The sequence below is a fragment of the Periplaneta americana genome, unplaced genomic scaffold (assembly GCF_040183065.1).
Source record: "Periplaneta americana isolate PAMFEO1 unplaced genomic scaffold, P.americana_PAMFEO1_priV1 scaffold_22, whole genome shotgun sequence".
Lineage (NCBI taxonomy): Eukaryota > Metazoa > Arthropoda > Insecta > Blattodea > Blattidae > Periplaneta > Periplaneta americana.
In genome coordinates, this window is record NW_027185503.1 from 3,071,139 (window position 1) to 3,143,227 (window position 72,089).

The 72,089-nt window shown below is 39.1% G+C and overlaps 1 protein-coding gene across 1 annotated transcript; it reads left to right on the forward strand.

The window, feature by feature from the left end:
* The first annotated feature begins 2,991 nt into the window (after positions 1-2,991).
* On the forward strand, positions 2,992-46,549 carry LOC138693827 (uncharacterized). Its single transcript, XM_069817658.1, has 3 exons — positions 2,992-3,406; positions 5,637-5,816; positions 46,403-46,549. The coding sequence occupies exons 1-3, from the start codon at positions 3,241-3,243 to the stop codon at positions 46,447-46,449; spliced, it is 393 nt and encodes a 130-aa protein (XP_069673759.1). The 5' UTR covers positions 2,992-3,240; the 3' UTR covers positions 46,450-46,549.
* The last annotated feature ends 25,540 nt before the right edge of the window (positions 46,550-72,089 follow it).

Sequence of the window (72,089 nt, forward strand, 5' to 3'; positions counted from 1 at the left end):
ATAAATATAACGTGTGTGGTCCATGCTTTACACTATATGAAACTATGTGTCTCTGTACCCCAAAGTAGATAAGTTAGTGTCATATGGAAAAAAAGGTACTTGTTAAATCACCCTAAAAAATTGATGTGTTCAAACAGAAATATCCAGATCTTACACTTCCTCCTTTGCCTGTGTCACATGGCTAAGTGCCATTCTATATTATGCAAACAATTTTGAAAGTTTTGCGTCTGTTGTGAATGAGCTGGACAAAAATGATTCTTCGTCAATTGATATCCTTCAAGATTTACTGAAAAATGGTCGTTTAAAAAACTATTTGGCTTTCCTATCAGCAAATTTAAGCTTTTTGTGTGACACCATAAAAAATTTGAAACATCCATGGATTACACTAGACTCGCTACCAGGTTCAGAAGTACAAGTAAGCCTACTAAGTGACAAATTCCAGAATGTGTTTGGGAAAAAACAGTGGATATAAAAAAATGTGTGAAGTTACTGAAGTATTGGAGGTGAAATTGATGGTGTACTGTATGTCTTTGTGACATTCCTCCCTTTAAATATTCATGTCTGACATCCTGTGTTGTGGAAAGATCGTTTTCACAGTATAAGTCGTTGTTCAGAGATACGGCATGCATTTGTGATGGAGAATTTGGAGATGACCTTTGTTGTCCACTGCAATTCTCGGCCAGCTACTAGCAACTGATACTCAAGTGTGATTGGTGAGTTCCTAGTAACAATTTTTTCAAGCTAAGTAAGATATTTTTGTCATATTAAAAGAAATACATTTTTTTAGCAAATATTTTCGTATTTTTTTTTGCACATAAGAAATAAATATATTAAAAATGTTTAGCAGATAAAAATGTGCTCCCTACTTATCACTAGCTGTGTTAAGAAATTTTAGTCGGTTTTTACAAGTCTTTCAGAACTTTCAAAACAATTCCAGGAATCTACATGTAATTCACTGATTCGATTATCGAATTTTCTTGCAGTATGGTAGGTTTATAGAGAAATCTACCTGCGACAGAGAAAATTTAAAAAAAAAAGTAAATTCTAAATGTTTCATAGAATCCACTCATTCAGGAATAACACTAATTTAATTGCGTCGATCTACATCATGGGATGCCCACTTTATTTTTGTTCTAAAGTGAGCCAATTTACGGCATTGTAGACCTTAAAACTTCACCATTGTCGATTAAAATTTTAACACCACATTTCTGAATTTTTTCTAAAAATAAAGGAGCCCATGCAGTGGGAAGGCATCAATGCCGAGAATGACACGCAGCCCATGGAGTGGGACCTTTTAACTAACCCAGTCAAACATCTGGCTACATCATGATACCAGATAATGAAGTGGATACCCACTGGAATTAATGATGGTGGACTAAACGTTTCGCCAACAAGGTAAGACATTGCAGCTTTCATCTTCTGTATTAGGTCAAATAATTATTGAATTAGCATGGACTAATACTCCAGCAATATTCCAGGTCTGCATTGCAGTAGCAGGAAACTGAGGGATTAAGATTATTTACCTCTAGAAATATAAGGCTTTTGCTTTGAGAAATATTCATGGTTAAATTATTATTGCATTTTCATAATATCTTGAATGGGCAATGCTCCTTAATTCTTGAAATTAGTTTGTAGAGATTTTTTGATAGCTTGCATATTTGAATGTGTGGAAATATGTAGCTTTTAATGACGACAAAATAGTATGTTCTTCCATATAGAGTTTTGTATCTTTTGGGGTTTAGGCAACACCAGCTGTTACAAACCACGTACAAAAGTATCAACTACAGATCTACGAGTATGTACAGATACGGAAAAAAATTTGGAGCTCCCTTATTGTATGTTTCGCTTACAACACGTTGCACATGTGCAGTAAACAAGAGCCCCTGTATATATGCTACTTGTAGACAGTCGTGCGAAATTGTTGCCTACATACAGGTAGATTCCCATCAAGACTTGCTCCATGAAAGAATTTCGATAAGAGTAAGTACTCGGTGCATATGAGAATGCATAACATTTCTTTTTTTATTACGATTTTGTTGATATGAGCTGTTTGCTCTTTGTAGTGCATTTTCGTGTAACTTTAATGGATCAGTCCTGGAAATGAAAACTGCTGTAACTTTAACTACGCTTTTTCTTGTGTGTACAACAAATACAAAAAGGCGAGAGTAAGATTTTTCCAACAGTCTGGTAAATAGTGTAAGATACACAAATTTACAATATTAATAATAATGAATACTAACACTGGGCAATTCTGCAAACCATAGTCTGTGGAAAATGTTGTGTGAGCAGTAGTTGTGTGCTGTGCTGACCATCATGCAGACTTGCAATATGTAGGCCTACCTGTCTTTAGTATCAGTCCAAAGATAAATGCATAGCGCATAAAATTTTCACATGCAATTTTTCGTTCAAGTCGAACTCTGGTAGACATATTTTCACTCAGAGACACCAAGACTCAATGGGCTTTAGTAGCACAATCAAAATTACCTCATGCATACCTGTGTGCCCTTCACTCCACAAAAATATAAAGATTGAAGTTAAAACTTTTTTTTTTTCAGAATTCTATCAATCATATAATTATTACTTTTATAAATTTTATTCAGTTCACGATTTTTCCTTTGTATTTGCTTTACAACTTCTCTTATCACCGCATAAATTAATAATATTGAAGTGTTAGTTTGTTTAATCTTCATAGAAGTTTAACTTCATCTTGTTCCTGTTTTGCATCTAGGTATTGCACAAACTAAAAATTAATGATTAGTGTTTGTGAATTTGAAAATGGTGTCGTTCTAATAATCTTATTATTAATGTAGACAGAACTTCATGTTTATTTCTTAGTAATCATGTTAATTTTACATATCTATATTTCAGTGACATAACTTTAATTTTAAATCATCCTGGAAGACCAACTTTCTTGGTGTCATGTTCGATAAGTATCTTAGTTATCTTTTCACATTGATAACCTTTGTAATGCTTTAGACTCGATAAGGGGGGCAAAGACTAATTGGGATTTCCCAGTCTCTGATTGGGTCAAAAACCCTGATGGAACTGATATTTAACCCTTGTGGTAAATTTCGGTGAAGTCCGGAGGGCCTAATTAGTCAAATCCACTCTCCTCACCTCCACGCTGGGGCCCCCTGGGATCTTTCAAGATGCGAAAGAGAGAGTGGTGTGCGGAAAGCAATGGGAGGCTACCGCATTTATATATCCCAAGAAGATAATATATGATATGATAAAAATGCCATGATGAGTCTTTCCCTGGTAAAAAATTCCAGACGTAAACTATCCCCCCAATCGGATGTCTGGGTGGGGGATACTGGGGAAGGACATGTCATGACGAAATCCAACGGAGAGAAGAAAAGAAGATTGAAGAGTACAGCGCGGGATGTGAAGACTCCACAGTTACCAGGTAAGTTAGAAAACATGAAGGAAGCAATGAGAAGAAACAGAGTGGATGTGATGGGAATGTCAGAAGTGAGGTGGGAAAAAGTGATGAGTTGATGAGTGATGAATAGGGCTCGGAAGTTGATGAAATATATTTTTTCTTATACATCAGAGATAATGCAGGATACAATATAAACTCTTTACACTTCAATGTGAACCAATACAATCTACTTTTATTTTACATTTATTTGCATTATTTGGTCTTTTACTATTTTTAGGAAATGTTCTACTTTTTGTTGCATTATTGCCCTATTCTTTTGAACCTTTTTTACAGTGTAATCGTAGTCTACATTTCAGAACCTACTGCAGATTGCGTCATGCAGAAATTTGCCTTATGGTTGCAACAACCTTAACTTCTGATCACGTGTGTGATGTGATTGTCCCCCATTCAATGCAACAGAACAAATACTGCAGTCACAGTGCTCGCAGTTAGCATATTGTATTGTACAAGTAAAGACAGTATTGATAGAGAAAGTGCTGCTTCTATAGCAGTTTTCAAGGCTTGCTGGCTGATCCTCAAATTAAGGGATGTCAATGTTGAGGTTTTCTCTGCAGTTTTCCCTCAACCCATATAGAGCAAATGTTGTGTCTTTATCGCGCTTGTTCTTGCACTTATTTATTTTATTCAGATGCCAGATAATAGCAGTATTTGATAAAGAGTCGTAAATTAACGCATGAGAACAGATTACTAGCACACAGGTTCAAAAAAGTGAAAAATTACTTCATTATTATTGATTTACTGCATTTGTTAAACAATTTCAGTATTCTATTAGCATATAAAATGGACAGTTTCTAATAACATTGTTTGTACAACAAAGATGCACTTATAATACATCACATAAGTATTTTGGCATTATATTTAATGTGTTTGAAATTTGTTCCAATAAACATAACAAGCGTCTTTCGAATACTTCCTACAATAAAGCATTATACTTAAGTAAACATACAAACGTGGCCAACATGCTGTCAGTGTTAACACTAAACATCATGATACCGTAATATTATTATAATTTACATACTTCAGAAGAATGCTCTCCAATTGAGACCACATTTATAATTTCATGTGTGCACTTACCAACTCTGTGATGCAATGAATATAATTTTGATTATTTACACACAATTGCACTGATAAATTTTCATATATTTTAATACATCAATATATTTGTGACACACCCTCAAAATTAACCAACAAAAAGTACAGAAACATTGCATTGAGATTAATGATCCACTTGCTATCTTTTTTAAAGTATCTATGTTACATAGTTCATCAAACGAATTAATTTTGTCCATTTGCAACCACTTAATTTTTGCTGCTCAAATCTCTGAATGTACTTCTGCCACTTGTTAGCAGGGTCCATTCTTGTTGAGGAATAAGATTATCTAATTGTTCCCGTAAATCTGGAAATAGTTATAAGAGACATCTGTTTTAGGACTATTCTTGCACATTTCCTTCTCTGTCTCTAGAAACATGTACTAGATACACATCGTTTACTTCAAAGTGTTTAATACACACAATTGAATGCTTTATTGGCGTGAAAATATTTCATAATAAACGAGTAGCTTCTAGCCACATAACTCATCCTTTTCAGTTGGAAATTTGAGAACTGTAACATAACACACTCATTTAAAGCACTCTGGTTATTGTTGGTACACACAGGAACACAACATTTAGGAGCCATCTGTAAATAAAAGAATATGGATAAATTAATTTCATTTTTTAATAGAAGTCTAAACTTCTTTATTTCAGTGCTCTGATTTTTTTTTTATAGAGATTATACCTATATTAGAAGTAGCTGTTACTATGTGCTTCATCTTTTGATTCCTTTTCAAATTTCACTTTTATGATTCACTTATTGTTAATAGTTTAGTTTGGTGACGTACATGTTGTCATGCTACTGTCCATCTAAGTGGTTATGTCACACGGTTGTCAAAACAGGGGAAATCACATGACAGTTACTTACTTAACGGGACCCTTTTCTTTAAATTATTTTAAACAGTTGTATAATATTACGTAAACTTCCAAATCCTTACAGCAAATATTAGCAGAGAAGAACCTAACAGCTCAGCCACTAGCCCTTACAGAGAGGACAGGAGGAACAGGATGCGATATAACCATTCAGTTGGACAGTATTCTCTTCATAGTTAACAATTGGTGTATTACGAAGATTTCAGTTCAGAATTACACTGCCTTTTAGCTCGACATGATACATCTGGCGAGCTGATGATGCTAGACGCTGCCACCCAGACCTCGAGCAGCAACAACTTCGAGGAAGCCAGCAGACGGTATGCCGAGTGGGAGAAGGAAGTCCGGTGGGAGGGACGGTGGCATCTGAGGAGAGTGGAGAATCGTCTTTTCAAATTCTCTATGTGCACAGGTACAGTAACTGTTTACATCCTGAAATAGAGGCTCTTTCAGCTATGCACAAGCAGAACCCAGAGTAGCGCAATCAACTAGTCTGCCACCATTGTTATTCCATTTCAACATGCTTGGGATAGAAACATTTAGGGTCGATTTCTAAAACACGGATGAAATCGTGGTTCCAAACCTCGGCTTTTAAACCGCGATCGAGGTCTGAATCCTTATGCGATTTCTAAAACGAAGTCGAGACGCGGCTTGAGAAGGAACCGAGGTTCGTGGGTTTTATATATGTTGTTGTTGTTGTTTTCTAATGCCAGGCGTTTGACAATAAAGTCATTTGCCCTCTTGCACTCCAATATTTTTCAAAGATATTACCATGACCAGCCACTGAAGCACAGATTTTGAGATGTTCCGAATCCATTTCTTGGTTTGAGTTGCACAATGGGTGAAAATGGCAAGTTGTAGCCGATTTAAGTGAACACCATATTTTAACGTTTTGGTGGCTACTTCATTCACTCCAGAATGTCTGGAAGACCACACCTGCTGTTGGTTGACGGGTCCATTGGACCTAGCTGGGAGATCTTGTTGATCACCAGCTTTCCTTCCTTAAGCCACTGGAGGACGATTTTAGTGCCATAGCAGGTCAGCACTAGGAACAGAAAAGTAGAAAGAGGAGGAAGGAAAGTGAAATGAACCCCTAGGCCTCGAATGCTCTAATGCCGTCAGGGTCGAAGAAAGTAAGAGTTCAGTCAGAGGACTGGATAGGAAAGGGTAAAGAGGGAATTAGGTATTGGATAGAGGAAAATTATACCAAATTCAGTCATTAACTCATCAAGCTGACCAGTGCTAATGGATGAGTAGCCCCTCCCTTTAGTTCAGCTTGTAAAATTATGCTTACTAACAGCTGCACCACGGGAAGGTAGGGATGGGACATTGGGTATTTGTCCAGGTTGGTTCCTTAAAGCCTTCAATGGGAAGGATTAATGGCTCTCCCCCCTGTATCTGACAGATACCCTTTTGCAGCTGGGTTTTATATATGGAAACGCAGCTAAGAATCGGTTTTTATTCCTGTAAACAGTCGATATTAGAAAGAAATGAACATCGGGATTAATATGTATATTGAATTGCACAAAGTCACATTCTTTTGTTCTCAGCTAATGTATTGTTACATTTACTAATTTACAGAATATATGTGCGTTTAAAATAGCAGTATTACTTAGTATTTAATAGGGAACGGATTTTTAGGTACCAGAATGATTTTGCTCAAATAATTAGCATAAATTGAGCGTTTATATTGTAGTTTATCATTTGTTCATAACTACTACCAACATTAACTACCTGAAAACCCGGTTCTAAGGAATTAGTAACCTAAATATTAACTGGATTAAAATTTCAATTGAAACTAAAATGTAGTATGGTTCTATTTTCACATGTACTAGGCTAGTACTACGTGGAAAGCCCCAGTAGCATAAAACTTAAAATAACAAGACAAAATCACGTTTGCTTTATATTTTTATAGGCCCACATCAATTTCGAGTATTAAATAAAATGTCCAAAATTACTGTAAAAACTACGAATTAAGTTATATAGTCTTATGGGCATAAATTTATAATTAATCTATACTAATAATAAATCTGTAGCCAAAATTTTTCTGGTAATTTTCGATTTTCTAAAAATAATTGGTGTTAACATGTATAATTAACCATCCTGAAACCGAAAATCGCTTTTTTTTAATTTTTGTTTGTATGTCTGTCTGTCTGTCTGTCTGTCTGTCTGTTTGTTACCTTTTCACGCGATAATGGCTGAACGGATTTCGATGAAAATTGGAATATAAATTAAGTTCGTTGTAACTTAGATTTTAGGCTATATGGCATTCAAAATACGTTATTTAAAAGGGGGGTTATAAGGGGGCCTTAATTAAATAAATCGAAATATCTCGCTTATTATTGATTTTTTGTGAAAAATGTTACACAACAAAAGTTTCTTTAAAAATGATTTCTGATAAGTTTTATTCTTTGAAAAATTTTGATAGGACTGATATTTAATGAGATAAATGAGTTTTAAAATTAAAATAACTGCCATCTAAGGTGGTGTATTGAAATAAAAAGCAATTGACTTCGTCTATAAGGGGCCTTGGACACAACAATCGAAAGCTATGAAACATAGCCTACAGACAATGTTTCTGTGTTTGTATGAAGTAATATAGGAAGTTAAATTAACCGATTTGTATAATTAATTATTATTTCATCATTGGAAAGTGTAGTTTCTCTGGATGGACATAATGCTATAATGTTATTACAGTAACTTGTGAGTGAATTGAGGACAGGTAAGATTAAAATAGCTTCTTATGCACAGAAAACTTGATAGGTTATTCTGTGTATTCATTTCCTGTATTTCTTAAAATAATGTTTATGAACATATTCATTTTTATCTCAGAGAATTAATGAACAACGAGAGTGTATTGATTCAGTATGCAGTAATAGTATGTTAGCTTAGAAATCCATTATTTTATAATTCAAATTTTAACTATGCTCAATTAAATCGTGTTAAAATACATAAAATATATATATGCAATAAATGCAATGCAAAAAAATTGGTTAATGAGCCAAGCAGATTATGTTGCACTGTTGTAAAAGCTGTTCCTCCTGAGATTCAAGACCTCCCACAACAAGTTAAAAACTTTCTAATTCGAGTACATCCGTTATCAACACACTTTTTACATAATATAATATAATATAATATAATATAATATAATATAATATAATATAATATAAACATAATAATAAATCTGTAGCCAAAATTTTTCTGTTAATTTTCGCTTTTCCAAAAATAATTGGTAATAACAATTAATAACATGTTAAAGGAATTGCCATTGCGTCAAATGAGTGGTCTCTGGATCAAAATGATCGCATTTTAATATTTTTAATACAATTTAAATTAAGTAACATATTAAACGATTTATCCTTCTATCAAACACGAATGTTCCCTGGATCAAACGTCCTATTTTAATTATGTAATTACTTTATATTTATTTCTAATGGGTGCAGCGGAGCACACGTGTACGGCTAGTATAAAATATATCTTACTTCCCTCAAAGCAACAAGAAGGTGTAAAAAAATTGTCAACCCGCCGCCTCTTCCACTTCGTTGCAGATTGTTATTTAGCGTTCTTGCTCAATTTTGTGTTGATTCCGTCGAAAATCGAAATATTCGTCTGAAATTATCGTTGTTATATAGTTACAAAGGGTTACCCCTGTCACTCATCACTCTAATCCGGGGAATTTAATATCCATAGAGACAAATTTTCCTTTGGTAATCATCCAGCTGATCTAGTATCTCCATCTTGCATACATGAAGCTGTGGTTTTAAACCTACTCCAGCCATGGCCTCTGCTTCAGACCATGGTTTCGAGCCATGGCTCAGAAAAATGAAAAAGATCTCGTTTTATAAATCCAAACGCGGTTTAAAGCCATGGTCGTAGTCTAGACCTCGTTTTAGAAACCGACCCTTAAAGTAAAACTCAATTTAGGCCGTGGCCTTTAAAATTAAAAATACTTGATTATGATTTAGGCTACATTCATTCCCTTTACAAATGTATGTGACAAATAGCAAGCGCTGTAATAAAAATTGCTGATTTGTCGGCATTTCTAGTGCAAAGGATTGCGGTACTCTGGATATCCACAGACTCTTTGAACAAGTTCAGAAGATTTGAATTCTTACTGGTAGGGAATAGCGTATTTATCCAGTGGATTCACTTGTTCAATTATTTGTCTTAGTTCATAGAACCTGTTCTTGACAGAAAGGAAGAAAATTAATTTAACATTTTAACACGAAATTCTCTAGTTTTTTAATGTGACATTAAACATAATCATATCATATATTATTAAATCATTGTTTCTTACCCAAGTGAGCAGGCAGTCAAACCAGGAATACAAAATCAATGGTCCAGCTTGAAAGGGAAACAACTCAAAATTTGAAGTTTAGAGAATCCTGCATTCTGAAGCTTTATGTTGCTGTGAAGAATCAGAGGATCTTTTAACTTAATCCAAATTCAATTAATCAAGTTTTATGTATGGTTGAAGCTTTAAACTTCAGTTTTATCAAAACTTTAAATTTTGGGTTGTTTCCCTTTAGAACTGGCCCGTCAATATTAACTTACTATGTTTGCAGGCTTGAAACTGATCTGCAATTACTTTGGCAGTCGTCTACCAATATCCCTTTCCGTTTGAGTGCTAATACTGCATACACAATTATGACCATAGTTTATTATTATTCAAAAACATAATTTAAATAAATAGACTTTCAACTACAAAATACATTATTAAGCACATTAATAAGATAGGGTAAAGATTGGTAATATCGTGATAGTTGGTATGAGAATTTATTACAATTTTACTTATCAAGACAAAAATGGGTTTTTTGTGACAACATATTAAGGACAGTTCATGGACAAGTTGCTGCATAAAATTGATCCTTCTCTCGCTCTGTAAAACCGTGATAAGCTATCAAACATAGCCCAGTATCACGATATTACTCTTATCACAGTATTACCAACAGTGGCGGCTCGAGGGTATTGAATTCAGGGGGCTGCATAAAAAAATAAACCATGCAACTTATCTTGTTTAAAAATTAGTTCCATGCACCTTGTCTTGTAGGTTGCAAACCTTTGAATCATCTTCTTATTAAAATCCGACATGTCGTTTAACATAGTCTTTACAATGGAAAACATAGCTAATGCGGTCAGTCTCTCTTCTCTCATCGTATTTCTAAGATAGGATTTCACTCTTTTCAAACACGAAAAGCAACGTTCTGGTTCGGAAATTGTCATTTTTTTTTATGGTGATAACTATGTGTAGTAGTTCCACAACTTCTGAAAATGAGGCCTGCAAGTTCTCAGATAGAAGAAACTGCAAGAGCTTGACTGCGCCACTGATATTTCTGAATTCTTGCCTCTGATACAACACAGTGAGTTACGTTTTTAGTTTATCTTTATTGAACATTACAAAAAGCTTCACACATACATTTAGGTCATTTTCAGGAAATGAGCTTTTGTAGCATTCAAATTTTTCTTGACACAGAAGAGAAGATAATATCAGATTATCTATGAACTGGAATCGGGTATTAGCTTGTGTGATAATGAGGTCACACACTTCCTTAGCTGCTGCAACCCTTGTCTGAATCCCTTCGACCTTACAACTTTTAGGGTTTTCATTTTCACAGATCTCGCTGCTCAACTGTGCACTGTTCCGTGTTGTCTGTGTGACATTAACAAAGCTTGATATGCAGAGTCGGCCTCGGTAGCATAGTCGTTGCAGGTTCGATTCCGGCCCAGGTCGATGCCATTAAATTTTGTTTAAATGAGAAAGGCTCATGTCAATAGATTTACTGGTATTTAAAAGAATCCTGCAAGACAAAATTCTGGCACACCGGCGATGCTGATATAACCCCTGCAGTTGCGATTGTCGTTAATAAACCATAATTTAATTTTTATATGCGGATTTGTACCTTAGAAATATCTAACTGGCGATGTTGTAGTTGGTTGTATAATATATGTACATGGTACATCAATAAATGGAAAAAAAAAAAAAAAAAAAAAAAAAAAAAAAAAAAAAAAAAAAAAAAAAAAAACTGAGCCAGAAATTGAATTCAGGATCTTCAAGAGCTCGCAAAAGGCCGCTTGCCTCATTTAGTGTGATGTTGTTAGATGTTTCAGATTCCATTATGGTTTGAAAACATTCTAGCAATGGCTCCTTCTTAGTATGAACAACATGTACTGTTCTTATTTTAAAACTCCATCTTGTTGCCGCAGCTGATAGAATTGTCTTTGAAACACATTAATCTAATACAGACTGTGTGGAGATCGAGAGAAGAAAGCAGGGTTACTGGATAAATCAGCAAAAAATATGCGAGCCTTTGTATTTTGTTTACCGGCTCTCTGCATTATGAGATTCAACTGATGGGCACTTAATTTCACATTTCTCGTGAATTGTTAAGGTACTGAACTGAATAGACTGTAAATATTGTACAGAATTAAACATTGTCGCACTTGTTATACTCACAACATTAAAGAAGATGTATTTAAAACTGCGCGCTACTGACAAACTGCTGCAAATTTTGCAGCGCCTGGTGACTCTGGATTCACGGCCAGGGGCAGCAGGGGGAGGGGTAAAACTAACGCGCAAAGCATCTGAGACGAGACTGGCAGCTCCAAGGGAGGAAGTGGCTTCACCCATAGTCCTTGTCTCTGACTTCACTCTGGCAGCTCCAGGGGAGGAAGTGACTTCACTAACGATTGCGTTCATGTCAATGAGAGCGAAATTAAAAAAAATTCGAGCTGCTAAATAGAGACTGTATAATAAATGTATTTCACAATATAAAACGAGACAAGAGTCACAAATGTCTGGGGGTGCTGCAGCTCCGCAGCCCCTCTTCGAAAGCCGCCCCTGATTACCAACCTTTACCCTACTTCGTTTTCCTCTTTTAATACATCTACTACAATTTGTTATTCCATTTGAATTAAATATATTATTTTCTTTTTTCAAAGTATTGACAATTCATAGGGAATGGAATATTTCGCGAATTTTGGAAAAAAATATTTCTCAAAATCTAATTACATCCTTCAATTCATTTATGCCTGGTTTGAACAGGTGAAACATCGCGAAATCCGTACCAAGTCGCGAATGCGATTTTTTAAGCAATTACCGAATTATGTGCGCGAATTTTCAATTTTTAATTTTTTTTTTACTGCAATCGATAATCGATAGCTGTAGCATAGATAAGGTCGATATTTATGGTCGCTAATATTGCACATTCGATAGTACTGAATCTGTTTTAGTCAACGGTCAATGAGCTAGATATTCTTACTTCTAGCTCGTTGGTTTTACCTGGTCTAAACACACTCCTGACGTCATATCCGATATATGTAGTGACGTGCGAGAATCGTATTGTAAGCATGGTAAGCATTGTGAGCCTGCTGAATACATCCTTAGTTCATATTATTTTGGAGCGTGTTGAGTGTGCGTGCTTTATTTGTTTATAGTGTCTCACACATAGGCGAAAGAACATTATTGTGTTCCTGTGTGAGTAAGGCTACAAGAATGCTTAATAATAAAATATCTGCAAGGGACAGAGCTTTCCAGTATAAAAGGCATGGGTTTTATTGCACAGACAATTTTGTAATTGTGAGGTCTCATCGGAAAGAAGAGATACTGTTGAGAAAGATTTGAAGTCTGTAAAACTTCTATCGATAGTTAATTTTCGCAAGAAAGACGAACAATCTCTTGTGCTGACTTCTATTGCCACTTGTTTTTGTAGTGTGCAAAACAAAAAGAAAACTTGCAAATATCTGGAAAAACGTATTGTAAAGCCTTTATAAAAGCGAACATACCAATTTCCAAGCTCGAAAACGAACAATGTGAAAATCCGGAAAAATTCAATTGAAAACACCAATTTTCCCATTTGAAAATCCCACATTTTGCACTTCGAACTCAACAAAAAATTCCAGTCTCTAACAATTCAGAATGCTTTATGGTTTTTAGGTCGTTAGTAGTCAATATCATTTAAACTGTTCTCATATTTGAATCTAAATCCACACAGCAATCAAGTCTTCAAAAGGCTTGTTTCTTAAGAGCCAATGCATGCGAGGTGCAAGGCCAGTTTCGTACAAATCCACACTACACGAGCATTAGTGAGTGGTTTGTAAAGCTAAGAGGTGCGCAGTCTGATGTGCATTGGCCCCCTGTGGCTTACGTTTCCACCTTGACTGTCTCAAATTCGGAAATGCTGAGTATGAGGCTTTTACATCAGGTGAATCCTTCATCTTTCCATGCAAGAAATGTCTATCATCAGAAAGATTGTCAAGGGGTGACAGTACAAAACTTCGTGGCAGTTCACATCATGTTTCAACCAAGCTATCCCTGGTGAGAGAACAACAGGATGCAGTCTGCAACAGATTGCCTACCAAGAAATTTGATCTCCTGAGAGAACACTAAGTCTGCCAGATATACTTGATACGAATCTCTCACAGTCCAACTAGAAACAGTAAGATTAAACATGTAAAATACATTCGATACCCTCAGTCAAGTACCTAGTTATGTCAATATTCTAGAATCTGACATAAAAGATCTAAAAGAGAACTCTTTACTTAAGAATTACATGTGTTTGCTAGTAGCTAACAGAGATTCACCCAATGTCTTGACATGGTAGTGTGGCCCAAAAAACTGAATTTTCAGAAATTCAGATTCTCACAAGGCTAATATCATCCATTAATGTGTAAAACAAGCACAAAAAATTTCATTAAAATATTACCATTTACAAGTCGCTCCAGAGCTGAGAGGTTTATAATGTGTAACATAGTAAAAGAAAAAAGTCAGAGCAGCTTTTGAAGGAGTAGAGAACTCCTATCGGTGTTTGGGTAAAAGTTATAGAAGAAACTTTTTCTATTCACCTTCGTCAATGTCTCAGGAACAGGTTGATAGTGCGTTCTGTCGTGTCATTTACTTCGTGTCACGAAGTTCTCTCTGCAGGAAAGATTGAGATTTGACTTTTAATCTTCAAATAAATAACTGGTTCTTAATGTCACAGGATTCTCCAATTTTAGGTTTTTCGATTCATCCATAATCTGTAGTCGAGGAGTATCAGGTTTCTGTGCAGGATGCAATTTTGTCACTATATTTTCCTTTTTTATTGGTTAAAAGAAGAATTGAGTCCGCAAAAGATCACATTATCTAAAGCCTGTTTAGTAAATAATGAGATGATGATGATTGTGGTGATTTTTCTTTTTCTCTGTGGTCACTTGGTCATCAAAAAAGCAACCTGGTGCTCAGAGAGAAACCAAAGATGCTTTCTTAGCTACAGTTTTGTTGGGATATTTCTTATGGAGAGTAAGAAGCTTGATATCATTATAAGGACTTTGAATACCAATAGATGCTTCGTTCCACTCTCTAATGTTATCTAGTGTCTCAGCAATGGCTCCAGCTACAAATACTGCTGCACAATCTGGAAGACTGTCTCTATCCAAGGCACTGACTACTTTAGGCGACTGGAATATGGTTTTAGGGACACTAGGTGGTGAGGAGGAACATCTGAAGCAGGTAATAATGTTGAAAATGAAGATAATGGTTTAGACAGTTGATATTCATTCTTGCTATCAGATGCACTAGGTGATTAACATGATGAAGAGGGTCGGTTGCTCTACCTTTCATGGATATAAATTCACTTCTTCATGTCCACCGAGTTAGCGCTATGGTAATGTGTCTGCCTTCAGACTAGCTGGCTCAGGTTCGATTCTCGGCAGGGTCAGAAATTTTCATGTAAGATTTCTACCTCAGGACTAGGAGAGATGGTGGTGCACAACTTTTACTCACTAAATTGTGCACCAGTATGCCTGAATTAAATCCCAAATCTCTCCACAGTGCATATGAAAAGAAGGCATATGTCATTGTTGATAGTGATTCATCCATCAGATGGGGACATTAAGCCTGGTGGTCCCCTGGGTGCTATTCAAAAGGAGTGGGTTACATGCCGGCACCGGGTTTCCCCCCTTTCTTTCTTCCTCACCTTTGTCATCGTCCTCATCATTTCCTGCACTACACTTACACATATACTCACCCTAATACACGACATAACTCTTAACAGATAGACATTATGCATAACGTGGCCTGCCGAAGTGGTGTGCAACTTGAAAATGGGTCACAGTCCTGTCATCTATCCGCGGTATGCAGAATCACGCAAGTGAAGTGGGTGGGCATTAGACACACACAGATTTCACTTCTTCGTACCGAGCTCTCTTCATTCATTCTTGGTTTCTTTCGCAGCTGTTTGAGATCACTACCTTCCATGCTACTTCAAAATACTTTTCTCTTTGCTTTTCAAGAAATATCTGGTCCTCCTCATTTCTAATCTCTTTCATTGCATGTGTCAAACAACTTGCCCAGATCTCTTTAATGTGTTTTGTTTCATTACATTACTTCCTTGCTGTCTAGCTCTTTTTTTTAGATCCAGATATTTATCATAGTTTGGGAAGTTTCTTAACACACAAATCTATTCACAGAGTTGGAATCCTTGCATGCTCCCTTAGGTCAATTTGTAAGTATGTTGGAGGGGCTTGTCTTTGTCCAAGTGATGAAACTGTACACTTGGAGCATGTCTAATCCACGTGGTAATCTTGCTGTCTACAATTTAGAGATTGGCTTCCCAAGGAGCCAGTTCATAGGGGAAGATCTCAAACTATTAGACATATTCATTTACTCATACCTGATAAAATTGACATAAATTACACTAGCCTGCGAATTTCAACTTTGTGTTTGTTGCCTAACTAAGTAATGTGATTTTATAATATAATGTCGATGTGCTGAATCCGAATTTTCAATCCGTTTGCTTCTATCGTGTCAGGAGTGTTTGCAAAATCACTTTAAATGTATTTTATAATTACGTGAATTTCATCACAAACTTTTTCATTTCACTTTTTTATTTCAAATTCAAAAGCAATATTTAAAAGACACAACTTGCTGAAATTATGTGTATGGTTGTTCATACATGTCACTAGTGTTTTTGCTTTGTTTTGTTTTGTTTACTTCACTATTGGCTATATAAATTAGCACAATGTATCACACAAAAAATTACACCATTTGCTTCTTAGTTGAGAAAGTCCTCCTGTTCCTCTTTCGTTTATGTTTCTCTTCAGGTATTTCACGCTTTAACATCCAACAATAATCACCAAGCATACTGATGCTCCCGCGTCCCTGGTACCTTCTTTCGAACTCCTGCAGATCCTTGTGAAATCGTTCATCTTACTCTTAGCTGAAAAATTCTAGATTTTTGGCGAAATAATCTAGCTGAGAAAACAGAAAATTTTGATACTCATCTTACAACCAAATTCCTTGTATGCTTCAAGCATGTTAGCCACAATGTTTCGGTAATTAGGATCAATGTTGCCAAGAAATTTTAAAACAACATCCATGCTGATTTCTCCTTTTCATCCATACTGTTTTTAAATGCTGCACCAGACATGTTTTCTTATGTCAGGACCATTAAATATATATCTTCTTTCAATTTGCTTCAGATAGTAGTGGAAATTTCTCACATATATACTTAAAACAGCCTCCTTCCTTATTTAAAGCTTTTACAAGCTGTTTCATTAAGCCAAGCTTGATGTGGAGAGATGGCTGCACAACTTTAGAAGAACTCACAAGGCTTTGGCGCACAACATTCTTACAACCGATTTCCAAATTTTGTCGAGGTGGCCAGTCTTTCATAGTCCAGTGATCAACTCGTACCCTACTATCCTATAGGCAAAGAATGCATGGAAATTTGGTAAAACCAGATTGTTGACCCAGCAACTTAGTAAGAACTTTGAAATCATCACAAACTTGCCAGTTGTGTTCCTATAGTCTAGTCGCAATAACAGCAGTTGCAAATTTGTGTATGATTTTTTGAGGATCACTGAATAGGCAACGGGCACTGAACCAAAAACGTTTCTGTTATGAAGGAGGAAATCCTTTAAACTTCGCTTGGAAGCATCAGTGAACAGTCTCCATTCACTTAGGTCATAGTTTGGAAGTCCATGTTTTAGCATAAATTCTTTCACATTACTGCAATATACAAGATTATCATCTTTGGAGAAAAAGTATTTAAAACCTATTTCATGTTGTCACTACCAATAGAATGATGTTTAAGATTTTCTGGTCGCACAGGGATTGGTATACATTAGGCACAGGTAAAATGGTTGACCGAACAACTGAATACACAATTTGATTTTTATGTTTAGAATCGTACCCCTTCACATCACACGAACAGAAGTAGCAGTCATTACTATGGTTCGACTGCTCTCTCCAAACCATAGGTACTCCAAAAGATAGCAACAATCTTCTCCAATTGATCAAATGACGAAGTTCTCAGTGCATACTCTACATACTTTGTCTGGTGCCCAAGCTTTACTTTGGTCTCCAAGTTTGATTCCAAAATAGGCATGGTATGACTTTTTCACAAAATCTGTAATACACTCAGGGACAAAAAAAACCGGACACTTCTATATTTGCTTGTATTTTGTTGCCAATTATTTCAAAATGAAACAAAACCCATTTAAACAAAATAATGTTTCATTTAGCACCTTATACAACATTTGAAAAAAAAAAAGTAATCTCTGACGAGAAAATTTACAAAAAATTACAAAGGGCGTATAACTATGGCATCGTTTGGTCTAACTGTTTTTTCATTTTATGGTGCCTTAAACATTAAAAACTCTTTTTAGTAACGGGTATTACCTCCTCTGGCTTGAATAAGTGCATCCATACGTCTTGGCATGCTCTCAATTTGGTTAGCAATGTCTTCTTGAGGAATAAGTTCCCATTCTTCGCCAAGTGCTCGCCTCAACTCTTGTAACGATTCTGGTCTCGGTCGTCTATTCTTAACACGCCGTCCCAGCATGTCCCACACGTGTTCAATTGGGTTCATGTCTGGACTCCTTGCTGGCCATGGAAGAACATGGATTCCCACTTCTTGGAGATAATCTCCGACCGCATGGGCAATATGCGGCTGTGCATTATCATGCATTAAAACAAACTTATCGCCTACAAATTGGCCAAATGGCACAACGTGATCAGCCAAACATTCATTTATATACCTATCAGCTGTTAGTCTTCCATTTTCAACAAAAACCAACTCTGTACGAGCATCCGTACATGCTCCTGCCAAAACCATCACTCCACCACCTCCATACGGCACATTTTCGGAAATGCAACACTGTGAAAATCGTTTTCCCCTTTTTCTCCAAACTCTTTCACGTCCATCAGGTGAGCACAGATTGAAACGGGACTCATCGGTGAACAGAACACAGCTCCACTGTCCATTTCTCCAATCCCTGTGATCATTTGCAAAATGCAGTCGTTCAACTCGATGCATCCTGAGAAGTCTGGGACCAGTTGCAGGTCTACTTGATATCAGTCCACTTGCTTTCAACCTCCTTCTAACTGTTTTGGCCGAAATTGGGCGTCCATGCATGTTAACAAATTGCTGGGCTACACTAGTAGCTGGCAGGTTGTGCTCCCTAAAAACTCTCAACACCATATACCTGTCTTCATTTGGATTTGTAGCTCTTGGACGATCCGAACCTGGTCTTCTGGTATATTCTAGGGTCTCTCTATACCATTTTATGGCATCATGGGTTGTGCTTCTAGCCATATTCATAACATTTGCAATGTAACGTACACTGCGTCCATCATCGTAAAGGGCTACAGCTCGAGCCACATCTTCAGGTCGCATCTTGTTTTAAGACAAATGTTACAACCCCATTTAAACTCAGAAAATGTAAAAATAAAGAAATAACGAATGATAACAATAATGAAGCACAAAATGGTTGAGACAAAATTGTTATAGCTGAGACTCCGAAAGCAAAATTGGAATATTTGGTTGTAATGGCTTGTTTATAAAACAAAAAAACAATCAACAATGTATACACGTCTCCATAACAACAGATGGTTACCATATTATTGTATGAGAAGATAATGTTTTGCAAAATACCAGCAAATATTAAAGTGTCCGGTTTTTTTGTCCCTGAGTGTATTACACCTCTGCTTAGGCAATGTGTATATCCTACATAAGTTATATAACAAAAGTGGTCTGGATTATTTAGACATCCTCGATGCAACATGGTAAATACTTTCTTACTGAACTAAAAACTTTCAACATTCTACTCCACAATAAAGCTTCAAACTGATTTCATTTTGTTTCCAGATGAAACGCAGACTAATGAAATGTGAGAGAAACTAGACGAGTTGAGTTGAGTCTCTCACCAAGGAGTGGCTGACATTTCTATCTTTCACAAATAAAAATAATGACAAGGCTGCACGTTATTTCGCCCTAACTTCCTTATGTGCTTGCACCCCCTATCTGCTAAGAAACATCCAGTGTCCTTGGTTTTCAAAATAAACACCTTAAAAATATGTTGAATACATTTGGTTTTCATATCCTAACATACTAAACCTACATATGTCGAAGTATTACAGTTTAAATTATTATGCTATAAATTGTCGTAATATATTATAAGAAAATAAAAATAACAAAAAAATGGTACGTGATAGGAACTTTTTGGCTTTGAATTTGATTTCAGCATGCTAAAAATACCCTAAAAACATTAAAACTTTGGAGGCAGGAATTTCATCGCTGACTAGTGTTATTAGAAAGGAGCGACCTCTGATATCACTTCATTAACTTAAAATTTAACTACAAAATAGCAGTTTGACTGTCAAGAGACAAAAGCGAAGTATGTGGAGCTAAGATTAGAAAAACTTCAGTTTTTGCCATAGTATCATGGACAACCCCAGTCCATGCTTGTCTTCTTCTTTCATATTGCTGGACAGGGAACTGTAAATGTGTAGAAAATAGTGTAAAAAAACTCTTTTGTAACTTGTTTTAGAATCACTCTACCTATTTTTGTCTCAGACTGCCAAAAATGAATTATGTGGGAAGATTTTTTTAACGTTTTATATCGATAGGGATGTAAGTTCGTAATTATGCGAGTCCAAGGAACAAATCTATGATAAAAATTAATAATAAAATAGGAAAATAAAACAATTAGATACTTGGAGTATTGACAGTCTACTGAAGATATCACTCTCTTCTCCACCAAAGTGTGCAGGATGATCTTTTCTTCATCCTTAACTTCCTTTCCAAAAAGTGGCAAACAGGCAGAGAGATTCATTGGACACAATATGCGTTCAGCAACTGATCCACTAAATCCTCAGCGTGAGAAACCACAAGCCTTGCACATCATTGCGAAGATGGTACACAGCACCAGCCTGCACCTCACATGCGTCGATTCTTAAAACCAAGCCTGTAGTAGCGGTGGTAGAGGTAAGGTAAGGTTGCTATCAATGGGCCGGTTCCTTCAATGGGCCGGCTCAATTTCTCCATAGGTATTGACAATAGGTACACTGTGGTGGCTGTTTAGTGCACTTCGGGTTTGCCAAAGTGTCGCCATATTAGTTGTGAGTTGCTCAACGCAGACACAAAGCAAAAGTGAAATAAGGTAAGATTTTCACGTTTTTCTTTTAATTTACTAGTGTAATGAAGGAAACATTTCTGTCAAATATTAATGCTGTATAAATTTCTACAGACACTGTCTGAAAGTACGATGAATTCTCGTTATTTAGTCATATTTCCATTAAAAATTTAGTTACTGTGGACGGATACAGAGTCATGTTAAACGATGCACTGCTAGTTGCCTTCAATGAGTCAGTCTGCGTTGCTATGAATGGGCTAGTGGCCCAATGATGGAAACCATAACTACTGTGTCGAATTAGTTAACAAAGAGCCGTGCTAGCTGATTTAATACGTGTATAATGTAAACTAATGATTAGTTATACATGCATATATTATAAATATGTATGTTTTCTTTCCTAGATGCCATCAAATATGAAATATGATCGGTGGCAGGAAGGTGATATGAGTCGTGCTTTAGCTGCAGTACGAAATGGTGACATGGGTGTTAATGAGGCTGCCAGAACATATAGTGAGCCTAGGGTAGCATTACAAAGACATTTAGCGGGCAAGAATTGTTTTGCTATTGAACATAAAAAGTATAGGTTTCATAGCTGATCTTCCCACAGAAGTGGAAAATGAATTTATTGCTAATGTTCTCAAACTTGAGGAATTTAGGCCTATTATGGTTTTACGCTAAGGGAATTGTGCTTGCTAGCTTTTTATATAGCCAAAAGGAACGAAATCTCTCGTATATTCAGTAAAGAAAAGAGAATCATCAGAAAGAAATTGAATTATACATCCCGAACTTAACTTGCGTCAACCAGAGTCGACCTCTTTTGCTCGAGCTAAGGGGTTTAATAAAGAAAACATAAGTCACTTTTTTGATACCTTGCAGAAAATTGTTGATGAAAACCAGCTCGATTCAATGGGAGTATTCAAGGTTGATGAGACTGGTTTATAAACTGTGTAAAACAAACCTAGAAAGATGCTTGTCTTCAAAGGTAAAAGAGCAGTAGGTTTGACAGCCAATGGCAACAGAGGTTTCTCTACTAATCCAGTTTGCTGCACAAGTGTTGCTTGTCAGTATGTTCCACCACTGATCATCTACAAACGTGCGCGTTCTGCAAAAGGATTAGAAGATGGAGCTTCATCGGGAACAATTTTTGCTTATTATCATGAAAGTGGATACATTAACAAAGATGTATTTGTGAGGTGGTTAAGGCATTTCATCGACACTGTCCGTTCTGCAAAGGAAGGAGAAGTCTTGCTTCTTCTCGATGGACATTCAACTCACACCAGAAATCTCGATGCTCTAGATATTGCTCGAGAGAATGGAGTCATCAAGCTGGCACTTTCAGGACACACTACTCTTAGGTTGCAGCCATTGGACGTGTCGTTTTTTAAGCATTTGAGTAAGCAAACCTGAAGTTGTTACCCAATTTCATATACCACGACTGTTTGGTAAAACATGTGGACTGGCGGCAACAATAGGGACTGCAGTAAATGGATTTGAAAAAACTGGAGTTTGGCCAGTCAACAGGGCCATGTTCAAGATTGCCATTTTGTGGCAACGATGCAGTTTGAAACAGATGATGTTCCCATTAATGAAGCTTCTACAATTGGACTTTTCAATGAGGAAATTCCAGAACCAAATAGGCCTAATACCGTGAATCTAGAAAAAGGTGCAATAGCATCTGGAAGTCAAGATAGTTTAGAATGTCTTCCAGCTGATGCAACAACGTTGGCACCAAAATTGTAAGTTTCCTTGGGTGAAATCTTCTCCTATACCAAACAAAATTTCTTTCGGAAGAAGTGCAAATAAAGCTCAGAAAATGATAGTGATCACGAGCAGTCCGTACAAGCATAGAATGAAAGAGGTAAAAACCGAACAACTAAAAGGAGACGTCTTGAAAATTCTGCACCAGAGAAGTCAGCTCAAACCAAACTCTCGTTTTCTTCAAATAGTTCAACGAGGTGTAATTATAAGAAGGAGTCATGGTATTGTGGCATCTGTTGCAATGGCATGAAAGGAGATATGATTCACTGTCTATCATGCAATGAGTGGGTTCATGAGAATTGTGCTGCTGTTCCAAAGAAGCCAAAGTGTTCTATTGCGAAAACTGTGACTAAAGTTTGACAACGTTTTATAAAAGTTTCGTTTTTTTCTCATGTTAGCTACTATAAAGAAAACTGAATTCATGGTTTCCATTGCACGTTCTTTTTTAAGTTTTCAGTTTTTTATTTGGTCAGCCAAAGAGAGAAGAAGGATAGAGTTTAATTGGCTTAACAATAAGTAATGGTATTTATAGTCTAATACTTCAATTGTCTTGATATATTTTGTTTTTAGGTATATAAATTGCTTTTTTGTTTAATTAGCCCTTAAACTTTCGTATTTTTTAAATGTTTTAGTTCTGTTTAATCACACTATAGAACAAATAGGGTCTAAAGTCTTTTCTTTTTATTTCTTTAAGATCGTAAATAATTTGAGATATAAATGCTGCAGGTCGAAGCCTGATTACAAACTGACAATGATGTATTTCATTTTCTTGTGTTAATGAAATATCTGAAGATTTTTGTAAGTGCCCTAGTGGTCTTGCTTGTGTTCGAATACACATTCTGTGTTTCCACATGCCAACACACTACTCATATTAATGCCGAAGATATTGTGTATAGGCATTTATTGAGATGTGGGTTGTTATTTAACAATATTATTCTGCAGCCCATTCATGGAAACTACCTGGCCCAATGAAGGAAACAAGTTTCTTTCATTGGGCCGATGATGCTTACTTTTATTTTCCAAATATTTCATTAACATTGGATATTTATAACCTCTGTTCGTAGCATAGTGAAATACAGAAGATAATATTTAAGTTTGCTTGAAAAAGGAAATAAATATTACTTTATCCGAGGATATTATATCAGATTTATTTTAAGTGGCCCATTGATAGCAACCTTACCCTATGTCTGAGAAAAGTAAAATTGATTCCATTGGCTGATGTTTCGAAAAAGTTAAAGTGGTATATGCTTAGTACATCACCCTACTTCTTAGGAAAGCCATACTGTATTTTTGGTCCAAGGAAAGTACTCATAATTTATGGAAAGACTCAATCCTGCCACTTTTTGCAACAACATATTGTATTTTCCCTGGACCAAAGATACAATATGGCGTTGCTAGATGTGGCAGTGATATGCTGAACATGTTAAATTAACTTGGTGTAACAGGTGTGGTATAAGTGTGTATGCAGATGCATCTTGGGATAGAATAGTATTTCCTTATGTGGAGCACAGGGCTACAACAAACAAACACCACATTATCTTATTCCTGGCTGGTGCATTTTTGCACAATCCAAACAATATGTTGGTGTGAGCAGATATTGAAAGTTAGTTAGATGGTGTTGTTCTGTGGATTTCTCACACTTTATCTGCCGTTATTGTGTTGGAGATACGAACGTTGGGAGAAAGTAAAAAAGATTTTGCGGATGCATAGAACAGCACTTGACTCCTGCTGCCTCATTTCCAGGAAACATTTATTTATTTATTTATTTATTTATTTATTTATTTATTTATTTATTTATTTACTCTGGTGGAATTAAGGCCATCAGGCCTTCTCTTCCACACCACCAGAAATACAATACAACTACAAGAAAATTATACATCAATGCAATTAATCTACAGTAATGTTTCTGAGTAAAGAACACACAAACACATGTATTTCCTGCTTCTATTGTTTTTATTTAATTTGTGTATATAGTATAATGCTGTATATTATACTGTATTTGTGCATATAATAGTATAGTAGGTAGGACAATGTATGTGATATGATGTGTCTGTAGTGAGGCAACCCTCTGCTGCAGTGCGCACAGATGAAGTGTCAGAAATCTACTCCCCTTCTTTGTGACGCGAGACAGCATTTTAAATTATGCACATAATTTTGTTATACAAGAGAATGTTGAATTGCAGTTTTCCTTTATTTGTAGCTCTTTATTATTACGTCATTTAATATTTTTAAATTTGCGATTATTAGCAGAGAGAACCAGTTGTTAAAAAATTAGAATGACATCACTGGATATATCAATGGATTTGCACATACGATTACTGGAATTGTGATGTGTTAACCTTACGACTAGAGATTTCAACGTTGACTGAGAAGCTGAACAAGCATGTACATAAGCGAAAATTTTAATACTATAATTTCAAGTTATCATAATACATACTTATTATTAGGAATTTTATACAATACAGGTCATTATGCAATGCAGAAAGAAAGAAGGGCTGACTATTATTTGGAAATAGGCCTATGTAGATAACTTAACGTGGAACGACCTCAAGTGAAGTATTCATATCATGAAATAATGTTATCCCTCTGATGCATGACTGTTTTTCCCCCCTTTTAATGCATGACATGGGCCTAGGAGGCCCACACTTACTTTCAATGTGAAATACGGTGTTAATTTGAATTGTAATGTAAAATACCATGTTAATTTGAATTAATATGTTTATTTATTTAAATTATACAAAATGGTAACTAATATTGCATATAAATGTTAAATTTTATTCTTTTAATTATAAATATAAACTAGTCAATTTTCAATTTGTAGCCGTGGAGAATTAAATATAAACACTCACATGTTAGATTCTCTTTTCATTTTACTTCTAACCTGTTGTCAATATTTTAACTGTTTACATTCACAGCATACTACGAGGTGAATCCAGGAAGTAAGTTCCAATGGCCGGTAAAGGAAAAAAGCATCAATAAGTAAGAAATATTTATTGCACTATTTACAGATTCACTGGCTACTTCTGAACATAGTCACTACAGTCATTGAGGCGTTTATCATACCAGTGCACCATCATTTGTATGTCCTTGTCATAGGAGTCTGCCACTAACCTATAGAGTTATGAAGCCACTGCCATCAGTACCTCAACGTCGTTGTGGAAACGTTTTCCAGCCAGAATGCGCTTCATAAGACAGAAGGGATGAAAGTCATTTGGCGCAATGTCAGGGTGGATAGTCGAAGATCTCTCATTCAAACTGAAGCAACAGATTGTGTGTGGCATTGACTGTATGTGGTCTTGCGTTGTCATGCAAAAGTACGTCTCTTGTTCTGGATTGTCCTCCTCAGATTTGCAATGTCTGAAAATACCGCTCAGCATTAACTGTCTCTCCTCGCGATAAAAATTTGCATGTGACGTCACCATGTCGATCCCAGAAGACAGTGCACATGATTTTTGACAGATTGCCTGCTTCAATTTGGTCCTCACAGGTGAACCACTATGCCGCCATTGCACGGATTGTTGTTTTTTTCTGCTGTGGCACACAACACTCAAGTTTCATCCCCAGTGACAACACTGTCGAGAAACTCATCATCTTTCTCTGCATACCGCTGGAGGAATGGCAATGCTGCAGCCAGACTTTACGTTTTGTGTTCATCTGTCAGCTGTTTTGGCAACTATCTTGCACACACTTTCCGAAACCAAACCACCGGGAGTCGATTTCGTCCAGCAGTGAGTGAGACATCTGGAGGAATTGACCAGAGAGTTCCGAAATTGTGAAGTGCCGGTTCTGCAAAACTGCTTGCCGCACACTTTCCAACAGTTTTGGCGTCGCCAGGGATGGTCAGCCACTACGGTCTTCGTCATGCACATTGGTTCAGCCTTCAGTGAATTGCCTGCACCATGTCTGACCGTACTCTCGCTCATAATGTCGCGTTCATACACATTGCACAATTGGCTGTGGATCTCTGCTGGAGATTGCTTCTAAGCATGCAGAAATCGGATAACTGCACCAATCTCGAAGTTGGCGGGAGACAATATCAGTGCAGCCATTTTCTCTTAGCGTTGCGCAATAACTACTACCATAATAATACTGGAAGTGCACTGAATTATTCCCACATATCCTAGCTCTACTGCTACGCATGCACATTCTCTTCCAACTAGCCATGCCAACTCTGTACGCAATTGGAACTTACTTCCTGGATGAATCTCGTATCGTACTATGCTCACTGCGCACATTTCTTTGGCATGTCTATCCTCCTCCCAGTATATATATTATTGCATCGAAAGCGTATGCATTTTTCGCATCACAGATCCAGAAAATTTTTGTTCCATATTTTACGAGCTTGTTTGGCATGTACTGTAAAAATGGGCAGCGCCATCTGAAAGGAATTAGCTATTTATCTACGGTCGTGCACTCACTGGGCACATACTTCTTGCAATTCTCGATGAAAATGCTTCATACAAACGAAAGACATCCAAACTCTGTGCTTGAAGTCTTTTATCCCAAGTCCTCTTGTTATCAAAACGCAATGCTTTACGAATTGTCTCAAAAGATTTTCTGATATGCATCCTCTGTAGTGGGGATTGCTATTAGAAGCGGAAAATAATTCTCGCATTTCTTCTTTAGAATTATTCACTACACCAGCTAACACAAGCATTCCAATATATGCCTCCAACTCTTGTTGAGGTAATATTTACGTTTGGTAGGTTTTCCACTCATTTCACAGTGTAATTTACTTCACTCCCGAGGACACCAGGATGATCAAAACAGTGTCAGATGAAGTTTCTGCAGAAATATTATATAAATGTATTTAAATAATCTTTTAAGGGAGCTTAGAAGTTTCTCAGAAGTTAATAATTAATACAGGTCTCAGAGACCCATGCTATGTAACAACAGGGTACTAGTAAAAAACTAGCAATATACAGACAACCTTCAGCCTGAAAAAAATGTCATTTTAGCTATTAAATCATAATTATATTTGTCGACTTGTCACAAGGAGGCAGTCGTTTAGCATGCAGAATTACAAAGCTATAGCTGATTGATTTCGTGACCGGGCCTTTCAGACCCATGTTATGCATCAGAGGGTTAATTATTCTCTCTATTTACAATCCCCTAGTTACTTTCTTCTCACTATGTATAGGAGGTAACTCGGACATCAAGTTCTACCTTGTTGACCCCAAAACGCCTTCATTGCATGTAAAGACGACACCTTCACACTTACAACTCTGCTCAAAAACATGACGGCTTTCCCTCACATTCTTCACTACGAGCAAGAAATAAACACTTAGCTCAGTTGCCAATTCTTGAAGTCATTGTCATATTTATTTCTACCATGCGCCTAAGAGCTGAGGAGAAAATGGGAGTTTATGAGGGTTTACCAATTCTAGGAAAAAAGGCCGTCATGTTTTGGAGCATGGCATGCCCTCACCATTATTACAATCTAAAAAGCGCCCACATTCCAGTACAGTGTCCTGAAATTTTCGCATGGTTTACATTGTGTGAATACTGGGTGAAGAACTTTTAATTGCACAACTGAACAACACTGCACAACACAGCATGTCTTAGTAGTCTACTGTAGTGTAACGTTTATTGTTATAATTACAACTAACAAACAATAAAATTACAAAAATTGGATAAGCAATAAAAAAATCGAGCGAGTCGGGTCAAATGGTAGTCTTTGAGCCTCGTATTTGGAAGGTACTGGGTTCAAACCCCTTGGTCAGCCAATCTGGTTGAGGTTTTTTATGGTTTCACTCAATCACAAAGGCACATGCTGGATTGGAAATTTACATACCAAGATTCATGATCTCCTTAATCACCAATATCATAAACATTAAAACAAAATCTAAATCAGTTACATGAACATAAGCCATCTATAACACACAATAAAAACAGAGTCAGAACAAAAGTCCACGACCTATTGATATAGCCTACACACGTGATATGACCACAGATGTTAAAGTGTGGGATTTTTAGGTGAGGTTGGACAAATTTAATTTCAGGTAAAATTAATAATAGGACCTCAGAATGGCTTGAAATTAACATAGAAGTAAAACAGCAGTCTCTCCCTCCTGTTTATAATGCACTTGAATTACATTCTTCAGGAATTGAGACAAATGCGACATGGTCAGTTTCAGGTAAACAGAAATTTAAAAACAGTTTCATTGATATTTGCAGATAACCTACTTTTAATATCATCTGCAGAAAACTATTTACAATACTCAGTATATAATTTAAACATCATTGCAAAAAATATATAACATGGAAATAAATACAGGAAGGCCTTCTGGTGAAAATAACCTGTCCCTAGTAAAATATGTGTAGATGGCAAAATTTTAGAATGAGTTAATGATTTTACATATCTTGGCTACAAATTAATATTTGATCATTATTTGGATATAATAAGCAAAATTGTAAAGTACTCCAAAACTATGAAATAATAAACAGGATAATGAAACCTTCCCTGGTACAGAAAAGCACTAGAATACACCTTTAACAAACGTTGTATTCTGTTATGGTAGTGAGGCATGGACTTTAAGGTGGATGGATGAATGCATGAGATTTATGCAAAGAACAGCATGATATACAAAATGAGATCATAAATGCAAAGACAAAGTAATGGAAGAACTCGGTCTGGAATCAGTATTCTATTTCATACAGAAATATTAGAAGTGGATGAGCCATTTGCAATGTGTGAGATCCCACAGAATTCCAAAAGCTATGCTTCACTATCAACCCCATGGGAAAAGATCTGTGGGACATCCGAAAAAGAGTTGAGGAGAAAATTTCTGGTTATTATGAGATTGTAATAGTTGACATGGCCTAACACTTGTATAGATGATGATGATGATGATGATGATGATGATGATGATGATGATGATGATGATGATGATGATGATGATGTTGATGAAGTCAGGTAGGTAGAGGTGTTTGGGAATGCTTCTTGTGCAGCAGCAAAATGAAACAAAAGCATAGTGTGGTTTTGTTTTTTCCACACCCATACTGCATATGCAAGGAATTTCCCACCATCGATTACAGTTAAGGGAAAATTATTACATGCTGAAAATAAATTCTAAATATTATTGTTTTTACAAAATATACTAATTTGGGGCTTTATGCCACAAAATACTGGAATATGCTACATTGCATGCTCAATAGTCCATTATAGGGGAATGTCTTGTGGTATCGGACAGCAGCTGGTATCGGACAAACTCAGTTGCCAAACAGGTGCTGCCGTAAGCGGGAATAGGAAGTAACTAACAGGTCTGGCTGCATGCTGGAGTTATGTGTTCGCCACATTTAGTCCAGCTGTAGCGTTGTTTGTGTGTGGTTAATTCTTTTGTTGTTGGTGTTGTGTGTAGCCTTGCACAGAATTAAATTTGCCAGCAAGTTTCTGGAGTAAAAGTAAGTCGAGTTAGATTTTAAGCACACTGATTAAAACAACATATTTTACTCTATAAACTGTAGTGTTAAAATCCCTTGAACTTCAAAGCTGCTCCTGTCAGACATTTATTTGTTACTACGCGTCATTCAGGTGGTATCGGACAATAAAGTGGCGGGCAGTATCGGACAGTGAAGGTCGTGATCCATCCATTGATAATAATGGCTCTGTATTTTATTTCAGGAAAAAAAAAGTGAAAAATAAGAGGAAAATGGGAGGAAGAAAACATGGAACTGGCTGTACATAAAGTACGTAACAAAGAAATGACAATAAGAGAAGCAAGTGTTCGTTTTAATATACCCAGAAGTACTTTAGGAGATCGAATTAAAGCTCTTGAAGATGGTAAGGTAATCCCATTGAAATCATGTACGGCCAATAGTGGGACTTTTCAGAGAACTTTTACTGACGAGCAAGATGCCGACTTGTACAATCATATAAAGACACTAGACAGCTAGCTCATGCCACTAAATAAAAATGAGTTTTTAAAACTTGTGTACCAGCTTGCAGAGAAACTAAAAGTTGTTCATCGTTTCAATATGACAAAAATGATGACCGGGAAGGAATTTTATTACGAATTCATGAAGAAACATAAAGATCTGAGCTTAAGGATAGCAGAATCAACCAGTTTACAGAGAGCAGCAGGTTTCAATAGAGAGCAAACAGACAGAATTTTTGATCAGCTAAGTGATCTGATGGGGAAATATTCGTACAGTCCATCAAGAATATTCAATGCAGATGAGACTGGTGTGTCTTGTGTCCACACCAATCAGCTCAAAGTTTTGTCACTCAAAGGAAAAAAACAAGTGGGAAAACTAACATCTGGAGAGAGGGGTAAGAATGTTACTGTCCTTTCAATAAATGCTTCTGGTGATCAGTACAGTCCACCATTGTTTATCTTTCCACGCGTGAGAGTTGATAATGACTTAACAAAAGATGCACCAGTGGGAAGTGTTTTTGATGGCCAGCCAAGTGGGTGGATCACGAAAGAAGGCTTCCTCAAATGGATGAAAAGTTTTGTAGACAAAGTGAATCCATGCGAAAAAAGCCCTGTTCTTTTGATTGTGGATGGGCATGCCAGCCATAAGGATCTGGATGTGGTTTTGTACGCAAAAAAGCATCATGCTCACATGCTTAGCCTACCACCCCATACTACCTACAAATTGCAACCACTTGATAGAGTTGTGATGAAACCTTTCAAGAATGCTTATAATGAAGCATGCTCTTTATGGATGAGAAAATATCCTCATCTGAAAATTGGTCTCAAGGACATATTTCGCAAGGTTCGAATCTCTCCCAATATTCTTTTTTTAATTACAAATTTGCCTTCATATGTGTCTCGCAAAGCTATAATTATGTGGTGATATCTCTTAGAATATGCCCAAACTCTAATAAATAATAAACCTCCCTCTCTCTTTCAAGCAATACTGCTATCTGTTAATACAATGGAAAATGATATCCAGAAGGAACACTTTTCTTCCAGCAGGATAATCATCCGATACACACCGCCAACCAGATTCAAAGATGGTTTACGAGGAGACGTGATGTCGACCCAGTCGACTGGCCTCCAAATTCACCAGATATGAATCCGATTCAAAATTTGTGGGCTGCAGTCAAAAGGATCCTACGCTCTAATTCGGCAGAACAACCACCCGTTCGGACACCTGAGGAATTGTGGGACAGAGTTCTAGATGCATGGGAGGAGATGGCCAAGAATTTAGACCTGTTCTATATATAATCTTGTGGACTCCATGCCGCACAGAATGAGGGCAGTTGTTGACGCAGGTGGTTTGCGGACGAGATACTAGTCCCCACCACAGTCCTTGTTTTGTTAATATATTTAAAAATTGTTTGTTTTTGTTAATTTAATTATTTATTTGTGTTTTATATGCGTCCGTTTTTTTAGGATGTGAAACAAGTATTTTTGTTTATACAGGCCAGGTCTCACCTATTAATAGCCCACAGGTGATGGGCAATAATATTTTTACAAGGCAGGCATAATGAAGTTCGTTAACAAATACCATTTCACATTTAAACTAATAAATTAAGTAAAAATTAAAATAAAAAATAGTAATTTTACTGTACTGGGAGGAGAACTCGCAACCTCTGGTACGGATGTCAGACTTCTTACCACTGGACTACACACTGCTCATAAGGTTTACTACATTATAGACGGACGACTTTCAATGAAGAGATACCACAGCAATGCCTTGCAGTGGGTTACGTTTACACGAGTGAACCGTGCGATAGAACTTAGCATTTCTATCGACCAAGAGTCGGCCCATTTTTTTTTTTTTTTTTTTTTTGCCGCTAAGTGTACAATAATGAAAATTGATATGTGTAAAACACTGTCCTTCTGCTATATGAAAAAATATTTTTACGATTAAAAAACAAATATTTATATGCTTTTTCAAAATTTAAAGTTCACTGTGCTGTGATGTAGCGTTTCCTTCATAACTCATAAACTTGTTAACTTTTTTCATATTCTCTCTCTTTTATTTTATTGCTGAAACTCATGTTTACAATACCATGCTCTATCAACTACATTCCTTAATAAACAATATTTTTATTTTGTGTTAATTATTGACCATTTTTAAAATGAATTTATTTTTTATCAGATAATCTATCAAAGGGAGAGAAGTTATTTCGCATCATATTGTAGAAATGACATGCATAAATACACACAACAAATTTCATCACAGAATGTTAGAATACTTTTTGAGTTGCGAGGGAAAAGCTTCATCACTGCACATTGAACTTTGAATTTTGAAAAAAAAAAATATATCTATATAAATAATTTTTTTAAATCGTAAAAACATATTTATCATATAGCAGAAGGACAGTGTTTTACACATACTAATTTTCATTATTGTACAAGATACATTAATGGAGGAAAAAAAAAGTTGAATATTTCCAAAATTTTACTCCTTTAAGCTGTACTTAATAACCTCTTAAACCAAATCATGCTGGAATTGAGTTCTGTGCTTATTTACCGTAGTGTTAGTGGACTAGTAGCTACATCGACGAACACAGAGCTTTCCCATCCACTGAAGGGCACATGCATCCGTGGACGACAAATACCTATGAAGGTTTCCATGCTACATTCATTGCTAGCTTTTATCACTTCCATCCACATATCTTCCAATTTATCTAAATTATAACAGAATGTCAAGTTTATGAGTATATAAAAATGAGAAGTATCAGGACATCAAGTAAGATAAGAAAAAATGCCCTAACTGACGGGAGAATTAATGTAGCCTACGAAATGGCAGCAGTGCAAAAAAAAAAAACCAAATAACCCATATGAATTCGTAAAGCTCGCTTCACATAAAACAAGCCAAAAAATACGAGATGCTGGAACAATATTCGCATCCACGACAAGATACTGTATATAAAGGAGACACAGCTGTTTGTTAAAGTTACGATTCAGATTAATTAAAAATATAACATAAAACTTTAAACCTCAGAGCAAATACACGTGTGTAGTTCAAAGCGTCATGCCTTGGGCTAGAGATACAGAAAGGGCTCTGGTTCGAGTCCTCATAGGGGAAGAATTCTTCTCTTGAAATTTCTGCCAGTACGTCACCGATGTCTATCCAGTTTGGGGAGTAAGATTGGTAGCGAAATCCAGACGTAACAGCTAGGGGAGATGATCGTGCCAACCACACGCTACCCTCGTACTGGTTAGATGATCGTTAACCTCTGCTGAGGCATTGGATGTGAAGCCAGCAGTTAGCTGGTGGCTCTTGATCCCTCACGAGTTGTTAGTAGCAAAGGCAACACAATTTTCAACCACGCCAATATACAATGCGGCCAAGGGACCAGTCGTATCGGAATCAGGTCGCTGCTGTAGGTTTGAAGTCACTCGCCATTAACTCACGACTTCCTCTCTTCTGCAGTGACATGATAATCTCCTAGATTTATAAACGATCGCATAACTTTCGTATTTGATTGTTTAATGTTACGTTTTCCTTTCAGTATTATTATTATTATTATTATTATTATTATTATTATTATTATTATTATTATTATTATCATTAGAGTGTTAGTTGGGAGGCCGGAGGGAAAAAGACCTTTGGGGAGGTCGAAACGTAGATGGAGGATAATATTAAAATGGATTTGAGGGAGGTGGGATATGATGATAGAGAATGGATTAATCTTGCACAGGATAGGGACCGATGGCGGGCTTATGTGAGGGCGGCAATGAACCTGCGGGTTTCTTAAAAGTCATTTGTAATAATTATTATTATTAAGTATAGGTCTACCCCGTCCTGCGCCGTGGCATCGCGGTCTAAGGCATCCCGCCTAGACTCTCGTTACGGAATGCGCGCTGGTTTGAGTCCTCATGGGGGAAGAAATTTTCTCATGAAATTTCGGCCAGTGTACGGGACCGGTGCCCACCCAGCATCGTGATGCACTTGGGGAGCTACGATAGGTAGCGAAATCTGGTTGCAAATACCAGCTATAACGGCTGGGGAATCATCGTGCTAACCACACAATACCTCTATTCTTGTTGGATGATCATCCACCTCTGCTTCGGCATGTGGGCGAGAAGCCAGCAGCCGGCTGGTCGGTCTAGGCCCTTCACGGGCTGTAGCACCATGGATTATTATTATTATTATTATTATTATTATTATTATTATTATTATTATAGGCCTACCCCACTAAATTCCCATCTCCAGCATTTCATGTCTCGTAGGTTGGCAGGTCTGATATTATATGAGCTCTTTGATTGCCAAGAATGACGTAAGACATTTAGTTCAGTATTTTACCGATACTGTTGAACGCTTGGTTGCACAGTACTGATGTGGTTGTTTCCAGAACTTAATACCATCAGTTCTAAGTCTGTAGAAGTGTCAAAGAATGATTTGTTACTTTAATTTCTCATGAAACTTCTGCCGGTTTCTATGAAAAGCAAGTTACACGCCTTGGTTTATAAAATGATAATGTATAACTTAGCTGTTTTGTTCAATTTACAGATGTGAATTAGACCCAGTCCGTCGCTGTGGCTATATGGCTAGGTTATTCACTTTCCAATCAAGCGGTCCGTGGTTCCATTCCCAGCATGTGCAATGGGAGAGATGTATTTTCTGCCACGGGACTGGGTGTTTGCCCCATGTCATGTAGTGTCCTCAGATGGATCTGCACCGTGCTGACCACACGACCAGAGAGGCCTGCAATGTGTGCCTCTCAAGTGATGGTCAAAAGGTATAGGCTCACCCAGTACTCGTACTTTCCCACTATTACAAATTCCGCCGTCTCTATGTAGATAGCCTTGCAATTGATAACAACGTTGTTAAACAATCGACTGTAGACCTCAATAAAACCACTGCTTTATTGTTGTCCGTAACTGTGCACATTACACAATTCCAAGAGTTTCCAATACGGGCATTTCGCTAACTTTTTTTATGTATTTAGTAGCCTGTAGCGAATGTTTCAGCATCTCTTGTATAAACGTTGTATTATTGGAGTTTCCGGACACAGTTGTACGCTTGTAACGTGAGACAAGGCCACCTGTTGTTCGGACGACTTTGCCATGCACTGCAAACATCATATGTGCTAATAATATGAGACTCTGCACGTAACAAATGCACGTGTCTGAAGCCGATCCTATGGACACCAGGACAAAGACATTAATAACACTGAACAACAAATTTTTACTTTTTGTCTTGCTCCGAAATAAAAACAGGTGAATATTGCTAATATCTATGCCCTAAATCTGAATTTAAAATCCAAATTGTCTCATCACGTACCACTTTCCGGGAAAAAGAATTGAAATTTTTATTAAAAACCTTTTTTTTTTTTTTAATTTTTCACTGCTACTGATAAAACTACCAAATCTCAGAACCTTATTCCTTTGCTGTGGTCGTGCCAGAGAATCAGTCCCATTCCGAGGTTTATTTGAAGGTTTCGTAATAAGCTGTTTTTTACGGTGATGGGTTGTTAGCCCTTCGCCCAACCCCCAAGCTGGAGGACCACCCCTCATCGGCTGTCCGCGACTGCTTATTCAATATATTCACAGCTACCCTGCATATCTGGAGGCCGTCTCCTCTATGTGCAACCTGAGGATGCGCCATGCCGTGGTGATAGGGACCCACAATACATACTGTCAAAAATCTGAAAGTTAGAATTTATAAAACAGTTATATTACCGGTTGTTCTTTATGATTGTGAAACTTGGATTCTCACTTTGAGAGAGGAACATAGGTTAAGGGGATGCGCTACTGAATTTTCTAATTTCTACATTATAAGAGATAATGTATTGAAATTTTAACAGCATATTATGATCATGATTATGAATTAATCAGGAAAATTTCAATGATCTAAGTCAAGAAATAACCCTTTTAAAAATAAAATTTGAAAATAACGCGTTTATTTTTGGAAACCGTTTTTTGGAACCTAAAACAAGAGTTTTCTATGTTTTTTATAGTGCATATTATAGCTGAAACACAGGTTGTGGTAATGGAGCATTGGAATTTAGCCTATGAAGGGTATTTCTTCAAAAACTGTCATTTTTCAGTAGCGCATCCCCTTAAGAGTGTTTGAGAATAAGGTGCTTAGGAAAACATTTGGGGCTAAAAGGGATGAAGTTAGAGGAGAATGGAGAAAGTTACACAACGCAGAACTGCACGCATTGTATTCTTCACTTGACATAATTAGGAACATTAAATCCAGACGTTTGAGATGGGCAGGGCATGTAGCACGTATGGGCGAATCCAGAAATGCATATAGAGTGGAATCTAAAACAAGACCTTTGGGGAGGCCGAGACATAGGTGGGAAGATAATATTAAAATGGATTTGAGGGAGGTGGGGTATGATGATAGAGACTGGATTAATCTTGCACAGGATAGGGACCAATGGCGGGCTTATGTGAGGGTGGCAATGAACCTTCGGGTTCCTTAAAAGCCAGTAAGTAAGTAAGTACTGATAAAAGTATAGCACACTAGGGATTCAAAATGCCTCATAATACATACTGAAAAAATGTGTACTGAATACAAAAATGATGTTACATAGTTTAAAATACAAAAAAACACAATAATAAAAATATTTTATACGTACAATGACAAAAATCTCAGAATTTGAACTTAGGTTTTAAAAGGTTTTTCTGGATGACTTCACTTTATAACTAGACCCGGGACTGTCTTTTACAAAGAATCAACAGTAGTCTGCAAGCATGCTGGATGATGTTCTTTCTTTATATAGCCTTTCCCTTTCAGATATTTCTTGGGGAAATCTTTCCCTGTGCTCATTGTTTACCGTTCCAAGTTTAGGAGGAAAGAAATCCAAATGAGAATGTTGTTGTTGTTGTCTAATGCCTTGCATTTGGCAATGAAGCCATTAGGAGTCGTGCTTTCCAATACTTTTGAACTGTAGTTTCTTCTGATCTTAATGCTTCACAGGTCTTCAAGTGGTCTTCATTCATTTCTGCTGGATCGTTACACAGGACACATATGGGTGAAGCTGAGATACCTATTCTGTAGAGATGACTTGCTAGACAGTCATGATTTGTCAATAGTCTGAAGGCTGCAACTGCTGTTTTCCTTGGTCTCTGGGGGATTATATCTGGGTTGGAAAGTAGTGTAATCCATTTTTTGTCTTTAGCATTTGATTCTATTTCTTGTAGGTATGAATGAGAAAATTTTGTAGTGATCAAGCATTTTATTGAGGAATATGAGAAATTAAATTTAGATTTTTGTTTTATTGTTGTGCCTTTCTTGGCAAGTGTGTCTGCGGTTTCATTCCCCATGACTCCACAGTGTATGTATGTATGTATGTATGTATGTATGTATGTATTTACACTGCAAGTGGGCAAGCACCCGGTGGCAGTGGGGTATACACAATATAAACAATACACAATAAAATTTACAGTGCACAATACAATTTTACAATACATATACAATTTTATACTGGAATCCATTGGAGACGGACAATCTTATTAACTTTTTGGAGTTGTGTTAACATTTTGTAGCATTCTCTTATTTTTGTTGACTTCTTTGTGGCATTGGAACATATTCCCTGAATTGCAGCTTTAGAATCTGAAAGAATTACTGTCTTGTTATATTTATTTAAGGGAAGATCTAATAATTGTCGGAGAGCAATGTGTATAGCCTCTATTTCACCATCATAATATGTTGTGTCTCTGCCAACAGAATGATAAAAGGAAAAAATGTGTACATGTAACTCCAGCTTCAGTAAGTTTTTCTGTGGTAAATGTGAGAATGTAAAAAGTGTATTTTGAGAGAAATCTTACACCCCATTTTGTCATATGCACTTGCATGGTTTCCACAAGTTTGATACAGTTGTCTGCCCTAGAATTTCCAAGGAAATTTGAGCAAACATCTTTGAAAGCGCGTCATGCCATTTTTTTTCTGTAATGGAAAGTTTCTCCTCAAACAAAGAGTCAGTCATAACTTTGTCAATTTGTGGACCGATGAAAATGCCCTCTTTTAATTTCCCTTCACTCAAGCTGGTAAACGTTTCTTTTAAATATTGAAAACCACACCCATGTGTGTTCATTGCGTAGACCACACTTTGAAGTGTTATGAAATTTACTGAATAGAAGGGACCAATATCTGTTTATTTTTGTGGTGTTTGGGTAAACGGAGATAAGTCATAAAAATGAGTTCGGAGATAAATGAAAATTAAACTTGGAACCCTTATTACAAATAATTTTCTACACAAATAAAACACAACAACTGCTAGTATTCTTTGATTTTTGCACACCCACTTGTATAATTTAACCTGTGTGTGAACAAAATTCCACCTGGACAAAAAGAATGACTTATACCCCTTTACCCGAACACCGCAGATTTATTAGATGTACAAAATAACATGCCAACAACCATAATAAATCGTAAATAGGTCATAAACTCATAAAATGCATTTGCTTTTGTTTCGCTTTACAACCCCAACCTGCGCTAGATGTTTCCTGGGGGAACGCTTATCGAAAAGTGAAATCATAGTATATCTTAAAACCCTTACGTGATACGAAGAAAAGACATGCATTTTCGGATTCAGCGCACATCAAACCATAAGGGACACACATTGTTTTAAGTCGGAGAAAAGTTCTTGTTGTTCCGTGTAATTAGTTCCCTGTCTGGAAGCACACCTGTTACATATTTTCGAAGTTCTAATTGAAAATTTGCTGTTTTTCTAAACACAAGAAGAAAATATGATATTTGAAGCAATTGAAAAACTAAGAAGAATAACACGCAATCTAACCTCAATATAATCTCTCCTACAGGAAGACTGAAGTGAACTGCCGATCATGCTGGAGACGGATTGCCGCGTGTTGTATGGTCTTCGTGCCAGTCGCGCGCCGCCCTGTCGACCTACATTATGTAGGTGAACGCTCTACAGTATACTATAACGAATGTAATAATCAGGCTTCGGCCTAGGTACACACAGTAACCAGTATGAGGTTTAGAGTACAGGGAGTATAAATGACGTCATGACCCGAGTGCAGTCACTGTAACAGCACAGGTGGGTCCGTAATGTGCATTACCGTTGTGTGTAGGCCTATTGCTGCTTGGCTGCGGTACGTGAAACAGGCTTCGGCGTAGAAACGCCTGATTGAAGGTTACAACTCACGTTAATACTTTAATGGTAGAGATTTATTGTCTACACTAGGAATGTACTGTATATACTGCATCTGTACAGAGTGAAATATATTTTGTGCCGTAATGTGACTGACTGTTTACATGTTGAGACACGAAGTAACGGCGCGCTCCATCACCCACGCCACTCGACCAACGCAACATTATAGTTCGTGCGTTCTGAACTTCATGCGTTCCTGTGCCCAGGACCGAAGTCTGGTAATAATTTAATGAACAAAAAATCAGAATATTTTTTCAGTCCTACATAAAAATTGAATTTGTTAGTATAATTATCAGGGAGCGAAACTTGTTGCCCGATGAAACAAGTTAACTGTTCCTTGACTATAGATACGGGTTTGTTTACATGCGCGTAAAAGTAGTCATGTTCAGCTGTGAAGAGGGATAGGCAGAGACAACAGATTTCTGCATAATGACATGAAGCGTAGATTGAATATCGTAATTTCTAATAATGTAGGGGAGTTGGTAGACAAATTAATTAACCATTTTAGCTTGACTTAAGACTGAAATATAATAATTATTTAAACATGTGCTTCAGAAAATTGAAAAATCTGAGTTACATTATTCATATTTATTGTTTGTAAATTTAAATGACTTATTCAACACAGCAAATATTGTACAGATAAATGCTAATAATGTTAATGCACTCACAGAAAGGGTTAAAACAACGAGTTACTTCAAGGATATAAAAAGTAGGCCTACTGATTGCGGTGTAACATTTCTTACTTTGAAAGAAATATTTCTGAAACAATCATCCAATACTTTGTTACAGTTGACGTGATTGAGGCATTACGAGCTCTCATGTTGAATTACTATGAATTTACATTGCTATGTTGAAACGTATCTAGGTTCCTTGTGAATCTGTTCAATAAATTGACGTATGAAATCTTTTTTATCATTATTTTGACGCCTAATGGGTAATAAAGGGTTATTTTTTCACGTAAGCAATCTCTTACTCTTTATACGAAATTATTGCGATTACATCTTACAACTAATTAGAGATAAAACGCAAAATATACTATTTTTATCACGATTTTTTTTCTAAATTAATACGGAATTCTGTGGTCTCTAGCCTATATTGTAAGTTACTCGTCGCAATTGATAAAGCGTCGTAAAGTAACGAATTTTAAAAAAGTTACTCGTAGACTGCAACACAAAGCAAGTAAATAGCGAACAACTAAGGCACAGTAGTTCAACGGGGCACGACCCACGCCGCTTTCTTTGTACACAGTAGAGGAACTTTAGAACATAGTTAACCTAAAACCACCCGCCTCTTTTCCATCGGGCACTAAGTTTCGCTTCCTGATATAATTAGTGGCAATAATGTGTTTGTGGCGCTATCAACGCTAAATAACGTAAGCTGATAGCAATGAGAAAGGAGAGCATTTGATGTGTGTCATCTGTGAGTTTGAAAAAAATAAACTCATTTATAAGATAGGAACAGATGCATTATAGGGGCCACCCATCACACATTATATGCAAAAAAAAAAAAAAAAAGGTCAGCGTAAGAAGGCTAATGGTTCGATTAGCGTTTTTAGCATTCGATATTCGAAAGCATTAAATGCTATCAAATTAAAAATTAAATAAAAAAATTTATACAGTTTGTTACTACTGATGTGATTTTAGTTAGTTTGTATTATATTTTTGGTCCAGGGAAAATATATTTTACTATTAGTGCCGTTATTTCCACTTTGAAGTAGGCTACAAGTCAACAATATAAAACTGACTGTTAATTTAGAAGTTGGCAACATATTTTATGTCGATTATAACAACAATACATATCGATAGTAGCATTCATACCATTCAACCAATAAGGAGATTGGCCCCTATAATGCATCTGTTAAGGTATTTGTAATGAGTTTAATTTGGTAGGCTATCAGTAATGCTCTAAGCATCAGTCGTTTTCCTGGCGTATGGCGGTGGAACCTTGATGTTGGAGAAGATTACTTCTGAGCACTGCAACAGCGTGACTATTCGAAAATGTATATTTTTTTACTTTAATTCAAGTGTTGCCATTAATTTTCGAATGACACATGTACGTAGAAATTTTGCATGTGAATATCAATTTCATGGAAGGTTGTCGGGAATATGTGAATGCAGACAGATACTACAACTCCTATAACACAGGTTATGAAATAAAAGTATAATTAACTGTGCACATGCTATAATTAATCGAAGTGATAGGCGTATGAATTAAAATGAGCGGAAGGTTACGGATTGATAATGACGCAATCTACGCCGGCCGTGCAAACATGTCTGATGAGCGTATTCTCAGCTGGGAGCCAAGCTGAATTCTTTGTACTTAATTTGCATGGAAATAGGTTGCAAGCATTTATATTTAAAACTTTTTGTCACACTGAAATTCATGAAAAGATACGCTATACCTGTATCTCTTCCCTTCTTAAAGGAATTTTACGTACATTCTGTAAGTCAGCCGTGGCGAGAACGTCACTCGCGAGACATTGTGGCTTGCAGTGATAGCTGTGCATTTCGCTTCTAACCTCTACGCCAACCCCCACCCTCTCACTCACTGGAATCAAACTCCGTTCCGTTTGTATTTGTCTCTGACCTGCGAGTGGCATATGTCTCTCTCGAAACCATGTACGAAAGTTCCAAGTAGGATGGGAGGATGCATTTTTTTGCTGTCAATATGATGAGAATATTAAATGTATGATTTGTTCACAAGTATTACGAGGAAAACGGTTGTATAACATAAAACGGCATTATACTACATGTTACTGATGAAAATTAAAAAGTTAAGTGTTGTTGTTGTTGTTGTTATCATCATCATCATCATTATCATCATCTCTGTACGTCGACCCTTTTTCAGCAGATATACGAATAATGCGGTTAGCTCTTCAATTTGAACTCACTGATTTACAATGTGATGTCAAATGAAAGCTAGATGTAAAGACTTGACAAATGTTGAAAATTCAAATCTTTGCCAAAAAATAAATATCCGAAGCTTCGTTCTTTCGCTTGTTCTGTTGAAGCCATGTTCGCTACAACTCACGTTTGTGAAAAATTATTTTCAACAATTAAAATAGTAAAAACCAAATTTAGATCACGACTGACAGACAAATACCTTCGTGATCAACCACGACTGACAGTAAGTAACATAATTCCTGATTTTGAAACTTTGTCGCGGAGACATTTTGAAGACAGTTAATTTTAGTTTGTTATATTGTTCATTTTGGAAATATAAAAATTGGAGATTTGTCCTTCAAAGAGGTGGAAAAATTCAAATATCTTGGAGCAACAGCAACAAATATAAATGACACTCAGGAGGAAATTAAACGCAGAATAAATATGGGAAATGCCTATTGTTATTCGGTTGAGAAGCTTTTATCATCTAGTCTGCTGTCAAAAAATATGAAAGTTAGAATTTATAAAACAGTTATATTACCGGTTGTTCTATATGGTTGTGAAGCTTGGACTCTCCTTTTGAGAGAGGAACAGAGATTAAGGGTGTTTGAGAATAAGGTTCTTAGGAAAACATTTGGGGCTAAGAGGGATGAAGTTACAGGATAATGGAGAAAGTTACACAATGCAGAGCTGCACGCATTGTATTCTTCACCTAACATAATTAGGAACATTAAATCCAGACGCTTGAGATGGGCAGGGCATGTAGCACGTATGGGCGAATCCAGAAATGCATATAGAGTGTTAGTTAGGAGGCCGGCGGGAAAAAGACCTTTGGGGAGGACGAGACGTAGATGGGAAGATAATATTAAAATGGATTTGAGGGAGGTGGGATATGATGGTAGAGACTGGATTAATCTTGCTCAGGATAGGGATCAATGGCGGGCTTATGTGAGGGCGGCAATGAACCTCCGGGTTCCTTAAAAGCCAATAAGTAAGTAAGTAATTAAGTAAGTAAGTGATATTGTTCATTTCTTTCTTGTTACACGTACTAAACATTAGTTTGTAGTCTTGTACTGTATAAAATTATATTTAAGTGCTTGACGTAAGGAAAATGAAAATCCGTTAATAAGTCAGACAGTTGCTTCACTTCCCCTTCGGGTGTCTGCCTCCCTCCATAGGTGCTATGCACGTTGCAAGTTACACAGTCGTTCGGCGCACGATTACATTTTCGCCACCGCTGCTGTAAGTAATGTAAACACAAAATAAAAAAAAGGTATTAACTGCACCTTTTACAGAATAAAGAAGAGCTTGAAAAGGGGATGAATACTAGCGCTAACCGAACATGGAATGAAACATAAGATAGGCTGTTGTGGGATGAATGACCAGGCAGGCCATCTCCAGAGATGTAGGTCCGGGTTTTACACGCAGAATACTAAATAACCTAAGATGTCGATAAAACGTCGTAAAATAACCTACTAAAAATTTAAAAAATCAATTTAAATATGTAGGTTTGTAGAGCGGGAACATCCAGTAAATATATAAGTGCACTTGTACGAGGTGGAGATAATTATTTTTCTCAGCTAAGAGGTGTAGGGCTCATCAGTAAGCTCTACATTGTGTTGCGTTACACAAAGCATTGAAGATTTTATATTTTGAAGATGGCAAATGTGATACCTTGGGGACAAGAGATGACTACAACAATATAGTCTATCACAAAATGACGATATTCAATTGTACTTTCATTCATTCATTCATTCATTCATTCATTCATAGTGTTCTGTCCAAGGACAGGTCTTTCACTGCAGACTCAGCTTTCTCCAACCTATTCTATTTTCTGCCTTCTCTTTGTTTCCACATATGTCCATATATCTTAATCATCTGATATCCATCTGATATCTTCTTCTGCCCCGAACTCTTTTCTCGTTTACCATTCATTCCAATGCATCCTCTAGTAGGCAGTTTCTTCTTAGCAAGTGACCCAACCAATTGCTTTTCCTCTTCCTGATCAGTTTCAGCATCATTCTTTCTTCACCCACTCTTTCCAACACAGCTTCATTTCTTATTCTGTCTGGCCACTTCAACCTTCCATTCTTTTCCATATCCACATTTCAAATGCTTCTATTCGCTTCTCTTCACTTCGTCGTAACGTCTATGTTTCTGCCGTCAAACAATGCTACACTCCACACAAAGCACTTCACTGGTCTCTTCCTTAGTTCGTTTTCCAGAGGTCCGCAGAAGATGCTCCTTTTTCTATTAAAAGCTTCCTTGGCCATTGCTATCCTCCTTTTGACTTCCTGGCAGCAGCTTTTACTTTAATATGTACAAATTATTTACCGAGTGACAGATTTGTTCCGGTTGTCAAACTGCATGCTGCGTGCCGTTCAGTTTTGCGTCCACTCTGATGTTTTATGAATGAATCAAAAACCTATTTCGTTATTTCATTCAGCTGTGCCCTCCGCTGAGTTGCTGTACAGGAGAAGCTCGCAGTCGCTCCGTTGGCGACTGTAAACTTCCCAAGTTTCCTAGTTTTCACGTTATGAAGTATACACGAATGTGATGTTCATGAAACCTAATGCATTTCCTCAAAGTTTCGTGGTACGGACAAGAGACTTTCACACGGATAGTAGCAGTGCTGATGCCTCTATTCGGTGCTCAGAGTTAATTGGCCTGATATGTGGGAAATGCTACAGGCTTTCCTACAAACATTGCTTATGGCAGAAAATTGTGGTTAAATAAATAAGAATGTGTGACATAGTACGTACTTTCTTTTTAAATATTTGACGAAGTAACTAAAAGTAGCTCTTTAAGTAAAATTTTGGTAAATTAATTTTTCACGATAATTTCTACATGCTCTTCTTAGAAGGAGAATAATTGTGTGCTATGTATGAGAAGGAACTAGATACATAGGGAACCTATTACAATATTCACAGAGATAATAGATCAAGTCATGCGAACCAGTTTTGACAGATAATTTTCTAGATACATCAACAGTTTTGGGAGTACGAAACGTAATGCTCCTTGAGGTCATAGCTCCGCAGTGGGGACGAGTGTAACTCCAAGACTTGCTTTAAGCAAATGACTGACATCGACTTCCCAAGACGTCGGAAAGATGAGTTCGTCATACAGCAATAAACCAAAGACGTAGTTATATATCATAAACTAAGATTCGGCACCTACGACTATTGTATGTGAACAGATAAGCTATTCTTCTTGCGAGATGGACAGTCATGCTCCACTCCCTGCAGAGATTTTCCACGGAACGTGCCATCCGGAACGACTTAGGAAATCTAAGGGATCAAGAGACGATGCTGAGTGACCTCGTTAAATAACAGACTTACAAGCTGCCAGAAAGAAAAAAAAAAGTGGATACATTTTATCTTTCCACGTTCGAATGTAGAAAGTTGCACTGTCTGTACTGCATTTTAGGCACTGCCTCTGAGAGCGTGGAAACAAAATATAGGTTATGCACATAATTATAATCAATCAGACGGAGTGTAATCTAACTCACATCCCAGCACACGAGTCTCTTTCCCTAGTCCATCTATGCCGATTGTCACTAGTTGTATCAAATTAAATTAAAAATTTTAGGCGGCTTTTACAGTCTTTCAGAACTTTCGAAACAATTCCAGGAATTTTCAGGTAATTCACTGATTCGATTATTATCGAAGTTACTTGCAGTATTGTAGGTTTACAGAGAGCTCTGCTTGCGACAGACAACATTTTCAGACAAAGTGAACTCTAAATCTTCCATAGAATCCTCTCATTTATGTAAGGCTAGTCTAATGTAATTGCGTCAATCTAAATCATGGGACACATCACTTTACTTTTGTTCTAAAGTGAGAGAAATTACGCCGTTTATAGTCCATAAAACTTCACCATCATCGATTAAAATTGTAACATTTATTATTCCACATTTCTGAAATTTTCTAGGAACAACAGGAGCCCATGCAGTGGGAAGGCATCGACGCCGACAGTGACATGCAGCCCATGGAGTGGGACCCTTTAACTAACCCTGTCGAACATCAGGATAACAGACAATGGAATTAATGATGGTGGACTAAACGTTTCGCCAACAAGGTAAGGCCTTGCGACTTTCATCTTCTTTATTACGTAAAATAATTGAATTAGCATGAACTATTACTCAAGAAATATTCCTGGTCCGCATTGCAGTAGCAGGAAACTGAGGGTTTAAGATTATTTACCTCTAGAAATGTAAGGCTTTTGCTTTGAGAAATATACACGTTAAATTATTGCATGTTCATAACGTATTGAACGGGCAATTCTTCTTAATTCTCGAAATTAGTCTGTAGAAATTTTTTGATAGCTTCTATGTTCAAATGTGTGAAAACATGTCAATTTCAACGACGATAAAACAGTATGGTCTTCCTTATAGCGTTTTGTGTCTTTTGGGGTTTAGGCAACACCAAGACTCAAGGGGTTTTAGTAGCACAATAAAAATTATCTCATGCATACCTGTGTGTCCCCCACTCCACAAGAATATAAAAATTAAGATTAAAACTTTTTTTTCAGAATTTTATCAATCCTATAGTTATTAATTTAATAAATTGTATTCAGTTCACGATTTTTCCTTTGTATTTGTTTCACAACTTCTCTTATCACTGCATAAATGAATAATATTGAAGTGTTAGTTTAAGCAAACTTGATAGACATTTGACTTCATCTTGTTTCTGCTTCGCATCTAGGTAATGAGCAAACTAAAAATTAATTAATTGTATTTGTGAACTTAAAAATGGTGTCGTTCTAATAACAAATAAATCATGTTTTATTTAACGATGCTCGCACTTGCAGAGGTTATATCAGTGTCGCCGGTGTGCCGGAATTATGCCCCGCAGGAGTTCTTTTACATGCCAGTAAATTTACTGACATGAGCCTGTCGCATTTAAGCACACTTAAATGCCATCGACCTGGGCCAGGATCGAACCCGCCACAACCTCGGGCACAGAAGGCCAGCGCTATACCGCCTGCGCCATGCAGGTCGACCGTTCTAGTAATCTTATTTATTAATGTAGCCAGAACTTCACGTTTATTTCTTAGTATGTATGTATTTAATGTCTACCCACTTCACTTTACGTGATTCGGGTTTCACATATTGCGGATAGATGGCACAACTGTGCTCCATTTTCTAGTTGCACACCACTTCGGCGGGTCACGCTGTACATGATGTGTATCTGTTGAGAGTTATGTCTTGTACTAGGGTGAGTGTATATGTAAATGTAGTATATGGAATGAGTGATGATGAAGATGAGAAAGAGAGAAGGAGAATCCCAGTGCCAGCACGTAGCCTACTCCTGTCGAATAGCACTAAGAGGGCCGTCAAGCTTAACGCCCCTAATCTACAGACGAATCCCTAACAACAGTGACATATGCCTTCTCTTCATATGCACTGCAGAGAGATTTGAGATTTAAGATTTATTTCTTGTAATAATGTTAATTTTACATTCAATGACATAACTTTAATCTTAAATCCTGGAACACTAACTTTCTTGGTATTATGTTCGATAAGTATTTTAGTTATTCTTTCGCATGGATGAAATTTATAACGCTTTAAACTCAATAAGGGGGGCAAAGGCTAATTGGGATTTCCTGGTCTCTGATCGGGTCAAAAACCCTGATGGAACTGATATTTAACCCTTGTGGAGAATTTCGGTGAAGTCCGGAGGGCCTAATTAGTCAAATCCACTCTCCTCACCTTCACGCTGGGGCCCCCTGGGATCTTTTAAGATGCGAAAGAGAGAGTGGTGTGCGGATAGCAATGGGAGGCTACCGCATTTATACATATCCCAAGAAGATAGTTTATGATATGATAAAAATGCCATGATGAGTCTTTCCCTGGTAAAAAATTCCGGACGTAAACTATCCCCCCAATCGGATGTCCGGGTGGGGGATACTGGGGAAGGACATGTCATGACGAAATCCAACGGAGAGAAGAAAAGAAGATGGACAAGAAGATGGACAAGATGGACAAGAAGATTGACAAGAAGATCGACTTCAACCTGGCATGTGAAGACTCCGCCTGTACCAGGTAAGTTGGAAAACTTGAAGGAAACAATGAGAGGAATCAGAATGGATGTGATGGGAATATCAGAAGTGGGGTGGGAAAATAGTGGTGAGTTGATGAGTGATGAATAGGGCTCGGAGTTATGAAACATCATATTTTTCCTTAGACATCACAAACAATGCAGGATACAATATAAACTCGTTTCACGTCAACATAAACCAATATACTCTTCTTTTACTTGCGTTTATTTGTATTTTTTGGTCTTTAAATGTTTACTGGCCATATTTACGAAATGTTTTACTTTTTGTTGCATTAGTGCCATTTTCTTCTATTTAACGGACTTTTTTACGATCTAATCATAGTCTACATTCCAGAATCGAATCAATTTCATTCTTTAATAGAAGACTAAACTTGATTTCAGTTCCCTGAATTTATCTTTCTTTGAGGTTATACCTATATTAGAAGTAACCGTTACTATGTGCTTCATCTTTTGATTCGTTTTCAGACTCTACTCTTATGATTAAGTTTTATTGTTAATAGCTTGGTGACGTACATGTTGTCATGCTACTGTCCGTCCGATTGGTTATGTCACACGGTCGTCAAAACTAGGAAAATCATATGACAGGCCTACTTGTTTAACGGGGCCCTTTTCTTTAAATTATTTTAAACAGTTGTATAATATTACGTAAACTTCCAATTCCGTACAGCAAATATTTTGTGGAGAAGAGCCCAACACCTCAGCAACTAGCCCTTAAGAGGGGACAGGAGGAACGAGTGTTACAAACCGGGATGCGATTTAACCATTTGGCTGGACAGTAGCAAATATAAATTATACTTGGAAGGAAATTAAACACAGAATAAATATGGGAAATGGCTGTTATTATTCGGTTGAGAAGGTCTTGTCATCCAGTATGCTGTCGAAAAATCTGAAAGTTAGAATTTATAAAACAGTTTTATAACCGGTTGTTGTTTATGGTTGTGAAACTTGGACTCTCACTTCGAGAGAGGAACATAGGTTATGGGTGTTTGACAATAAGGTGCTTAGGAAAATATTTGGGGCTAAGAAGGATGAAGTTACAGGAGAATGGAGAAAGTTACACAACACAGAACTGCACGCATTGTATTCTTCACGTGACATAATTAGGAACATTAAATCCAGACGTTTGAGATGGGCAGGGCATGTAGCACGTATGGGTGAATCCAGAAATGCATATAGAGTGTTAGTTGGGAGGCCGGAGGGAAAAAGACCTTTAGGGAGACCGAGACGTAGATGGGAGGATAATATTAAAATGGATTTGAGGGAGGTGGGATATGATGATAGAGAATGGATTAATCTTGCTCAGGATAGGGACCAATGGCGGGCTTATGTGGGGACGGCAATGAACCTCCGGGTTCCTTAAAAGCCAGTAAGTAGTAAGTAAGTAGTATATTTGTTTTATATACAAACTGAATACGTTGGTAGAAGGGGAACTACACCTTAAGGGTGTGTATTTAGAGAAAAATAAATAACTTTTCTTCTATCTAACAGATTTTCATGAAAAGTTGTACAGTAGTTATAGGCTGTACAATTGGTTTTGTATACAGACTCCGATTATGCTTTTATAAAGGAAACTACCCTTTATAGGGGCTAAATTTATAGAAAAATTAACAACTACTCGTATTATTAATTTTTCTCCTATTTAAGAGATTTTCATGAAACTTTGTACAGTAGTTACAGGTAGTATATTTGTTTTGTACAGCAACTCTTGTTACGTTTGACGGAAACTACCCCTTATAAGGGGCGCATTTAGAGGAAATTAATAACGTTTCTTCTATCTAACATATTTTCGTTAAAATTTACACAGCAGATATAGGCAGTATATTTGTTTTATATGCAAACTCTAACTATACTTGTGTAAAAGAAACTGTCACATTGTAGGGGTGAATTTAGATAAAATTAGTAACTTTTCTCATACGAAACAGATTTTCATCAAAATTGTACTATAATTAAGGGTAACATACTTGTTTTGTATACAAGCTCTAATTATATTTGTGTAAAGCAAACTACCCCATTATAGGGGTGAAATTAGATAAATTTAATAAGTTTCCTTCTATCTATCAGATTATGATCAAACTTTGTACAGTAGTTAGAGGTAAAATATTTATTTTGTAACAAGAGGCAAAAGTTAGTGGAATAGACTTTATGGCAGCTGACATGTACGCTCTTTTTATTTTGTGGCATGTTTCGGTGTAGTAATTGTAATTTTCTTGACAAAATTAGCAATATCTCTCTTTCTCTGATCTGTCAAGCTTATCTGTGTAAGAAAGAGAAGTTACTCCGTTTTTGGGACTGCAGTGTATGTGGTAATTTAACGACGCTGTATCAACCACGAAGTAATTTAGCGTCGATGGGATTGGTGGTAGCGAGATATTATTTCACGAGATGAGACCAAGGATTCGCCATGGATTACCTAACATTCGCCTTACGGTTGAAAAACCTCGGAAAAAATTCAACCAGGTAATCAGTCCAAGCGGAAATCGAATCCAGGCCCAAGTGCAACTCCAGATCGACAGGCGAGCACCTCAGTCGACTGACGCCTGGTCACTTTTTCCAACAGATGATCGAATGATAACCCTGACATTCTGAAATAGTGAAAAAAATTATCTCCATAGGCACGAAGCTCGTGAAAAATACAGTGAAATTGGCCATACTGCGCTCAATGAATGAGAATCCGATGTATCCTATATTTTCTATGTTTAACAGGTATTTTTCTAGGACGGATAAGAAATAATAAAAGTAGTTCTTCCTCGGCGTGCATTATTATAATGCGAGTGAAAATGACACACCTTTTGCAGTTCGACTGCCGCCGGAACCGACGACACACAACGCCCGTATCGACTGTAGAGTTGCTCATGTCAACTGTGTCTGCCGTCGAAGAACAGCTCATGTCGGCGGCAAACCCACTGCTTTTTGCAATCGACCTTGGCGGCTAAAAGTCGCTCGTGTGTAAGGGCCCTAAGGAACAATCAAGGGATAAACAGCTCAGTTGCCAATTCTTGAAGTTATTGTCATATTTCATTTCTGCCACGTGCCTAAGACTTGAGGAGAAGATGGGAATTTACCAATTTCAGGAAGAAAGACCGTCATGTTTTGGAGCAAGATATCCCTCATCATTATTAAAATCTAAAAAGCGTCACATTCCAGTAAAATGCCCCGAAATTTTCGCATATTATGCATCGTGTGAATATTGGATGAAAGAGTTATAAGAGTTATAGTGACAAAATTTTCTCCGAAGAACTTTTAATTGCACAACTGAACAACACTGCACAACACAGCATGTCTTAGTAGTCTACTGTAGTGTAACGTTTATTGTTATAATTGTTAGTGTAACGTTTATTGTTATAATTGCAACTAACAAACAATAAAATTACAAGAAATGCATAAGAAATAAAGAAAACTGAGCGACTTGGCTCAAACGGTAGTGTTTGAAACTAGTATTCGGAAGGCCCCAGGTTCAAATCCCGTGCTCAGTCAATCGTTTTTCATGCTTTTCCCTCCGTCACGAAGGCACATGCCAGATTGGAAATTTACATAGGCCTGCCATGATTCATGATCTCCTTAATCACTAATATTATCAACATTAAAACAAAATGTAAATCAGTTATATGAACATAAGCCATCTATAACACACGACAATAAAAACAGACACAGAACAAAAATCCACGAGCTACTGATATAGCCAAACATCCTACACACGCGATATGACGAAGTTAACACAGGAGTAAAACAGGATTGCGGCCTTTCCCACCTTCTGTTTATAATGCACAAGAATGAAATTATTCAGGAATGGAGACAAATGCGACATGATCAGTTGCAGATACACAGGAATTTAAAAATAGGTTCATTGATATTTGCAGTATTTGCAGATGACCTGGTTTCAATAGCACCTACAGAAAATGATTTACAGTATTCAGTGCATAATTTAAATATAATTGCAAAACAATATAACATGGAAATAAATACAGAAAAAAAGCAACAAAATTATGGCCTTCTGGGAAAAATATTCTCTTCCACGTAAAATACGTTTAGAAGGCAAAATGTTAGAAAGACTTAAGGATTTTACATATCTTGGCTACAAATTAATATTTGATATTGGTTTGAATATGACCAAATTTGTAAAATACTCCAAAAGTATGGGAATAATCAACAGGGTAATGAAACCTTCCATGGCACAGAAAATCACTAGAATACGCCTTTAATAAACCTTGTGCTCTGATATAGCAGTGAGGCATGGGTATTAAGGCAGGTGGCTGAAAGCAGAATAACAGTAACTAAATTAGGCTTATGCAAGGAACAGCCTGATGTACAAAATGGAACCATAAACGCAACGACAAAGTATGGAATAACTCGGTCTGGAATCAGTATTCCATTTCATACAGAAATAACAGAGCTGGATGAGCCATTTGCGATGAATGAGAGCCACAGAATGCGAAAAGCTATACTTCACTATCAGTCCCATGGGAAGAGATCTCTGATACGTCCCAAAGAGTTGAAGAGGAAATTCCTGTTTATTATGAGATCGTAATAGGCCACATGGCCTAATAGGCTAAATTTTTGGATGAATATGATGATGATGATGATGAAGTCAGGTAGGTAGTGGTGTTTGGGAATGTTTCTTGTTGTACAGTAACTAAATGGAACAAAAGCATAGTGTGATTGTTTCGGTTTTTCCACACCCACATTGCATATGCAAGGAATTTCCCGTCATCGGGTACAGTTAAGAGAAAAAATATTATGTGATTACAAATAATTTAGAATATTGTTGTTTTTACAAAATATTCTAATTTGAGGCTTCATGCCACAAAAATCTAAAAATACGTTACATTGCATGCTCATTAGTGTATTATATACAAGATCGCCTGAAATATGCAAAAATATGTACAATTAATTTGGAATATTCGTCATTACAATCGTTCAAAATGTGTATAAATTGATTTTGTATTACTTCCAAACGAACAGCAAAAATATACAGTTGCATACGAATCCTCGTCCTATTAATAAGCCATTCACTGAAAGCCAGTGAATACATTGACACATGCTTAACGATCACATTTATTTTGCTTCTTGCAGAGATGAAGGAAGCCACGGATGATTATCGAAATATCTCCATCCTGAAGGCCATACCATCCATGCCAAATCTCATGGCAGCTCGCATGCCAGCACTATCATTGGAACACCTACCAGCAGAAGAAGAAAAAGAAGAAGTAGAAGCTGAGGAAGGAAAAACGAAGATTGGCTGCTGGTCCTTTTTAAGAAATGTATTTCGGAGACTTCGTCTTTTTAGGCGTAAGTAAATATGAATTTTATGTCTCAGAGCCATTTTCAGATTGATCGCCCTCGGTGTCTTCCTTTGTTTCCCTTATCACTTGTTCACAGTGAAGCAATTCTGTTACAGTAATAGTACTTACATTATGTGCACTCCTTAAAGTTACCAACAATTAAAACTTTCATTTTGTTTGAATATATGAGTCATTCCACGTCAAATCGCACAGCCATAAAACACTACCTTCTCGGAAATGGTCGAATTTTTTTTCATGAATTCCAGACATCAAATAAAGAGACCCGTATTGTTTTATTTTCACAATTATTAATTATTTGTGTAGTTATGACTATCTGAAATTACGCAAATTATGCGCGCACTGTTACATAAACTCACTTGGAACTCTGTGTCTACAAAAAATTGAGATTTGCGGTTTGGCGCATTTTAAAGACTAAATACAACACTTTTTATTACTTTAGGCCTATCACTAATAAATTTAAAATTTGGCGTATTTTTTTAATCATTTCTTTTTCAAAGCATAATTACTATATTAAATAGCCAAGTTAAAAATCTGAAAAAATTATAGACTTTTCCCCTGATGTATTATCTGTAAACTACTGCATTTAGAAATGTGGGATCTCCACACATACATTTGTAACAATTTATTTTCGCGAGCATGCACGCGCTCGCGATTCCCAGCTAATATACTACTTGCAGCCATACATAGACTAGAAGGCTGTTGGCGGAAATTTTTACGAAATCCCCCGTTGGATGTAATATCTGATCTCGCAACACTACGAAAGAAATGCATTCATTCATCAAATGATCAATACCTTAAAGGAGCAGTCCACGATAAAATTAAGTTGGCTTTAATCAAACACATTTTTCAATCTAAGTAGAATGTAATTTGCCGTATGTCAATGCGAGGCATGGTTCTTGACTTACTGACTCCGCACAAAAACTTATGACGTCACAGCCACTGAACTGGTGTGATTGCGTAATAGACCGAGAACATCGGAGAGTGCAGCGCAGTGCTTTGTATTAAAATAAATAATCTTCTCTCGCCGTAGTAGACGTGAACAGAATTTCGGACTTAATTATGATTGTGTGAAGTCATGGTTTGCTTTTCATTTAATCATAAAACCAGCACATACCAATGTTGTAGTTTTATGTAGACGTATTTTCTTTTATATGAACGATATTGAACTACAGTAGACTAAACAGAAGAAATTGTATCGTAATACAGTTTAAAATGCCGTGGTGTTGTAATTTTTCGTGTTCAGAGGGAACAACAAAAACAGAACATGAAGAAGGGGTATCATTTCATGTATTTCCGAACAGAGAAAAGTTACTGCAAAGATTTAAAATATGGGTGAAGAAAATCAACAGAAAAGGTTTTACACTATCGAAAACTACTGTTGTGTGTTCCAGTGATTTCCGTGAAACTGATTTTGAAGAATCGTCTTTACTAAAAAGACGTTTAATGAAAGACAATAGAACCCCTGTGAAAATTGAGAAAACTTCTGTCCCTTTCCTATTTTTGAAAGGAGAATCTCCCCAAGACAATTCTGATCTACGCGCTCCTCTGCTTATAAATGAAAGAAGGTCGTTGAAGAAGCAATAGCAAGTTGCAGTGATGCACCTATAGCTGAAAATATTGACGTGTGTAGTTCTTGATGAGGCTGAAAATTCACAGGAACCTAATATAAACAAAGCTGTGCAGTGTGAGATAGGGTGCGAGACGCTAAGAAATGTGTGTAGTGAATCAGATGTGGGGGAGCAGAAACTGACTTGGAGACATATTTTCAAATAGAAGAAGAAACTTCAAATTCTAATTCATCAGGTTCCGAGGACTCTGCACATGAAACAGAAAGTAAATAGGAAGTCAAAAATTTTTTTTTTCCTGGTCAGCGTTACAAATTTTGTTTTTCTTCTGTAATATTTGTCATTCCTCTTTACAAATATTTGGTAGAAACAATAGGATCATTGCTGAAAGTTAATTCAGTGTGCCAGAATGCCCGTAATTGGGAGTGGAAGTCCTAACAGACGTGAAGCATAGCAGTGAGTTCTGTGTTATACTTTTGCGATATAAGATACAAATTGTTTGAAAAATTTTCAAAAACTTTACAACTATGTTTCATCGGCAAGACAACATTTTATAAATAATTTCAAAATTCGTAGAACCAACAGTCAGATGTACTTGTTTTCAGATTCATGAACAACTTATCAATTCCCTAAAAGATAAAAACGTGCGAATCGCAGTGATGGCCAATTTGACTCACCAATTACAGTGCAAAATATGTGACTTACAGTGTAATGGACCTCGATTCAGATAAGATTATAGACTTCGTAGTTCTGCAAAAAGGTCTAATTGTAGGCGAAGCAGCATGCGAAAAAGTTCTAGATCGCCTAAAAGAAAAAATTAACATTACCCTCTTTCTATCGGACCGCCATAGAGGAATTAGGAAATTGATAAGGACCAAATATGAATGGATGGGCCATCAATTTGACATTTGGCACATAGCAAAAAGCTTAAAGCCGCCGCACAAATGTGGAAAGAGAGCATCATAAATCACCTATGTGGTCTTGTGCTACATGTGAAGGTGATTCTGACGACTTAGAAGACAGATTCATTTCTATATTAAATCATGTTTGTAATATACACTAATGGGGAGAAACAGAGACATAATACAAAATGTGCACACATTCACCCATGCAATAGTGAGAGGGAATAGATCGAACCTGGATCCAGCGATTACAATGCTCTGAAAAAAGTTGTATGTAACCCTGCCCTTTTAAAAGACCTAAATCAGACTAATCAATTTTGTCACACCAGCAAATTTGATCATACCATAACGAGAGATTGCTTTACACTCCTAAGAGAAAACACTTTCCATATGGTGGAATGGTAACAAGAACTATGATTGCGATAATGGACCATAATTACAACGTGAAAAGAGATGTAACTGGCTCCAGACTCCAGTACTCTAGAGCCACTAAACGATGGGTGGAAGACAAAACATACAGCTGGAAGAAAAATGCGTGGAGAGAAGATACTATACAGAAAAATATCTTGGAAGTAGTTCTGGTTATCAACTGCCGCAATTCGATGATCCACATGTTTTAGAGGTTCCCCCAAACATAGCTTCGTGCCTAAACCGTGTGACTCAACAACTATGATGCAATAGAATAATATAAACCATGTACTAATTTATTGCTGACGTGAGATAAACACGTATTTACAGTCCATTTATAACGAATATTTCACGTCTCACATACATTCACTCACTCAGTGAAGGCGTTGAATTAGGTTATAATGGATCGACATATTAAACCTTTTCAGTTTGAACCCTTGCCAGACCCAAGTTGTTCTAATCACTATGAGTACGAAATTCAAAATGGGTAAGTTATTATTATTATTATTATTATTATTATTATTATTATTATTATTATTATTATTATTATTGTTGTTATTATTGTTACAGTATATGCATGTGATAGGTCCTAAGTGTGTAATAACTGACTGTAACGTATGAATATATATTTACTTGTTCTGCGCTGTATATCAAACTGAACTACAACGCAGTCTTATGAAGCGATCAGTGGTTATGACGTCAGAGCCTGCTGTAAGACCTTTAATATTTCGCAAACTAAAAGGCGTAGAGCGATGCGACAAACGCCGTTAATCCAAGGATTACTTTGGTAAACATCCTATAATATAATCGAAATATGGAATTTTATCGCGGACTGCTCCTTTAAGGAACAGTAAATATCTAAAGTTATCTTATTATTGTCAGAACAGATAAGAGGGGGTGCCCTTCACAATGCTGTATGTTTATACTGTAATATAGCGAAGTGTTTAAAGATAGCAAGGCTGGGTAAGGCAGTAAACTTTGTGGCAGTAAGCAGATGGCAGGAGACAAAATATAGAAGAGAAAAATAATCAGTCAGGCTTTGAATTTCACGGAGTAACGTGACTTCTATACAACATCAGTGACGGTAAAGAATGCGTAATATATAACAAGTGTTTAAATCCATTTGACCTTTCTAATCACGCTTTTAAAAAGAAAACACTAAGACGCATAAGTCGCGATTTATTGATAAAGCTCAATTTAAAGGAGTCTTTGAATGTGCGAATATGTGATTCGTTCCGTAAAAAATCTATCAACTTCCAGATAGGTCAGATGAAATTATATGTGAAGCCGGTAGTTCTTGTGATATTATTAAACATGAATCAAATAAAAGTGCGGGTAGAGAGAGTGATTATCCCAGTTCTTATTCTAGCAGATCTATGGATACAGCGCTAGAAATCACCAATATTGAGGAATTAAACAAGAGTTTGATGTCAATGGAATCCCCTATCAAGAAAAGAAAACTACAACGAAAACGATACCCCCATGAAAAGTTTAAAAAAATAAAAGGCTTCCAAGCAAGTAAAGTTTTTCATGTAGAAGAAGCATCGTCATCCCTTCAAAAGTCGCCATATTTTATTTTTGACGGAATGCAAAGAAAATGTACAACCTGAAAATTACATAGTTAGGCCTATTGCAGACTTTTCTGAAAATTATTCATTTGTAATACAAGATTGAGTACAAGGTGTGCATTGGAAAAAATGCCAAGACACAATACATCCTTTCGTAGTATATTTAAAAGAAGATACAGAAATTCGTCACAAAAATATTGTCATCTCAGAAAGCATGAAACAAGACACCGATTCCTTTAATTGTTTTCAATCCGAAGCAATCAACTTCTTAAAGCAAGAATTCAACGATATGAAAAAAATCATTTACTTTTCCGAAGGATCAAGTTAACAATACAAAACCAAAAAGAATTTTTAAAATATAATTGCTTACATGAAGACGATCATGGAATTAGTGCTGAATGACACTTCTTTGCAGCGTCGCATGGTAAAAGTCCATGTGGTGGCATTGGGGGAACTGTTAAAAGACTTGCAACGAGAGCAGTCTATACAAGATCCTATAAAACAACATCAACAAAAAAAAAAGTTTGATTGGTCACAAAAAACATTTCTAACGTGTCATTTATATTTTGTCCATTGAATAAGCACAGAAACCACACTGAAAATTTGCAGGCCAGGTACCACAATCTTAAACCAATAACTGGTACATTAAAATTACATTCTTTCATTCCGTTGTCAAAAACTGAAGATTTAGGCCTAGTAAAACAATTTTCTTTCAAGAAAGAAGGTAGGCGAATGAAAATTTAAAGTGTAGTGTGAATGAAAACAAACGTTTAAAAAGCATAATGTACAAATATTTGAGGATATCATAATAAGTAAATTAGCAGTGTTTTCTCGAGTGACTTGATCCGTACTGTGTGTAATCTTGCAACGTTCAGTCGATCATCCAGCGCCGATAAACCTCCCAGCGCGCTTCAACGCTTCCCCTCCACTGCTGCTGCACCGACCGCTACACATTGCGTCGTAAGTAATTAAATTTCCATTAAACTATTGGAGATCCCATTGTGATTTTTTCTGGAATTATTAAGAATACTTCAGTGCACCTAGTAGGCATTTTTTTTTTTTTTTAGATTTTTAATACGGCTATTTCACATTGATATCTAACTTTTAAAAATTGAATCATAAAAAAATATTTGTAATAATTATATTAAAATTAGTTAGTAAATATTTAACAAAAGACAGTACTTTAAGCTTTTAAATGCATTTTTTTTTTTTAAATTTAACATAAATATCCTCGGCTATATGACGCTTTAAATGTTGAATTGTGCGACATTTTTAACGAATTTTAACATGCAATATTTTAAAATAATGTGGACTTAGGAGGAAATAAAAATACACTTGTTGGTTTATTATACCCATAGAGTGGTAAAAAAATATAAACGCAAACAGAAATATGAAGGTCAAAATTTGTATAATTTTGTGCGATTTGACGTGGAATGACTCATATCTGAATCTCACACTCGGTCCCTTCATTTCACTCAATGTGGCGACAATTAAGCACGTGTGGTTGTAATTTTCATTTAATTCATTCGTTTCCAAACAAGTACATCATGCTTAGAAATATTTGGAGCTGTATATTGTGAATTAATCATATTTTTATTGCTAAGCAACAGGAAAGGGATGTTCTTTCTTCTGTTCTTATTTTTTGACACTTTCGTCGCAACAAATCTCTCGTAAAATGTTTAGACGGTAAAATTTTAGAAAGACTTAATGATTTTACATATCTTGGCTAGAAATTAATATTTCATTTGAATATGAGCAAATTTGTAAAATACTCCAAAATTATGGGAATAGTCAACAGGATAATGAAAACTTCCATTTTACGAAAGTCCCTATAACACGCCTTTAATAAACCTTGTTCACTGTTATGCTAGTGAGGCATGAACATTAAGGCGGGTGGATGAAAGCAGAATAACAATAACGAAATTAGATTTATGCGATGAAAAGGTTGCTGTAGAAAATGGAACCACAAACACAACGACGAAGTATGAAAGAGCTTGATCTGGAATCAGTATTCCATTTCATTCAGAAACATCAGAACAATTGGAAGAGCCATTTGCGACGTATGAGATCCCACAGAATCCTGAAAGATACACTTCACTACAAGTCTATGGGAAGAGATCTCTGGGACGACCCAAAAAGAGGGGGAGGGGGGAATTCATCTTTATTGTGAGATCGTAATAGGACACATGGCCTAATCGGCTATTTGTATAGCTGCTGATGATGATTAATTCAGGTAAGTAGAGGTGTTTGGGAATGCTTCTTGTTGTGCAGTAAAAAAGCAGTGCGGTTGTTTTGATTTTTCCACACCAACATTGCATATTCAAGGAATTTCCCGCCACCGAGTACAGTTAAGATGAAAATATGTGTTAAACAATTCAGAATATTTTTTTTTTACAAAATATGCGAATTTGGGGCTTTGTGCCACAAAATACTAAAAATATTGTTTGCTTATCAGTCTATTGTGTACAACAACGCCTGAAATATGCAAAAATATGCACAATTAATTTGGAATATTCGTCATTACAGTAGTTCAAAATGTGTATAAAATTATTTTGTATGACTTCCAAATGGACAGTAAAACTATGTAATTGCATACGAATCGTGGCCGTATTAATGTTATTCCTGAAAGACAGTGAATGCAATGACACATGCTTAACGATCAAGTTTATTTTTATGTTGCAGGGTTCTCGAAAGCCAGACCAGCTCCCATACCACCCATGCCAGCTGTCACACCACACCCACGAATTACATTTAAAAAATTCCATCTATTTCCCAAAAATTCTCCCATACCAACTGGCCAGCATTATATCATGCCAGATAGCATTCCACCTCCCGTGCCAGATCGCGTGCCATATCCTTTGCCAGATCGCATTCCACCTCCCGTGCCAGATCGCGTGCCATACCCAGTGCCACATCCAATGTCAGTCCCAATTGCAAAACCCACCTCAGCTCCCATACCAGATCGCATTGCCAGCTCCCATTCCAGATCCCATGCCATTAATCCCATACGAGCTCCCAATGCCATATCCTTCGCTTGCGCTCCCATGTTAGATCCCATTCCGGATTCCTTGCCTGCTCCCATATCAAATCCAATATTAGCTCCCATGCAAGCTCTCACTGCTAGGTCCCATGTTAGCCCCCATGTCACCGATGTAAGTTCGCATGACAGCTTCCATGCCAGATCACTTTCAAAGTCTCAAGCGAGCTCCCATGCGAAATCCCTTGCCAACTGCCATGACAGCACACCCGTGCCAGCTCCCATGTCAGATTCCTTGACAGCTCGCATGCCAGATTCCTTGCAATCTCCCATGCAAGCTCTCATTTCCGGCTCTCTTGCCAGTGATCCCAAAGTAGATAGCTTATCAGATTCTATACCACCTCCCATTGCCAGTTCCCATGCCTTATCCCATGCCAACGATCCAATGCCAGATCCTAAGCCTGATTCCAAGCCACGTCCCATTACCCGTTCCTATGCCAGATATATTGAGAGGAACCATGCCAGATCCTTTGCAAGTTGTCATGCGAGATCTCATGCCAGCGATTCCATGTCACCTACCGTGCTAGGTCTCATGCCAGCTCCCATTCCAGCTGACATGCCACCTGCCACACAATGTATCATGCTAGATAACACACCACCAGCCATGCTGGATGCCATGCCGGCTGACATACTAGCTGCCATTCTAGTTAACATACCAGCCTCGAAACTAGATGCCGTGGCTGCTCCCATGCTAGCCCCCATGCCTCCTTCCATGTTAGCCCTCATGCCAGCTATCATGGCAGCTCCCACGCCAGCCCCTATTCCAGCTCCAATGCTAGCCCTCCTGCCAGGTCCCACACCAGCCCCAATGCCACGTCCAATGAAAGCTAATCTGCCACTTGACATTCAATTTGCCATGTTTCGTGTCAGGATAAGTGCCTGTATCAGTACCTTAGATGTCATGCGTGGTCCCAAGCCATCCCCCCTTTCAGCTCCCATGCCAGCCTCCCTGCCAGCTCCCATGCCAGCCCCCATGGTAGCACGCCTGCCAAGTCCCATGCAAGCCCACTTGCTAGGTCCCATGCCTGGCCCCCTGCCACTTGAAATTCAATTTGCCATGCTTCGTGCCAGGATAAGTGAGTGTATAGGTGCCTTAGATGTCATGCTAGGTCCCATGTCAGCTCCCATTCCATCTGATATGCAAGTCCGCACGCCAGGTTCCATGCCAGCCCACATTCGAGCTCCTATGTCAGCTCCCATGCCAGATAAATTACCACCAGCAATGCTGGATGACATGCCAGCTGACACAACAGCTGCCCTTCTAGTTAACATGCCTGCGTCGATCCTAGCTGACGTGCAAGCATCCACGCCAGCTGCCATGCCAGCCCCCCTGCCAGGACCCACACCAGCCCTCATGCCAGCTCCCACGCCAGACACCACGCCACTTCCCATGACAGACCCAATGCCTGCCCCCATAACAGGGCGCAGGCCAGCAACCCAGCCAGGTCCCACCACAGCCCCCTTGCCAGCTCCCACGCCAGTTCCCATGCCAGATAACATACCACCTGCCATGCCAGATCCCATTGCCAGCTACCATTCCAGACACCTTGCCATTGCTCCCATGCGTCCTCCCAGTGCCATTACCTTCGCTTGCGCTACTATGTTACATCACATTCCACATTCCTTGCCAGCTCCCATATCAGGTCCAAAATTAGCTCCCATGCAAGCTCTCACTGCTAGATCCCATGCTAGCCCACTTGTCACCAATATTATTTCGCATGACAGTTTCCAAGCCAGATACCCTAAAATGTCACATGCGAGCTACCATGCGAAATCCCTTGCCAGACGCCATGCCATCACACCCGTGCCAGCTGCCATGTCAGATTCCTTGACTGCTCCCATGCCAGACACCTTGCAATCTTCCATGCAAGCTCTCATTTCCGGCTCTCTTGCCAGTGATCCCAAGGTAGATCCCTTATCAGCTCCCACGTCAGATCCTATACTACCTCCCATTGTCAGTTTCCATGCCAGCGATCCCAGGGCAGTTCCCATGCCTGATTCCATGCCACGTCACAATGCCCGTTCCTATGCCAGATATATTGGGAGAAACTTTACCAGATCCCTTGCAACTTGTCATGCGAGGTCTCATGCCAGCGATTCCATGTCTCCTACCATGGTAGATCTCATGTCAGTTCTAATTGCCAGCTTCCATGCCAGATCCGATGTTAGATCGCATGACAGATCCCATGCTAGAACGCGTGCCAGATATCATTCCAGTTCGGATGACAGCTTCCATGCCATTTCTCTTAAAAAGTCTCATGCCAGCTCCCATGCGAAACCCTTTGCCAGATGCCATGCCAGCACACCCTTGACAGCTCCCATGCCTGATTCCTTGCAATCTCCAATGCAAGCTCTCATTTCCGGCTCTCTTGCCAGTGATCCCAAGGTAGATCCCTTACCTGCTCCCACGTCAGATCCTATACTACCTCCCATTGCCAGTTCCCATGCCAGCTATTCCATGGCTGTTCCCATTCCTGAATCCATGCCACGTCCCTTTGCCCGTTCCTATGCCAGATTTATTAGGAGGAACCATACCAGATCCCTTGCAAGTTGTCAAGGGAGCTCTCATGCCAGCGATTCCATGTCACCTACCATGCCAGAACTCATGTCAGTTCTAATTGCCAGCTTCCATGCCAGATCCGATGTTAGATCGCATGCCAGATGTCATTGTAGATCGCATGACAGATCCCATGCCAGATCGCAAACCAGCTCCCTTGCCAGATGCCACGCCAGCGGTCCCATGCGAAATCCTATGACACATTCCATCCGAGACGCCATAACAGCTTCCATTGCCACCTCCCATGCTAGCACCCATGCAAGATTCCTTTCAAGATCCCATGCCAGTGCTCCCATGCGAGGTCCCATTGTCATATCCTTCGCTTGCGCTCTGATGCTAGATCCCATTCCGGATTCCTTGCTAGCTACCATACCAGATCCAATATTAACTCCCATGCAGGCTCTCACTCCTAAATCTAATGTTAGCCCCCATGTCATCGATGTTAGTTCGCATGACAACTGCCATGCCAGATCCCTTACAAGGTCTCATGCGAGATCCCATGTGAAATCCCTTGCCAGACGCCATGCCAGCACACCCGTGCCACCTCCCATTTCAGATTCCTTGACAGTACCCATGCCAGATTCCTTGCAATCTCCCATGCAAGCTCTCATTTCCGGCTCTCGTGCCAGTGATCCCAAGGTAGATCCCTTATCTGCTCCCACGTCATATCCTATACTACCTCCCATTGCCAGTTCCCATGCCAGCGATTCCATGGCAGATGCCATAACTGATTCCATGCCACGTCCCATTACCCGTTCCTATGCCAGATATATTGGGAGGAACCTTACCAGATCCCTTGCAAGTTGTCATGCGAACTCTCATGCCAGCGATTCTATGTCACCTACCATGCTAGATCTCATGCCAGCTCCCATTCCAGCTGACATGCCACCTGCCACACAATGTATCATGCTAGATAACACACCACCAGCCATGCTGGATGCCATGCCAGCTCACGTACAAGCTGCCATTCTAGTTAACATACCAGCCTCGAAACTAGATGCCGTCGCTGCTCCCATGCTAGCCCCCATGTCACCTTCCATGTTAGCCCTCATGCCAGCTATCATGGCAGCTCCCACGCCTGCCCCTATTCCAGCTCCAATGCTAGCCCCCCTGCCAGGTCCCACACCATCCCCCATGCCACGTGCAATGACAGCCAATCTGCCACTTGACATTCAATTTGCCATGTTTCGTGTCAGGATAAGTGCCTGTATCAGTACCTTAGATGGCATGCGTGGTCCCAAGCCATCCCCCCTTTCAGCTCCCATGCCAGCCTCCCTGCCAGCTCCCATGCCAGCCCCCATGGCAGCACTCCTGCCAAGTCCCATGCAAGCCCACTTGCTAGATCCCATGCCTGGCCCCCTGCCGCTTGAAATTCAATTTGCCATGCTTCGTGCCAGGATAAGTGCGTGTATAGGTGCCTTAGATGGCATGCTAGGTCCCATGTCAGGTCCCATTCCGTCTGATATGCAATCCACCACGCCAGCTTCCATGCCAGCCCACATTCGAGCTCCTATGTCAGCTCCCATGCCAGATAAATTACCACCAGCAATGCTGGATGACATGTCAGCTGACACAACTGCTGCCGTTCTAGTTAACATGCCTGCTTCGATCCTAGCTACCGTGCCAGCTTCCACACCAGCTGCCATGCCAGCCCCCCTGCCAGGACACACACCAGCCCCCATGCCAGCTCCCACGCCAGACTCCATGCCACTTCCCATGACAGACCCCATGCCTGCCCCCATCACAGGTCGCAAGCCAGCAACCCTGCCAGTTCCCACAACAGCCCCCTTGCCAGCTCCCACGCCAGTTCCCATGCCAGATAACATACCACCTGCCATGCCAGATCCCATTGCCAGCTACCATTCCAGACACCTTACCATTGCTCCCATGCGTCCTCCCAGTGCCATTACCTTCGCTTGCGCTACTATGTTACATCACATTCCACATTCCTTGCCAGCTCCCATATCAGGTCCAAAATTAGCTCCCATGCAAGCTCTCACTGCTAGGTCCCATGCTAGCCCACTTGTCACCAATGTTATTTCGCATGACAGTTTCCAAGCCAGATACCCTAAAAGGTCTCATGCGAGCTACCATGCGAAATCCCTTGCCAGACGCCATGCCATCACACCCGTGCCAGCTGCCATGTCAGATTCCTTGACTGCTCCCATGACAGATACCTTGCAATCTTCCATGCAAGCTCTCATTTCCGGCTCCCTTGCCAGTGATCCCAAGGTAGATCCCTTATCAGCTCCCACGTCAGATCCTATACTACCTCCCAATGCCAATTCCCATGCCAGCGATCCCAGGGCAGTTCCCATGCCTGATTCCATGCCACGTCACAATGCCCGTTCCTATGCCAGATATATTGGGAGAAACCTTACCAGATCCCTTGCAAGTTGTCATGCGAGTTCTCATGCCAGCGATTCCATGTCACCTACCATGGTAGATCTCATGTCAGTTCTAATTGCCAGCTTCCATGCCAGATCCGATGTTAGATCGCATGACAGATCCCATGCTAGATCGCGTGCCAGATATCATTCTAGTTCGGATGACAGCTTCCATGCCAGTTCCCTAAAAAGGTCTCATGCCAGCTCCCATGCGAAATCCTTTGCAAGATGCCATGCCAGCACACCCTTGACAGCTCCCATGCCAGATTCCTTGCAATCTCCAATGCAAGCTCTCATTTCCGGCTCTCTTGCCAGTGATCCCAAGGTAGATCCCTTACCTGCTCCCACGTCAGATCCTATACTACCTCCCATTGCCAGTTCCCATGCCAGCTATTCCATGGCTGTTCCCATTCCTGAATCCATGCCACGTCCCTTTGCCCGTTCCTATGCTAGATTTATTAGGAGGAACCATACCAGATCCCTTGCAAGTTGTCAAGGGAGTTCTCATGCCAGCGATTCCATGTCACCTACCATGCCAGAACTCATGTCAGTTCTAATTGCCAGCTTCCATGCCAGATCCGATGTTAGATCGCATGCCAGATATCATTGTAGATCGCATGACAGATCCAATGCCAGATCGCAAACCAGCTCCCTTGCCAGATGCCATGCCAGCGGTCCCATGAGAAATCCTATGACACCTTCCATCCGAGATGCCATAACAGCTTCCATTGCCACCTCCCATGCTAGCACCCATGCAAGATTCCTTTCAAGATCCCATGCCAGTGCTCCCATGCGAGGTCCCATTGTCATATCCTTCGCTTGCGCTCTGATGCTAGATCCCATTCCGGATTCCTTGCTAGTTGCCAATTCAGATCCAATATTAAATCCCATGCAGGCTCTCACTGCTAGATCTAATGTTAGCCCCCATGTCATCGATGTTAGTTCGCATGACAACTGCCATGCCAGATCCTTTACAAGGTTTCATGCGAGATCCCATGTGAAATCCCTTGCCAGACGCCATGCCAGCACACCCGTGCCAGCTCCCATTTCAGATTCCTTGACAGTACCCATGCCAGATTCCTTGCAATCTCCCATGCAAGCTCTCATTTCCGGCTCTCGTGCCAGTGATCCCAAGGTAGATCCCTTATCAGCTCCCACGTCATATCCTATACTACCTCCCATTGCCAGTTTCCATGCCAGCGATCCCATGGCAGATGCCATAACTGATTCCATGCCACGTCCCATTACCCGTTCCTATGCCAGATATATTGGGAGGAACCTTACCAGATCCCTTGCAAGTATTCATGCGAACTCTCATGCCAGCGATTCTATATCACCTACCATGCTAGATCTCATGCCAGCTCCCATTCCAGCTGACATGCCACCTGCCACACATTGTATCATGCTAGATAACACATCACCAGCCATGCTGGATGCCATGCCAGCTGACGTACAAGCTGCCATTCTAGTTAACATACCAGCCTCGAAACTAGATGCCGTGGCTGTTCCCATGCTAACCCCATGTCACCTTCCATGTCAGCTCTCATGCCAGCTATCATGGCAGCTCCCACGCCTGCCCCTATTCCAGCTCCAATGCTAGCCCCCCTGCCAGGTCCCACACCAGCCCCCATGCCACGTCCAATGACAGCCAATCTGCCACTTGACATTCAATTTGCTATGTTTCGTGTCAGGATAAGTGCCTGTATCAGTACCTTAGATGGCATGCGTGGTCCCAAGTCATCCCCCCTTTCAGCTCCCATGCCAGCCTCCCTGCCAGCTCCCATGCCAGCCCCCATGGCAGCACTCCTGCCAAGTCCCATGCAAGCCCACTTGCTAGATCCTTTGCCTGGCCCCCTGCCGCTTGAAATTCAATTTGCCATGCTTCGTGCCAGGACAAGTGCGTGTATAGGTGCCTTAGATGTCATGCTAGGTCCCATGTCAGCTCCCATTCCGTCTGATATGCAATCCACCACGCCAGCTTCCATGCTAGCCCACATTCGAGCTCCTATGTCAGCTCTCATGCCAGATAAATTACCACCAGCAATGCTGGATGACATGCCAGCTGACACAACTGCTGCCGTTCTAGTTAACATGCCTGCTTCGATCCTAGCTACCGTGCCAGCTTCCACACCAGCTGCCATGCATGCCCCCCTGCCAGGACACACACCAGCCCCCATGCCAGCTCCCACGCCAGACTCCATGCCACTTCCCATGACAGACCCCATGCCTGCCCCCATCACAGGTCGCAAACCAGCAAACCTGCCAGTTCCCACAACAGCCCCCTTGCCAGCTCCCACGCCAGTTCCCATGCCAGATAACATACCACCTGCCATGCCAGATCCCATTGCCAGCTACCATTCCAGACACCTTGCCATTGCTCCCATGCGTCCTCCCAGTGCCATTACCTTCGCTTGCGCTACTATGTTACATCACATTCCACATTCCTTGCCAGCTCCCATATCAGGTCCAAAATTAGCTCCCATGCAAGCTCTCACTGCTAGGTCCCTTGCTAGCCCACTTGTCACCAATGTTATTTCGCATGACAGTTTCCAAGCAAGATACCCTAAAAGGTCTCATGCGAGCTACCATGCGAAATCCCTTGCCAGACGCCATGCCATCACACCCGTGCCAGCTGCCATGTCAGATTCCTTGACTGCTCCCATGCCAGATACCTTGCAATCTTCCATGCAAGCTCTCATTTCCGGCTCTCTTGCCAGTGATCACAAGGTAGATCCTTTATCAGCTCCCACGTCAGATCCTATACTACCTCCCATTGCCAATTCCCATGCCAGCGATTCCAGGGCAGTTCCCATGCCTGATTCCATGCCACGTCACAATGCCCGTTCCTATGCCAGATATATTGGGAGAAACCTTACCAGATCCCTTGCAAGTTGTCATGCGAGTTCTCATGCCAGCGATTCCATGTCACCTACCATGGTAGATCTCATGTCAGTTCTAATTGCCAGCTTCCATGCCAAATCCGATATTAGATCGCATGACAGATCCCATGCTAGATCGCGTGCCAGATATCGTTCTAGTTCGGATGACAGCTTCCATGCCATTTCTCTTAAAAGGTCTCATGCCAGCTCCCATGCGAAATCCTTTGCCAGATGCCATGCCAGCACACCCTTGACAGCTCCCATGCCAGATTCCTTGCAATCTCCAATGCAAGCTCTCATTTCCGGCTCTCTTGCCAGTGATCCCAAGGTAGATCCCTTACCTGCTCCCACGTCAGATCCTATACTACCTCCCATTGCCAGTTCCCATGCCAGCTATTCCATGGCTGTTCCCATTCCTGAATCCATGCCACGTCCCTTTGCCCGTTCCTATGCCAGATTTATTAGGAGGAACCATACCAGATCCCTTGCAAGTTGTCAAGGGAGCTCTCATGCCAGCGATTCCATGTCACCTACCATGCCAGAACTCATGTCAGTTCTAATTGCCAGCTTCCATGCCAGATCCGATGTTAGATCGCATGCCAGATGTCATTGTACATCGCATGACAGATCCCATGCCAGATCGCAAACCAGCTCCCTTGCCAGATGCCATGCCAGCGGTCCCATGCGAAATCCTATGACACCTTCCATCCGAGATGCCATAACAGCTTCCATTGCCACCTCCCATGCTAGCACCCATGCAAGATTCCTTTCAAGATCCCATGCCAGTGCTCCCATGCGAGGTCCCATTGTCATATCCTTCGCTTGCGCTCTGATGCTAGATCCCATTCCGGATTCCTTGCTAGCTGCCATACCAGATCCAATATTAAATCCCATGCAGGCTCTCACTGCTAGATCTAATGTTAGCCCCCATGTCATCGATGTTAGTTCGCATGACAACTGCCATGCCAGATCCCTTACAAGGTCTCATGCGAGATCCCATGTGAAATCCCTTGCCAGACGCCATGCCAGCACACCCGTGCCAGCTCCCATTTCAGATTCCTTGACAGTACCCATGCCAGATTCCTTGCAATCTCCCATGCAAGCTCTCATTTCCGGCTCTCGTGCCAGTGATCCCAAGGTAGATCCCTTATCAGCTCCCACGTCATATCCTATACTACCTCCCATTGCCAGTTCCCATGCCAGCGATTCCATGGCAGATGCCATAACTGATTCCATGCCACGTCCCATTACCCGTTCCTATGCCAGATATATTGGGAGGAACCTTACCAGGTCCCTTGCAAGTTGTCATGCGAACTCTCATGCCAGCGATTCTATGTCACCTACCATGCTAGATCTCATGCCAGCTCCCATTCCAGCTGACATGCCACCTGCCACACAATGTATCATGCTAGATAACACACCACCAGCCATGCTGGATGCCATGCCAGCTCACGTACAAGCTGCCATTCTAGTTAACATACCAGCCTCGAAACTAGATGCCATCGCTGCTCCCATGCTAGCCCCCATGTCACCTTCCATGTTAGCCCTCATGCCAGCTATCATGGCAGCTCCCACGCCTGCTCCTATTCCAGCTCCAATGCTAGCCCCCCTGCCAGGTCCCACACCATCCCCCATGCCACGTGCAATGACAGCCAATCTGCCACTTGACATTCAATTTGCCATGTTTCGTGTCAGGATAAGTGCCTGTATCAGTACCTTAGATGTCATGCGTGGTCCCAAGCCATCCCCCCTTTCAGCTCCCATGCCAGCCTCCCTGCCAGCTCCCATGCCAGCCCCCATGGCAGCACTCCTGCCAAGTCCCATGCAAGCCCACTTGCTAGATCCCATGCCTGGCCCCCTGCCGCTTGAAATTCAATTTGCCATGCTTCGTGCCAGGATAAGTGCGTGTATAGGTGCCTTAGATGGCATGCTAGGTCCCATGTCAGGTCCCATTCCGTCTGATATGCAATCCACCACGCCAGCTTCCATGCCAGCCCACATTCGAGATCCTATGTCAGCTCCCATGCCAGATAAATTACCACCAGCAATGCTGGATGACATGTCAGCTGACACAACTGCTGCCGTTCTAGTTAACATGCCTGCTTCGATCCTAGCTACCGTGCCAGCTTCCACACCAGCTGCCATGCCAGCCCCCCTGCCAGGACACACACCAGCCCCCATGGCAGCTCCCACGCCAGACTCCATGCCACTTCCCATGACAGACCCCATGCCTGCCCCCATCACAGGTCGCAAGCCAGCAACCCTGCCAGTTCCCACAACAGCCCCCTTGCCAGCTCCCACGCCAGTTCCCATGCCAGATAACATACCACCTGCCATGCCAGATCCCATTGCCAGCTACCTTTCCAGACACCTTACCATTGCTCCCATGCGTCCTCCCAGTGCCATTACCTTCGCTTGCGCTACTATGTTACATCACATTCCACATTCCTTGCCAGCTCCCATATCAGGTCCAAAATTAGCTCCCATGCAAGCTCTCACTGCTAGGTCCCATGCTAGCCCACTTGTCACCAATGTTATTTCGCATGACAGTTTCCAAGCCAGATACCCTAAAAGGTCTCATGCGAGCTACCATGCGAAATCCCTTGCCAGACGCCATGCCATCACACCCGTGCCAGCTGCCATGTCAGATTCCTTGACTGCTCCCATGCCAGATACCTTGCAATCTTCCATGCAAGCTCTCATTTCCGGCTCCCTTGCCAGTGATCCCAAGGTAGATCCCTTATCAGCTCCCACGTCAGATCCTATACTACCTCCCAATGCCAATTCCCATGCCAGCGATCCCAGGGCAGTTCCCATGCCTGATTCCATGCCACGTCACAATGCCCGTTCCTATGCCAGATATATTGGGAGAAACCTTACCAGATCCCTTGCAAGTTGTCATGCGAGTTCTCATGCCAGCGATTCCATGTCACCTACCATGGTAGATCTCATGTC

Coding starts and splice junctions, on each gene's coding strand:
- LOC138693827 (XM_069817658.1), top strand. CDS start 3,241: ATGATGAGTCTTTCCCTGGTAAAAAATTCCAGACGTAAACTATCCCCC. Junction 3,407..5,636: donor GAAGACTCCACAGTTACCAG/GTAAGTTAGAAA, acceptor ACTGCCTTTTAG/CTCGACATGATACATCTGGC. Junction 5,817..46,402: donor CAAATTCTCTATGTGCACAG/GTACAGTAACTG, acceptor GAAATTTTCTAG/GAACAACAGGAGCCCATGCA.